The sequence below is a fragment of the Chenopodium quinoa genome, unplaced genomic scaffold, assembly GCF_001683475.1.
Source record: "Chenopodium quinoa cultivar QQ74 unplaced genomic scaffold, ASM168347v1, whole genome shotgun sequence".
NCBI classification, from domain to species: Eukaryota; Viridiplantae; Streptophyta; class Magnoliopsida; order Caryophyllales; family Amaranthaceae; genus Chenopodium; species Chenopodium quinoa.
In genome coordinates this window covers 7,858,827-7,915,199 of record NW_018742914.1, presented here as the reverse complement: position 1 = coordinate 7,915,199, position 56,373 = coordinate 7,858,827, and the positions used below count along the sequence as shown (strand labels likewise).

Below are 56,373 nucleotides of genomic sequence, written 5' to 3'. Positions count from 1 at the left end.
TCTGATACAATAAAGTGGCTAGCTTATGATATAAATGGGTACACATTTTGGACTGAAAGTCGGGATCAGAAATCCTCATCGACTCAAAATAGTGGTGTCACTCTTGTGGCTTCATCAAGAGAGTTTGCCAGTGCGAAGGATACATCACCAGTTGACGCACTATTATCATACTATGGACGAATTCAGGAAATATGGGAACTAGATTACCGTGACTTCAAGGTTGGTCTATTCAAGTGTAAATGGGTCGATAATAATAGGCGCAACGTGAGAAATGATGACTTCACTCTTGTAGATCTTGGCCACTTGCGGGATAGTCTCGAACCATTCATCCTTGCATCTCAAGCTAAGCAAGTGTTCTATGTAACTGACCCGTCCGATCCAAGATGGTCCATTGTCATGTCTGGCAAAAGGAGAATTTTAGGGGTTGGAGAGGTTGAGGACGAGGAAGAATATGATGCATTTGATGATTCTCCCCCTTTCACTGTTGATGTAGCAACTGATGTAGATGATGATGCTACTTATATTCGATCTGACCACAATAAGGGAATACACGAATGAGGTACTTTTATTAATGCATGTTTTATTTACTAAAAATCTTATGCTCCAACAAGTTTGTTTTTATTTCGGGAAGTGTTTTATTTTTTTGTATTTTCAACGTATAAGCATGTAATATTCACTAAATACATGAATTGTTTAGAGGATTATATGTGAATTTGTTATGAAACCAAAGAAGTTGGGTAAGTGTTTGTATTTCATCGTGCCTCAGAATTGATTGCCATTACTGATGACTAACAACATGCTTTGCTTGTTTACTGTAGGTGTGCACATATCATGGATCCTGATGAGAACCTTCATTCTGATGAGGATATAGATGATGATTCTGGGGACGAGTTGTATGATGTTAATAAGGAGACGGATATGGGGGAACCGGAAGACCAAGCTTATGACCAGTTCCAACATAAGCTTGATGAATTTGAGCGTATAGCTGAAACTGCCCCACCTATTAATGATAATGTGGTTACCGAAGTTGTAGGTGATTCACATTGTGAAACTCAAATGCAAAGGCAAGTGAAAAAAACCGGTGGTGGAGGAGGGGTAAAGCCACCGGTGAACAGAAAGAGTAGGGGTGCAACTAAAGCTTTCAAGAAACACGGCGTTCCTATGGTGCTTGAGTTTGATGAGTTAAGTCAACCTACTGGCCAATGGCGCGACAAATTTTCTAGTCAAGTTGGCATTCTAACTCGTAAAATACCAATCACACTTGAGTTTGCCGAGATACCTCACGGGTTGCTTCAAACATTTTGGGATGATACTATGGTAAGTATTTATTGCAATCAAACTTTTATTTTAAATTCATATATATATAAAAACAAAAAAATTGCAAAAACAACCCCTAGGAAAAAAAAAAATTACAAAAACAACCCGAGGGCTGCAGCCAGCAGCTGCCCGGGGCTGCTGCCTGGGTGCTGCAGCTGCCTGGGCAGCAGCCTGGCCTGCTGCAGCTGCCTGGGCATGCTGCCTGGACAGCAGCCTGGGCTAGCTGCTGCAGCTGCCTGGGCTAGCTGCTGCAGCTGCCTGGGCTAGCTGCTGCAGCTGCCTCGGGTGCTGCCTCGGCTGGTGCCTTGCCCGATTCTCGGGGTTTTTTTTTCATTTTTTTTCTCTTGCCTAACGTGGATGTTTGCGCCAATTACAGAGTATGTTCCATATTCCTGATGAGCCGGCCAAGAGAAAAGTCTTTGACTCTTTTGTACAAGAGAGATTCAAAAACTTCAAGAGTTACTTGAGGACGAGATGGATCCATAAGAGAAGAAAGAGAAGACCAAAGAAAAATGTGCCTGCAGATGGAGAAGAAGAGAAACCTGATAAGAAACCGTGGGATTTATATCCACAAATAACGGTGGATGATTGGGAGAAGTTTGTGGAAAAATCTTCCACTAGGACCGCACTTGTATGTTTTTATTTATCAATATAGAGTCGGCTACTCATATTTAGTTTCTTACAATGACTGATGCTAACATATATTTCTTAATGTGTAGGAAAAAACCGAACAAGCTAGAATCAATGCCGAAAAGAAATTGTATAACCATCATATGGGTTGTAAGACCTTTGCGGAGTCAAGACCAAAGTGGGTCAAAGCGGGTCTATACCCCAAATCCATAATGTCATCAAGTGATAAACCACTTTCTTCCACGGTGACAACTTTGGTAAATCGTGCAATTGATTGGTGGTGTGCTATGCATGGGTTGGACAAGGAAACCGGCAAGTATGTCATGCAACCGGATAAGAAAGTAGTAGCAGATGCACTTGTAAGCAAATTTTTCTACTTATTAATTGTATTTCCTTGTCAAGTACATTGTACTTAGATCTGATAAATTTTTATGTGTTGTTAAAGCTCGAGCATACTTCGGAAGTGATTGAAGGCAAGCTGACTCCAAGCATCGCACATGATCCTTTCACCTTAGCTTTAGGAAAACCATACCACCCTGGGCGAGTAATTGGTTTTGGCGGGAAACAACTAGGGTGGGAGAAGGTGATGGGTTCAGAATACACCAAATCAGCAAAAAGCAGATCAAGTGTTAATTCGCCACATCGGATTGATGAGAAGGAAAAGGAATCAATTAAGGCGGAGATACGCGCGGAGCTGCAAGAACAGATGCAAAGTCAATTCAATGCTATTCTGAAGCACATGAACTTGCCGCCTTTGCCATTTCCCTCGAGTACCCCAGTAGACTCATGTAGTCACCCAGGAGGCCCCGAGGACGATCCAGTAGTTGAGAGAGAGGTAATTTTAGTACTAAGACGAATTACGTCATATGAAGTTCGTCTAATGAGGTCGTTTGCATGTTTAATTATTTTACTTTTGCAGGATCCAAGTCCTACGGATGCAGAGTCACTGAAGAGAGAAAATCCGATGCCTGAACCTTTCCCAGATGTTAAGGTGAACTTCACTACCTAATCAGCTTTTCTTATGTTAGGCTTTCGTTTATTATTTCTTAACTTATGTCCTAAATCCTAACCAAATATGTAGGAAGAGACGCCTTGTGAGCTTCTTCACCCCGGGGAAACAACCGGTGGACAGTTGCAGTTGGTGGGGTATGGTAGTGCACAACCTTTTGACAAGGTGCATTTTAAGTCTAATACTAGCACCCATTACATCTCGGTCGGGATCGATTCTATAGTTTCTGGGTTTGAGGACTTACCACTACCGGTGCCTAGAGAGGAATATGATTTTTTTAAACTACGTGACGCGACCGGGAGCTTTGTGCAATGGCCACGTGATCGGTTGAGGTTGGTAGGAGGGGTAAGTAAACAATACTTGTATGTAACTAGATTAACATGTGCTTTGTGCAATGACCATGCTTTTTTTATGCTACTAGATTACTATGGAAATTCAGTCCTCTAAAAGAAAGAAGGTGGAGAAGAAAAAATCCAAGGAAGAAGGTCCTCCGAAGATGGAACAAGGACAAGTGTCGAAGAAGAGTTCGAGAGCTTCATGTACTCCACTAGTAGAAGCCAAAGTCCTTAGGTCGCTTTCGAAAGCATGTACTTTTCTTCACAACCGTGTTAGTGAGTTGCCTACGGGTACACATATTCAAGTGAACTTTCCTAAGGCATTGTTCCACTATGATGAGGATGCGATCGCATACATTTCAAGAGAGGATGTGACGGAATTTCTAACCGGTTCCATACTTAACATTTCCATCATTCAAACATTCATGAGGTAAATTAACGAGACTATTTCTAAACATATTGTATTTTTTATATTTTCATACCAAAACAATGCAACTAGTAATTACTTGCACACATTACTTTCTTGAAGGTCACTACAGGAGCTCCTTGCTAGTAAACCCGATGGTCAAGCAGCAGTTGGGTGGTTATGCCCCGAGCAGACCTCCGTAACCAAATGCTTGCATAACCCTCGTGATGTGATAGATTACCTTGAGCGGGCTATTAGAGAATCAATGCGTGCGGGAAACAAGTTCTTATTAGCCCCTTGTTTTGAGGAGTAAGTTTAAAAATATCACTCTTAGTTTGTTTGTTAAGTATAGATGTTGACGCATAACAATTGATTGATATGATATTTGCTTTAATATAAATGTAGTCTACATTGGAGCCTTATGGTGATTTGTGTTTCCAATAACACAATCTACTACTTTGACTCGGCTCCTATATGGCCACCAAGGAAGTTGCTAGTGAATAACCTATTGAATAGGTACATACCGCTTCCTATTTATTGTTTTGTATCATCACTTAAGTGATTGAGTATGGCTATGTTCCTAAATCGTTTGTTTTTTATTTTTTTGAAGTGTTATGAAGGAGTTGAACTGTCGTTCGGTTGCGGGTCCCACGTGGAAATATGCGAAGGTAAAACCTTGATATATTGATTTATTTAATAAAATTGTCTTGAGTTTTGGATATGCATGACTATTTTAACTTTGTGTCATTTTAGTGTGCGCAACAAGACAACGGCGTTGACTGTGCCCTCTACGTGATGAGGTTTATGAATGACATAGTCAATAGGTGCACTGAAGCCCAACACATTGAGGAGGTACTTGCATTGTTTTTACTTTTTTCCGGTTCGATTTCGGGTAAAAGCCGTCCTAAAACTAAGTATAATGCTAATTTTATATGATTTCAAACATTAGACACCTAAGACTAGTTGTAATTGACATGTTATGATAGATAAATAGCTCATTAGATAAGAAATGTAGAAAACAGACAAAGTAGTAGTGAAATAGGTGATTTTTGGTAAAAGCCGTCCTAAAACTTAGAAGAATGATAATTTGCTATGATTTCAAACATTAGACACCTAAGACTAGTTGTAATTGACATGTTTTGATAAAGAAATAGCTCATTAGATAAGAAATGTAGAAAACGGACAAAGTAGTAGTGAAATAGGCGATTTTTGGTAAAAGCCGTCCTAAAACTTAGAAGAATGCTAATTTGCTATGATTTCAAACATTAGACACCTAAGAATAGTTGTAATTGATATGTTATGATAGATAAATAGCTCATTAGATAAGAAATGTAGAAACCGGGCAAAGTAGTAGTGAAATAGGCGATTTTTGGTAAAAGCCGTCCTAAAACTTAGAAGAATGCTAATTTGCTATGATTTCAAACATTAGAAACCTAAGACTAGTTGTAATTGACATGTTATGATAGATAAATAGCTCATTAGATAAGAAATGTAGAAAACGGGCAAAGTAGTAGTGAAATAGGCGAGTTCGGGTCAAAGCCGTCCTAAAACTTAGTAGAATGCTAACTTGCTATGATTTCAAACATTAGACACCTAAGACTAGTTATAATTGACATGTTATGATAAAGAAATAGCTCATTAGATAAGAAATGTAGAAAACGGGCAAAGTAGTAGTGAAATAGGCGAGTTCGGGTCAAAGCCGTCCTAAAACTTAGTAGAATGCTAACTTGCTATGATTTCAAACATTATACACCTAAGACTAGTTATAATTGACATGTTATGATAAAGAAATAGCTCATTAGATAAGAAATGTAGAAAACGGGCAAAGTAGTAGTGAAATAGGCGAGTTCGGGTCAAAGCCGTCCTAAAACTTAGTAGAATGCTAACTTGCTATGATTTCAAACATTAGACACCTAAGACTAGTTATAATTGACATGTTATGATAAAGAAATAGCTCATTAGATAAGAAATGTAGAAAACGGGCAAAGTAGTAGTGAAATAGGCGATTTTTGGTAAAAGTCGTCCTAAAACTTAGAAGAATGCTAATTTGCTATGATTTCAAACATTCGACACCTAAAACTAGTTGTAATTGATATGTTATGATAGATAAATAGCTCATTCCGGGCAAAGTAGTAGTGAAATAGGTGATTTTTGGTAAAAGTCGTCCTAAAACTTAGAAGAATGCTAATTTGCTATGATTTCAAACATTAGACACCTAAGACTAGTTGTAATTGACATGTTTTGATAAAGAAATAGCTCATTAGATAAGAAATGTAGAAAACGGACAAAGTAGTAGTGAAATAGGCGATTTTTGGTAAAAGCCGTCCTAAAACTTAGAAGAATGCTAATTTGCTATGATTTCAAACATTAGACACCTAAGAATAGTTGTAATTGATATGTTATGATAGATAAATAGCTCATTAGATAAGAAATGTAGAAACCGGGCAAAGTAGTAGTGAAATAGGCGATTTTTGGTAAAAGCCGTCCTAAAACTTAGAAGAATGCTAATTTGCTATGATTTCAAACATTAGAAACCTAAGACTAGTTGTAATTGACATGTTATGATAGATAAATAGCTCATTAGATAAGAAATGTAGAAAACGGGCAAAGTAGTAGTGAAATAGGCGAGTTCGGGTCAAAGCCGTCCTAAAACTTAGTAGAATGCTAACTTGCTATGATTTCAAACATTAGACACCTAAGACTAGTTATAATTGACATGTTATGATAAAGAAATAGCTCATTAGATAAGAAATGTAGAAAACGGGCAAAGTAGTAGTGAAATAGGCGAGTTCGGGTCAAAGCCGTCCTAAAACTTAGTAGAATGCTAACTTGCTATGATTTCAAACATTAGACACCTAAGACTAGTTATAATTGACATGTTATGATAAAGAAATAGCTCATTAGATAAGAAATGTAGAAAACGGGCAAAGTAGTAGTGAAATAGGCGAGTTCGGGTCAAAGCCGTCCTAAAACTTAGTAGAATGCTAACTTGCTATGATTTCAAACATTAGACACCTAAGACTAGTTATAATTGACATGTTATGATAAAGAAATAGCTCATTAGATAAGAAATGTAGAAAACGGGCAAAGTAGTAGTGAAATAGGCGATTTTTGGTAAAAGCCGTCCTAAAACTTAGAAGAATGCTAATTTGCTATGATTTCAAACATTCGACACCTAAGACTAGTTGTAATTGATATGTTATGATAGATAAATAGCTCATTCCGGGCAAAGTAGTAGTGAAATAGGTGATTTTTGGTAAAAGTCGTCCTAAAACTTAGAAGAATGCTAATTTGCTATGATTTCAAACATTAGACACCTAAGACTAGTTGTAATTGACATGTTTTGATAAAGAAATAGCTCATTAGATAAGAAATGTAGAAAACAGACAAAGTAGTAGTGAAATAGGCGATTTTTGGTAAAAGCCGTCCTAAAACTTAGAAGAATGCTAATTTGCTATGATTTCAAACATTAGACACCTAAGAATAGTTGTAATTGATATGTTATGATAGATAAATAGCTCATTAGATAAGAAATGTAGAAACCGGGCAAAGTAGTAGTGAAATAGGTGATTTTTGGTAAAAGCCGTCCTAAAACTTAGAAGAATGCTAATTTGCTATGATTTCAAACATTAGAAACCTAAGACTAGTTGTAATTGACATGTTATGATAGATAAATAGCTCATTAGATAAGAAATGTAGAAAACGGGCAAAGTAGTAGTGAAATAGGCGATTTTTGGTAAAAGCCGTCCTAAAACTTAGAAGAATGCTAATTTGCTATGATTTCAAACATTAGAAACCTAAGACTAGTTGTAATTGACATGTTATGATAGATAAATAGCTCATTAGATAAGAAATGTAGAAAACGGGCAAAGTAGTAGTGAAATTGGCGAGTTCGGGTCAAAGCCGTCCTAAAACTTAGTAGAATGCTAACTTGCTATGATTTCAAACATTAGACACCTAAGACTAGTTATAATTGACATGTTATGATAAAGAAATAGCTCATTAGATAAGAAATGTAGAAACCGGGCAAAGTAGTAGTGAAATAGGCGATTTTGGGTAAAAGCCGTCCTAAAACTTAGTTGAATGCTAAATCGGGCAAGTTAGAATGATGTTTGAAATATTTAACATATATACATTATTATTTTTTAATTATTAATTTGAATTTTACGTAATATATGAATGATGTTTAATGTTTGGTATTTTTTTGTTTTCAAAGGTTTGTAAAAGGGAAGGCCCTTTGACAAAGGAAGAAGTTGATGAAATTCGCGACATGTGGGCTTTTTTTGTGACATTTGATGGCATCTAGGTAGAATATATAATATATACTTCCTCCGTTTTCTTTTACTTGCAACACGCCTTTTAGGCACGCAGTTTTAGGAGATGATTAGTGAGGGTAAACGAGCGATTTTATCAATATATTATTTACACGAAGATTAGAATAGGGTTAAGTATCGTTTGTAAAAATTATAATGAATAATTTATCCGTTTATATTACATAAACCCGACCTCAAAACACGTGCCACAAGGCTGTGTTGCAAGTAAAAAGAAACGGAGGAAGTATGTGTTAGTTAGATAATGACTTGGATTGAGTTTTTTTTTTTTTTTTTATGAACAATTATTAATATTTAGTTACCGTATCTTTTTTATTTATTTTATAGTACGTAAATCCATATGTAGTACATTACATTACTTATTTGTAATTAGTACTATACATTATTTATGAGTTTTATATATGTTATTATTATTATGCATTTTATTGTTATTGAATTATTATTATTCCAAAATTTGTAATATTTTTAATTAATTATTATTAATATTAATTAATATAATAATATTAATTAATAATAATTTTAATAATAATAATAATTTTTAAAAAACTGGATTAATGTGCTTATCAAAACAGGTCACTAATAATATTATTATTATTAATTATTATATATATTCAAATAAAAAAACAAAAAAAAAAAATTACAAATGGGAAGCGGTTTGGCGCCAAAACCGCTTGCCATTTGCACCGCACATAATGTTATGTGAAGTGCAAATGGAAAGCGGTTTTGGCGCCAAACCGCTTGCCATTCCCCTCAAATGGGAAGCGGTTCTGAACCGCTTGCCATTTGCTTGGCAATTGGCAAGCCCCCTAAACCCATGCGGTTCAGAACCGCTTCCCATTTGGGGGTTTGAACCGCTTCCCATAATGTTTTTTCTACTTGTGTAAACTTATCCATGATCCATCGGTGTTGAGCTTGTGATAGCCACGTTGTGGAGGAGACCAAACTCTCGGAGAGATTGTTCTGCTAAAGCTTGCAGCTTATCCCAAGTCAACCTGTGAAAAGCTTGATAGTGATGGCATAATCCAAGAAGAACTTATTAAAGGAGGTAGAAATAGAATCCATTGCTTGTTCAAAAACCATTTTGTTCCTAATGGACCAGAGATGCCACAGGGCAACACAAAATAAAACCTTTTAGTCTTTGTCATGATTAAAATTTATAGATATCCAATTTTCAAAATCAGTATTATAAAAATCAAAATAATTGAAATTAGAAGGAGGGAAGTGAGAGAAAATCATATACCAAAAGGCAAGGCTATTAGTACAATCCCTAAAAAGGTGGATGTTATCTTCACAATGCCAAGTACATCTAGTGCATTTAGGATCAAAGTTGGGTATTTTAGTAGCAAGGGCAGTCCATTCAGGGAGAATACCACGAATGATGTTCCAAAAAAGCATTTTATACTTAAAAGGAACTTGGGTTTTCCACATTCTTTTCCAAGGGAAACTGTGAAGAAAGGGACTGGGCAGAATTATAGGATTTATAGAAGAGAAGTAAGCTGATTTGATGGTGAACGAACCATTGACATGAAGGGACCAAGTGAGAGTATCCTTGGGAGAGTGATAAATGGGAAGGGTGGTAGCTTTAATATTAAGGATAGTGGAAGGAGGAAGAATATGTTTTAAGGGGTTGGTGAACCATTTTTTTATTTCGAATAATGTTCGAGACTCTCCAATGACCAATTCTATCTGGAATGGTGACATTATCAAGGAGATAGATGGGATTGTCCCCAATCCATTTATGTTACCAAAGGGAGGTGTCTTCACCATCCCCGATCCTAATAGTAAGGCCTTTTTTAAGAATATCTCTTCCATGGAGAATATCTTTCCAAATTTGGGAGTCTGTGGGTTTAACATTGTAGTCAAGGAAATTAGAGTACTTAAGATATCTTTTAGTGAGAATTTGGGCCCAAAGTTTATTAGGTTGGGTGAGGAGTTTCCAACCTAACTTTGCCATGAAGCAAAGATTCCAAACTTTGAGGTTCCGAATCCCCAAACCTCCACAGTTGATAGGGTTACAAACAATACCCCAATGAGGTCCTAGGGATATATCTAGCCTTATCCACCCTATTCCATAAAAAAAATTTAATATTTTTTTTTGAAGTTCATCAATAAGAGAGACGGGAAGGATATTAGTCTGCATGGCATACATGGGGTAGGAATTGAGAACTGATTTAATAAGAGTACAACGCCCAACCATGTTCAAAAGTTTGCTTTGCCACCCCCTAATTCTAGACTTGGTTTTATTAATTAGGTCATAGTAGTCCTTGATTTTTAGTTTATTAGGGCTAATGGTGATCCCTAGATATTTCCCAAAATTAGAGGAGTTTTTATATTATAAAAATCAAAGATAGACTTCCTAATATTATAGTCCATTTTACTAGGAACGATAATAGTAGACTTGTTAATGTTAATGGCAAGGCGTGAAATTTTCTTGATGTTCATCATAATCTCAATGTTAGCCAAGTTAGCTTTCCCAAAGAGGAAAACATCGTTAGCATAAAAGAGATAAGCAAGGTTGATGTCTTTGGCTATTTTCATAGGTTTCCAGTTATTCGAGTTAACTTTGTCTTGTATCATGCAAGATAGACGATCAAGGCATAAAACAAAGATGTAAGGAGAAAGAGGGCAGCCTTGTCTAATACCCCTAGTTGGATTGAAATCATTAGTAGTCTGGCCATTCCATAGGACAGAAATGGAGGGAGAGCAAACACAGCTAAGAATGAGGCTAATGAAATTGTGGGGCAGGTTAATAGATTTAATAGATTTTTGGACTCTTTGTGTTTACAAAAAAGTGAAAAACCAACTAATGGAGATTTTTCTAAAAAAAAAGGGGAAAAGTACGTTAAGCAAGTCTTCTTTCAAGACTAACATGATGAAGTATTATAAATTTATAAGTGTACAAAGTTTTATTCTAAATAATAAGGAAAATTTGTTGCTGACAATCCCTTGTATATGTGTGTTATTTTGTCAAATCTTAATGTTGATAAAAATTAATAGGTTTGAACAATAATATGAGTACATACCAGTATTGTTCTTGCTTCTTCAAATGGTGCTTAAATTTTGTACCAAAATATCATTTTTTGGGGATTTTTGCTTTGTAAATTACAATGAATTTTGAGAGACTAAGGATGTTGGACAATTAATATACATTATCCGTCTTTATATTTATTTGACACTTAACTTACAATGATATATAATCTAAGTTCTTGTATACTAAGGCGATTAGGCCTTGTTTGGTTGTAATGGGAATTAAGTTCTCATAGTAACTTACAATTTATGAGAAAACAAATCTATATATATATATATATATATATATATATATATATATATATATATATATATATATATATATATATATATATATTAAAACTCAATGGGATGACAAGAGCCCGCCACGTGTCAATGTGTCATCATGACTAGGCAGATGATGTGGTGCCATGTCATTTTAGTTTTAGTTTTAGTTATATTTTAAGTGTAGGAGATGAAAAGACAATTTTGATTATAATTCATATGTTGTATGTAATATATACTAATTATGGTGGAAATGAAACACTTCATTTTCTTTCTTGAATTTCCAAGTTATAGAATGCATAAAGACTTGAACAAAAAAATTAAGGGAGGTGACATGTGGCATATAGGGTAATGAGTGACTTGTGATGACATGTGTCATGTAAAAAATATGTGGTTTGTGTTTTTAAATACTAATTATAGATATAGATATAGATTCTTATAACCCTCAATTCAAGAGTATGTTTAAGGTGATTAATCACCACCATTATTCTCTTGACAAGTAACTCTCATAAACTCCCATTTAAGAATTGTTTAGGGTGATTATTCATCTCCCTTGACGCTTGAGATTCTTCTTCTATGTTCTTTCATGTTTCTCTACATATAGAAGAAAACTTTTTTCTGAATTTTACACTTGAAAAATAAATTAAGCACAATAGTCTAAACACATCCTCTATTAGGCATAAGTTACTTGACTCAAACCTTCCACCCAAAAGTATCTTTGTGTGAAAGTAGTGTGTTGACCTTAGAGTTCGTGCCCGCGATTACAATTGAGCATCTTAGTTGTGTCGAAAATTTGTTTTTCAAGTCAGTGATTTGCATCATGACGCACCAAAATTGTTCCATTATTGTTTGTGAGATTATTTTTTTATCTTACTTAAATATTTTTATACTGTTTGTACTAGACTAATTCTTAAATTATAACAAATATAACTAATTTATTTTAATCTACATGTTTATTTTATCACATAATTTTCATTATAAAACCTCATTTATAATATACATATAATGACCCGGGGCATTGCCCGAGCCAAAAAAACTAGTTTCTTATCAACTTCCTACGCAATTGCTTTAATTTTATTTTTGGGTTTTTAACATTGAGGAAATTACAATTTCTAAGAAGTTTTAATTACCTAGGGAAGGTGGGTAAATAAATTCCCACATTATGTAGATTTTTTTTTTTAGCCAAAAACAGACATTAGGTAGGAATTTTGAGTGGCTCCATGAAAGAGTTGCAATCAAACAAAGCCTGAATTATAATCTTACGATCTCATTTGTTGGTTCTTCCTTTGGATAATTGTTTTATACTTTGTATAACGCTTCACCATTTAATTTATTAATGTTAACCTAATTCTAAATATAAGTTTACATGATAAATATAAAATAATCTGAAATTGATATCACCGTTTAATATTTCGGTTTTTTAATTCCAAATAAGATCAATCCAATCAAAATCCAATCGGATCCCAATTTTAAAATTCAAAATACGAATAATGGACACACCTCCATACACTCATGCCCAACATGAATAAAACTCAACTCTAGACATCTAGTACAGTACATCAAAATTGAAAATTATTGCCATTAAAAAAATATGAAATAAATAAATTTATATTGTATGAGTTATTGACTGGTTTCAACACTGACTAGCCTGTGATTTAAATTTTAGTATGCACAAAAAAAAATTTGCAGGCTTGTATCTCAAATATATTAGCAGCAAATAAAATAAGATAAGGCCTAAAGCCCATAAATATATATGACTTATAAAGTGGGCCGAAGGATTGTGAACCTCTTATAGCAGCAATCTTATAATCTACTAGCATGGTTTTTTTTTTTTTTTTTTAAACGAAAGCCAAATTAAAACAGCATGATACTTACGATTATTGAGCGTTTTCTGATGTCAAAACATACGTTATCTACCTTTTTCATTACTTTTGTTTTCCTTACAATATTTAATTTAGCTGACACATTTTCACATGCTTTTTTAAATTACAGACTTGTCATCCAATTTACTATTTTCGTTTATCAATAATCCCAAATAGATACGAGTATGATTTACCCATAAATATAATTATAATAATAAAAAAATAATAGAAAAAATACTGATAATTCAAAGAAAAAATTCATTAATACCTAATAATTAAAAATTACATTCTTTCAAAAATAAAAATAATAAATACATTATATAAATGTGGCTTTACAAGAGCGAATAAAATTTAACCAAACACATTTTTTTAATGATAAAAATTCAATTACAATTAATTTCTATAAGTAATTCTAACAATTTGAATTATAAATATTAATAAAATGATATATAAAAATCCTTCAACCGCCTTATTTTTTAGTAATCTTTTTGAACTATCCAAGTCCATCTTCAAGCTATTCATCAACATCTTCATTATCAACATTAAATATTGGATATTGTTGTCCCGTGATAAATTCGTTATCAGGATTTTAATGGGTCCAAAACTATTATGTAATAACATTATTCATATTTAAACAAAGCAACCATTTCTAAACAAAAAAAATCTAACGTATTACATACTACAACCCCAAAAATCCACCAATTCCTCGTTTTCCACCAATACCTCCCTTTCCCTAGGGATTCATCCAAATTCAAAATAGTAGGGAGAAATGCAGTAATCATGGTTGAAAAGGTAATAATACCATAAATTGGTTCTGTTTTTACACTTATAATTTCGAGAATCTAAAAACACTAGCACTTAAATTTTTAAAAAGGATTAAAAAAAATTTAAAATAAAGTAAAAAAAAAAATAATAATCCATTATATTCAACAAATTATATTAAAATTTATCGATAAACGAAATAAATAGCAACACTAAAATAACCCATGAAATATTGTTACCACAATTGTCCTTAATAAATAAAAAAAGAAATCGACTGATAAAGTTTATCAACCTCTACTCATACAAGATGATGACTAATGTATAAAGTTATTATATTTAACAAATTATATTAAAATTATTTACAAATTAACTAATTATATATATATATATATATATATATATATATATATATATATATATATATATATATAGCCTTTCAAGTTGCTCAGTGTTGCCCATGGGGCTTATGGCCCAAGGATGTAGCTTTTATTTTTAAAAGCCTGAGGGCCTAAGGTTTTTCATTACCTAGGATGGGATCCATAACATAGGGTACCTGAAATGACATATCTTTACTTATATACTTGTTGAACCTCATTTAAATTGTTTCATCTTATGCTTGGATATTTATCATGGTATATTATGGTGCTTCATTATGCTTTGATATTTGCTTTGTTTTAACAGAGTTTCCTATGGAGCCTACATTTAAAGCTGTTAGCCGCTTGAGTTGCCTCCATAAAGTTATAGGGGGTTTAAAAGAAAATTCAATGGATTTATTGAATCAATGTGTAGAATCAGGGGGACTGTATAGTGTGTTGACGTTGCCAGAATCTAATCTTCTTAGTCCTTTTTTGAAAGAGGTGATGGAATACAACGTAGTTGGTACCAACACCTTTCAGATTAATGGGCATACGTTAGGAATAACCTTAGAGGATGTGTTATTCCTTACCAGATTGAAGATCGATGGCGATCCGGTGCTAATTAAAAATTACAGCGATGTGCATTCCATCTCAATATTAAGAGATGTGATCAGCGACATTTCAGAACTGCGTACAATTGCCCTAGCCACGGATAGGGATGACAATTGTCGCTTGCTTCGTGATGCCATCCGGTAATGGGATAACCATGTATCCCACTTTTCTTGAGCTGCTTAGTGATCCGGATAGTACTTCCGACAGTTATGCATGGGGGGCAGCCATTCTGGCTCATCTCCAGTATCACTTGGAGAGGTTTCATCAAACTGGGAAATTATACGGATGTTCATGGCTCTTGGTGGTAAGCTTGCTTTTTTTTTTTTTTTTTTTTTTGGGAGAATAGGAGACAAAATTATATTAAACAATGATGGAAGCTTCATTTTTAATAATAAGTATGCATGCATGTTGTGATGCTTAACTTAATGACGTTTTTAATTTGCATGACCGACAGTGTTTCTTCTTGATACGGATCCCAAAGTTGTGGGATTCTTTGCGCATTGAGGATGCTAGGCAGGAGTTGGAGGCCGGGGCATTGGATCAGCACCCATTTCCAATGGCATGGATAATGACAAAGTTGCATTCAAATAACGCCATTTTCAATGACCACAGGGGAGGTTATCGAAGGAGGATGCACTTCGCTTTTCAGGATCTCAAAGATGAGGTATATTTTCAAAACTTCCTTGTACATATGTATAGTTTTTTTTTATTTTTTTTGGGGGGTAAATATTCTGTTTCTTGTTGCTGTTGCTGCTTCTGCTACAGCACTTTTTCTCATTGAGTTCCTAGAGGAACAAATATTCTCATATTTGAAACTAAGAGAAATATATAGAAACGTCAAATGTGGAAAACATAATATATGATTCTTTAATGCTTCTCTGCAATTTTAATGTGTCACAGTAGCTTAAGTAGAATGCATAGCAAACATAATTAAGGCATGATCTTCCATGAAATATATAGAAACGTCAAATGTGGAAAACATAATATATGATTCTTTAATGCTTCTCTGCAATTTTAATGTGTCATAGTAGCTTAAGTAGAATGCATAGCAAACATAATTGAAGAATTGAAGTCAGCCAAAGAGATTGAGTAATGAACACTGATGAGAAGGTCACGGGAGACTTACTTTAGTACTTTACAATTAAAGTCATTTCAGGACTACCAAGTCCAATATACAACTATTAAGCTACTTTTAAATTCTAATAACTTCGAATAAGGGGCAGTAAGTGTCTAAGCTTCTAGTTTAAGAATTTAAGAAGAAAAATGAATTTCTATGCCCCTCTCCAATAGTCTAATGATAGAAGGATAGTATTTTGTATAACTATTTTTGAAAAGATGTTAGACATTAGCCATTAGCCCTCTTGTCAGTGCATGTACGACTGATATGTGGTAACTTGTAACTTGTGGCTGCAAACATTCTTCTGGCTAAGTAACTTGTTTGTCCATATATATATATATATATATATATATATATATTATGTATGATTTGGCAGCTACATATAGCATTACTCTTAAACTAATATTTGGCGGCTACAACATTCATTAGTTTATTTTAAGGCAAATAGAAAGACATATTGGATCACAAATATTTCGTCTAGTTATTGAAATCATGAACATTATCCATTGTGATAACTCTAGTCTTGTTTCCATTTTCTATTCCGAGGCATTAAGAATTTCCCTCGTGAGGAAGATTTCCTAAATAATTTTTTACTTTGCCCAAACTTGCTTATAATTATTTTCGTACAAATATTGTTCTAAATATTGATTTAGATCATGTTGTGTTGTGTTGTGTCATGTCATGCTTAATGATAGAGTAAACACAAAAGGAAGGAACTGTTGTTTGGGAAAAGTTGGAGTGAAGGGACTGGAAGTTACAAAAGTTGGGGAGGGAGGGTATTGAAACCTTGTCTGCAGGTAATACTTCTGGTGGGAACTTGCTAATACCGGTTTCCCCTATTATTCCCTTTAAAAAAATTAAAAAGAAAAAGCTGAGTTGTACATTGGAAAACGAAAAACATCATTACCTGTGACGTTGTACAATATTCAACCTATTTTCATCAAGTTATCCAAAAAATCACAATATTTCATCAATTTATTCAATTAGCACATTTCCCATATTCATAAATTCAAATTGAAAAATCACCTTTATCTAAAAAAATCAAATCAATTAAAAACATAAAACAACATATCTTCAACATTATTCTCATAATCAATCAACAAAATCAAAAATCATTTAGGTCTAAAATGGCAAAAATCAAATCAATCGAACACAAACGACGAGATCTAAACCTATGCCGCCACGACCCCTCCCGCTATTACTCATTAGCCACTGCTACGACACTACCCAACCTTGGTCGACGCTTCCTTTCGCCACAAAGCTTTGGTCGTCGGATTTTAAACTCAAGAACACCAAGTATAAATCGTTAACCCAAATCCAAAAACACCACCTCTACCAGTGAAAACACTACCAATAATGCAGCCCAATTTCCATTTTGCTCACCTTAATCAATAATGGCATTTTCATCAAAATTTAGGGATTTCACTTTCCCCACCCAATTTGTCTTTGGAATTGACGATGAAGGGGTGTTTGGAATTGGTGGTGGTTTGGTGTTTGTTTTTAGTGAAGAACAAGATGCTAACGTACAGAGATTGAGAGTATAGTGGAATTGGTTAAGATGTGAAGGGAGGATAGAGAAGGTGAATTAGAGCACTCACATCGGTGAAAATGGGTAAAATGTTACTACATTAAGGAGCAAGGTGGAAAATGCTCATGAGCTACTTAGAAAATGCTCATAGGATGAGAAAAATTAACAATGAACAGTAAAAGTGTGGGCCCCACTCATAATCAAAACTGACGCCATTAACTGTAATTATTAGTAGCACGAAAACTTCATTAACCAAAACATAATTAATAATAATATGGTGATGTGTAAGAGAGAGAAATGTTAGTGGGGTATGTGAAAAAGTAAGAGAGAGAGAATGATGAACATTTTTTTTATCACTAGTGAGATAAAATATGCTCACCAAATAGAGTGCAACTAGACGCATAGCTGCTATTGATTTGGAATGCATATAGGAGGGTTAATTAGTAAATTCACATTTTTTTTTTGAGTTTTTATCATTTCAGTGATACTTTTAATGTACCATTATACTTATAGTGGTATTTTTAATATACTATTATACATGTAATTTATACTATTAGAGTATAGGTTATTTTATTAGTACTATTTATAGACATTATAGGTAACAGTGGTAAAATATTTGTACCACTAGAAAGGAAAAAAAATTCATCACTCTTTTGTCTTGTAGCTGCTATTTACATGTTATGTAAATAGTAGCTATGCACAAATACTTGACCCACCAAAAATGCTCATGAGCAAATTAAGGTGGGGAGAGAGAGAATGAGCATTTTTTTTTTTGCTCACTAATGTGAATGCTCTTAAAAAAGTTGTGAGGTTATAATTGTCACCAAACATTATTACCCTCTGTCATTATGTCAGCATTTTTTTTTTTTTTTTTGCAAATGGTAACCTGTTTTACTCCCTCCGTGTTTTTTTAAGTGTTACACTTTCCATTTCCGGCCGTGTTTTTTTAAGTGTTACACTTTCTTTTTTGTCAAAAAGCTACATTAAAATATTATATATCTCTCCTTTCATGGTCCCCACCCAAACCCACTACTACTTTTTTTATATCTTTCCTCTTACATTCATTACTTTTCAATAAATTTTTAACCCACTATCTTTCTTTTATAATTTTTAATACTCCAACTATCCCACTTACCTCTTATTTTATTTAAGTTAATTAAATTACCTAAAACTATGTATCGGTCAAAGTGTAACACTTAAAAAAAACACGGAGGGAGTAGTGAATTTTGGGTTAAGTACTCTAACTCTAACTTCTGAAACTTGAGTACCTTAACTCCAACTTTTCCCAAAATTCAGTACCTTCCTTTTGTGTTTACTCCTTAATGATATGTCAAGTTTGCATGCCATGATGTTGGAGTTAATGATTTTGATGATGACACAACCTAACTTATTTACAAACTAATAAGAGCTTGATTGTTTGAGTGTGTGATCAGTTGCAATGACTAAGAGAATTGAGTGTCTTGCGAAGATTCCATGAGGAATAAGAAACCCAAGAACAAAGCAATCAAAAAGAGAAGGGTTCCCTCACAGGATCTAGTGCTTCAGAAATGAAGACATGAGAAGAGAAGTTTCCCCTCATGAAACAAAATCTTCAGAGTGGGAGCTTCGCCAGAGAAAAGAAGTTCCTTCTAAGGAACAAAAGCCTCGGAGTAGAAGATTCAACAGAGAATCATGAAGACTAAGATATTTTTATATTTTAGGGTTTATGTAAGTGTAAGGATAATATTACACTCGAAAATATCTGTGTGGAATTGGTCTAAAAAGATAATATTGTGTAAGCTAGTTTTTAGGGAAACAGTTGAGTTTAACACTACAAGAAAATAGGCAAATAGCGACGGACACTTTATTCCGTCGGAAAAGTCAAAATTTCCAACGTATTTTTATTCCGTCGGATATTTCCGACGAAGTCAATAATTCCGTCGGAAATTTCCGACTGAATATAAATCCGTCGAAATATTTGTGCTTTCCCACGAATTTTTCCGTCGGAACTAACATTTTCAGACGAAATATAATTTATTTTTTTAAAAAAAAAAGACTCTTAAGAAAACCCTAAATCCTACTCGCTCTTCCGCCCCTTCTCCCTTTGTCTTTCCTCTTTCTCCTTCTCTCTCCTCTTTCCTCTCCTTCTCTATTCGTTCTCTGCTCTCTCCTCTTTCCTCTTTCAACTTCTGCTATCTCCTCTTCTTTCTTCTTCTCTTTCCTCTTCGTTCTCCATCCCCATTCTCCTTTTCCTCTTCGTTCTCCTTCCCCCTTCTTTATCCTCTTCTTTCCCCTTTTTATCTCCCACCACCACTGCTAACTCTAACCAACGTCGCACCACCAGCACCAACATCAACAACAACACCAACATCGACTACGAATCAACAACAATTTCCTCCAATTTCGCCCCTTTCTCTCCCCTCATGAAGAAAACAAAGGTTTTCAGGGCAAATTCGACCATGAAAACTCTAGATCTAGAGTTTTTGTGGTCGAATTTGGCCTTCTAAACCTAATTTCAAGGTTTTATTACGTCGAATTATGGTATGTGTAATTTTTGTTTGATTTTTTTGTTGTTTTATCAGTTTTTTTTTTTTAATTTTGGTGTTCGAATTTTGGGGGTTGGGTCAGGATTCTATTTTTTTTTTTAATTTTTGGGTTGTGGTTGGCTTGTTTTGGTGGCGGTAGTGGTGGTTTTAGGTGGGTGGTTGATTGTAGTTCGCCGGAAGTGGTGGTTTTAGGTGGGTTTCGGCGGCAGTGGTGGTTTAAGGTGGACGGTGGTTAGGGTTGTAGATCCGGGTTTATTTTGGTGGTAAATTTGTATTTGGGTGGGTTAGGGTTAGGTGGGTAGGGGTTTTGGTGGTTGGGTAGTGGGTGGTGGTGCAGGCTGGTGGTGCGATTTAGGTGGGTGGTGGTGGAGGGTGGGAGGCGTTTTTTTTTTTTGTTTTTTTAAAAGCATTTTCCGACGGAATTTCCGTCGAAGATTTCTGGCGGAATACAGTCCGTCGGAAATTTCTAACGGATTTCCCAAACCTGGAATTCACTTCCGGTGGACAGAATTCCGTCGGAAAAGGCCCTTTTTTCGACAACATGTATTGCGACAACCAGTTCCGACGGAATTCCGTTGGAAACCAATTTTCCGACGGAAAACAAGGTGTTTCCGACGGAAATTTTCCGTCGTAATTTGCCTGTTTTCTAGTAGTGTAAATTCTATCTTTATGAAAAAGATTTTATTTTATTTATTTTCGAAAATTAGTTAAACAAATAAATTCTGTTTTGTTTTCCAAAACTTGCGGCATACTCTCCATGATCTTTCTAAAGTCATGGTCTTGCATATTGAGGAGTTCGTGTTCCTTGAATTTAGGACATGATCTTCTTAGTGGGTTGACTGTTGGAGTAGTGGTGTTATGGATTTGCCGCACAAAGAAGTTTTCCCTAAACGATTTTTGGTCTATAAATAGTTATTGATTTCGGTTGGAAAAACTTACCCTTGCTCAAATAGATTTCAATAATCTTTGTTTTCTTTAATCGAGTCAAGAGTCAATTCCACACTAGAAAATTAAAGTGTTCTAATGTTCTTATACTAGAGTTATTCTTTCGAGTTGTATTTTAGGGAATTGGGAAGTTTGAGTAAACTTTTGTTTGTGAGAAAGAGAAGTAAGAAAGAGAAAAGAAAGAAAAGAGAGTTAGAGAAAAAGAAGAGAAGAGTAACAAGTTGGGTGACTTGTTCCTCGGGGCTTTGAGTTCGTTAAGGAACTTGAAGTTAGAATTTTTAGTTTGAATAGGTCCATTTGTCCTATTTTAGTGAAAATTCTTTTCCCAAAATCCCAAATGATTGTGGTTTTGCTCCTTGTTTAGGGCCAAGGAGTTTTCCACGTAAAATCTCTCTTGCACTTTCAGACCCTTTAGCTTACTTAGTTTTATTTCCGTAAAAAGATTGACTAAACTGTTATACTACAATTCAAACCCCCCTTCTTGTAGTATTCATCGAAACAACGAAAACATGAGAATAGCTAGACCTAGGGCCCTGTTCTTTTGAGCTTCTAGGCAGAGCAGAGCAGGGGTCAGCAGAGCAGGCAGATTAAATTTCAGCAGAGTAGAGCAGATTTCAGAATAGCAGAGCAGAGAAGATTTCAACATTATTATTATTATTATTATTATTATTATTATTATTATTATTATCACCCAAAACCCCCTTTCACTTTATATATTACTATAGATTATTATTGATAATTATTATTATTAATTATTATTATGATTTATAAATATTAATTATTATTATGATTAATAAATATTAATTGTTATTATGATTAATAAATATTAATTATTATTAATATTAATAATTATTATAATTATTCAAAATAATAAATTATTATCATCAATACAATATTAATTATTATTGTTGTTATTATTAATTATTATTTGAAAATAGAGCAGAGCTAAGCCGAGCAGAGCAGAGCGTATTTCTTTTGAGCAGAGCAGAGCGTATTTCTTTTGAGCAGAGCAGAACAAATTTGATTTGAGCAGAGCAGCTCTAATGAACGGGGCCCCCGCCAACTAATCCCTCCGTCTCTAAATTACATTCCTGGATCCTATTATGGGTATTCCAAAATTACATTCTTCCTTTCCATTTTTAGTAATTTGTTTTCCCAAATATCCCAAATCAACTCTCTTTTTCAGTTGTATATTTACTGTTTCCCCACTTTTTACTATCCTAATCTCATTCTTATTTTCTCTCCCCATCGTTTTTCTCAAATTTGTACTTTCCATGACTAACCTAATGAATATGATTGGTTCTTAATTTTCAATTAGAAGCATGTTGTCCTTTTTTTTTTTTTTTTTTGCAAAGGATTGATGACATGACATCATTAGTTAATCAATCTTTGTTTTACTCAAAGACATCATTTAATATAATGTTTTGTATTTTCCATTGAAATATTTCGTTATTGTTATTTGTCTTATTCTTTATTTCCTCCTTAATTCCCGTGTAATTTTACAAACACGAATGTAATTTAGGGACGGAGGGAGTACGGAGTATGTTCATTTTGTGACATTATGGGCATGATCTCATTGACTGAAATGAGTTGAACTGAACTGAACTTTTTAGAACTGAACTGAACTGGTTAATTAGTGATTTTTAACTATGGATTAACGATCTTTAATTATTTATTATTATAGATATGTGTATATACAAATATACATATTAAAATATTTAAGATAAATATACTATGTGATTAAAATATTTATGAAAAATATATTAAAAACATGGAACCCCAAAACATTTTAAAAACATATACGAAGTATTATATAATTTGAAAAAAAAAAATATTAAAATGACAAAAAAAAACACAAAGCACTTTTTAAAAAATTCTCAAAATGGAAAAAAAAAAAGAGTTGGGCCGGTCTTATTTAAAAACTAACTTGATCCTATTTTTACTCCTAGCTTGTCAATAATGAAATATGGTATTATAGTCATTAAGTGAAATATGGTATAACTATATAATAGTTATTATTATTATTATTATTATTATTATTATTATTAATAGTTATTATTATTATTATTATTATTATTATTATTATTATTATTATTATTATTATTATTATTATTATTATTATTATTATTATTATTATTATATCTCAAAAACAAAAGTCATACAACCTACAATAAATTAGTGGGAAGCCGAGATACAATCTGGGCCCCCACTCCTCTAGCTATAGCAAATCCTACCCTAGTGAAGATATGAGCTGCAGCACGAGCCCCAATGTCTTGCGTCGTCGAGAACCTCTGAATCCGCTTCAATAACGCAACAGCCTCCTTCTCTAATTCCCCAAGCGAAGAAAAGGAGAAGGGAATAAAACCATATCCAATCGCCTGACATCGAGCTTCATACTTATCCCGCTTCCGATGAGCAGCATCAGCCACAACCCGCCCAGGAATAAAGTCAGATAGCCCTGACTGTGTCAAAGGAGAAGACCCTGTCAAATCAACACAGACATCGCGACCACGATCTCATGAATAAAGTAACACATCTGAGGTCTGAGGGCCTCGTCGTTCCCTCCAGCCAACCCAATGTCAACCTCCTTTCTCGCTGAAATCCCAAAACGATAGCAAACATCAACAAGGATCGAATCCAATCAATTTACAAAAAATTGGTAGGGAGTCGAGATACAATCTGGGCCCCCACCCCTCTAGCTATAGCGAACCCGATCCTATTGAAGATGTGAGCAGCTAAACGAGCACCAATATCCTGTGTCTTAGCGAACGCTTGTACCCGCTTCAGCAACGCAATAGCATCCTTATCTAATTCCCCTAACGAAGAAAAGGAGAAAGGAAGAAAACCATAGCCAATAGCCCTGCAATGTGCCCCATATTTGTCCCGCTTTCGCTGAGCCACTGACGACACAACACGACGAGGAACGAAATCAGAAAACCCCGATTTCGTCAAAGGTGAAGACCCCGTCAAATCAACACATACATCAAGGCCTCTATCCCAGGAATAAAGCAGCACATCTGCTGGTCGTAGAGCTCCGTCGTCCCCTCCAGACAATCCCATACCGAAAACAAATATCAACAGGGTGTCACGAACAACGTTGTTGTGCTGATGTTTAATACCCACCATCCCAGCACAAGACACTGCATGATCCCCATAAATATCCCCATCAAAAACCCTTGAGCAAGCAGAACACGATGTTGAAACGGAGAACAAAGGAACACCCAGTCGGTAACAAAGAACACTACGGTAAGTCTTACCATTCATAGTCTGACCCAAACCCGATATCGGGACCGTTAGCAACCAGGCCGAACAGTGATCCCCCTGATTGTTATTATTGTCATTGTTGTAATATGCTTAAAAATATGAATTTTGGCTTTATATTATTAGCAGTATTATTAGACATAAACTGAACGGAACTTATTAGAGCTAAGTTGAACTAAACTGAAAATAATTTGATGAGAACATACCCTATATTTAGTAAATTAACCTAGACAAGGTCCAAGTCCATATTTATTATGCCGTGCTTAAATATAACCCATCATTTAAAATTGACCACTACAAATCTACAATATCATAATTTTTGCAATAGTTATGCCCACTCCCTACCGTAGTATCGTTGCGGAGTTATCATGTCATATCGTGTCATGCTTCGAACAGGCTAGCCGAATTTGCAATCGCAAGGACTTTCTCATTTCTCAAGTGACTCTATCCATCGAACTCCCTAAAATTTTCAAAACATAAAAATCCAATGGCAATACAGTCAGTTACAGGACCCACCTTCCCCTTCCCGCCGGCATCCAACCACCACCGTCCAACACCTTCAACAACAGCAACACCCCTTCGCTCCAAACCCACCACTTCAACAGACCCAGATTTCTCTGACCACCTTCCTTCTTCTTCAACCTCCATTAAAACTCACAAAACCCAGAAAAAATGGTGGTTTCCTGATACCAAAGAGAAGGAGAGAGAAGCAAAAGAGAGAAAAGAAGAAATCAACAGAAAAATTGCATCCCAAAAAGCCATTTCTGTGATTCTTAGAAGGGAAGCTACTAAAGCTGTTATTGAGAAGAAGAAAGGGATTAGTTCTAAAAGGCTGTTACCTAGGACTGTTCTTGAAGCTCTTCATGAACGTATTAAAGCTCTTCGTTGGGAGTCTGCCCTCAAGGTTTAATTTTCAGTTTTGATGATTTTTTGAATTATATGGTTTGCTTTAATTGTTGTATTTGTTGATAAATTTTGATTTTTGGGTGTTATTGTGAATTGATTTTTGGGGTTTATTTGTTTCTTTAATTGAATTTTGGAGTTGGGTTTTTTGTTATAATTTTTGTGATTGAAGGTTTGAATTAGCAGGTTTACTGTTTGTGAAGGAATGTGGGGTTTGTTCAAGTGCTTTTTTTTTTTTGAGACAAAGTGCTTGTTTTGTATTGTGTATTAATGTGATATATAAGCTAGATGAGTGTGTGTTTGAACAGCATTGATCCGTCCCGAAATTGGAGCAATTAAGAGCAGGAGCTAAATGGAAATGTTGTCTGATTCTTAGTCCATCAGAGTGAAATCGAATGGAATGGACTGATTTCAATCCTTTAGTTTCATTAGATGTTGGTTCCTTGTAAGGTAGAAGTCGATCAGTTGTTATCGAAAATTATGTAGGAAAAGGTTTTGTTGGGAGAGATTTTATAAGTGGTGATTTGGGAATGTTCAGAATAAGAATATGTTTCAGGCCAACTAGCATTTTGAGCAAGTTAGTATGCTAATTTAGGCGTAGATTGAGAGACATAATCAATTAGAACATTTGTTTGGCATCGTTTTTTGTTTTCAATTTTTTGCAAACAAAAAACCAAAATCATGAAACAGGTAACAAGAAAAAGATGTTTCCAGTTTTCAGTTGTTTTTTAATTATCGTAATTTTAATATTTGTGGAATGGGGGAAGTATTTATTATCAAGACTGATACTAAAGTTTTGTGAGTCTATTTTGACCGAAGCCCCAAACTCATAGTTATTCCTTTTATGGTGCACTCTTTAGATGGATTGCGTTAGAGTTTTCATATATTAATAGCTTTATGGATACCCATTTGTGGTTTGAGAGACATATGCAGTAGCATATGATATGAGGGAAGGTGGAGAGATTCCAGTTGGTAACTATATTGAGGCTGTAGCTCATAAACTCTTGCTTAGACCTTTTGAACTGCAAATCTGCTACAGGGCTACTTGTTAATCACTGTAGTTTGTGCTGGTCATGTGTGCTATATATTGGACTTTATTGTGCATGTTATTCAAGGATGAACTGAGGCTAACCTCCGTCATAATGAGGCAACGGTCTTTAATTCTAGAAGCTGCTGTGATATATTCTCATCATCAAACGGCTAGTTTATTATAGCATGTCCTTTATACTTGGAACATGAAGCAATTCTTACTATGAGCATAAGATATTTTAAGTGCACAGATTTCATTGACCCAGATTTTTTTTCATTCAAATCTGCTTAATCATGAGGCTGCAGTACATTTTTTAAATCGTGGGTGCACACAATATTTTTTGTCCTCATCAGTACAACTTGATAATCATTTTCTGCTATTCTACTGGTCTGTGCCTTGGAGTCAGATTTAATTCAGGGGTCTTTTAACAGACTAGATTTGTAAGCCCTGTAATGTAAATACTGTAATTACCAAACATAAAGATGCTGAAAAAAAAAACCTTGAAATTTTATTTCTTGTTTTATAGAAATTGATATTTCTACGAAAGGATAGGCTTTCTCTAAAATATCTCCAGGTGATATAATGCAGGTGTTTGAACTAATGCGAGAGCAGTTGTGGTATAGACCCAACTCTGGTATATACATCAAGCTTATTGTCATGCTTGGAAAATGTAAGCAGCCTCAAAAAGCTTATGAATTGTTTCAAACTATGGTTGATGAAGGCTGCATTATAGATCATGAAGCATGCACTGCTCTCATGTCAGCCTACAGCAGGAGCTGTCAGTTTGATGAAGCCTTCTCGCTGCTTGAGCATATGAAGAACAGTACTAATTGTAGACCTGATGTTTATACGTACTCAATCCTCATAAAGTCGTGCCTCCAAGTCTTTGCCTTTGATAAAGTTCATATGCTGCTTTCTGATATGGTATCGCAGGGAATCCCGCCCAACACAGTCACATATAATACCCTGATTGATGCTTATGGAAAATCAGGAAAGTATGTGGATTCTATCTCTTCTCTTTACTTTCTATTTGAATAAGTCAATAAGTTGAGAGCTTTTTGTGTTTGGGCTATCTATTAATTCATGTATATGATCATTACCTGTTGCAGTAGTTGCATGCTTGTATCTGTTTTCCAGATCAATTTATGTCTGCATAAATGCATCTATGGTGTTTACCCCAACTGATTTTGGTACTAAGGCTTTGTTGTTGTTGTAAATGCATCTATGGTATTTTCCCCTTGTACCAGGTTTTGGCTGTCTTGGTCCTTGCTCCTTGCCTTGTCCTAAATTTGTTGTAATCAATGAAAACATATGATTTTTTTTCCCCGACACACACACACACACAAAATAAAAAAGTAAGCTTTTGTTTGACTGTGTAGAAAATGGGAAACTTTTTTATCCATCCAAAATTAAGTGTTTGCGAACTGAATTCTGAGCTAGTCTTAGAGTACTTCATTTGCTCTGGTCTTGCTATGTGTGATAACTTCTTATGAAAATATGCATGGTTTCCTCTTGATTTAAAATTGGAAATTATACATTGTTTTATTAATGCAATTCTTTGTGAATTTACACAAAATTGACCCCACCTTCAAGCAACCTTTTGTAATTCTTTGTTTTTCTTTTTTTTTTTCCCCTTTTTGGAACCAGATGGGTGTGACATTTGTGATGATGGACAGAGAATTCATTTACTTTCTCCTATTTCATAAAAGGTTTGCAGAAATGGAATCAGTACTAGCAGAAATGCTTACTAATCGGAATTGTGAACCTGATGTATGGACCATGAATTCTACACTCAGAGCTTTTGGCAACAGCGGACAAATTGAGATGATGGAGAAATGTTATGAGAAGTTCCAGGGTGCTGGAATTGAACCCAATATCAGAACTTTCAACATACTCTTAGATTCATATGGCAAAGTTGGACATTATACAAAGATGAGTGCTGTTATGGAATATATGCAGAAATATCACTACTCCTGGACAATTGTGACCTACAATGTAGTAATAGATGCATTTGGAAAGGCTGGGAAATTAAAGCAGATGGAATTTTTGTTTAGGCTGATGCAATCAGAAAGGGTTAAGCCAAATTGTGTCACATTTTGCTCACTTGTGAGGGCTTACGGTGAAGCTGGAAGTGCTGACAAAATTGGTACTGTGTTGCGGATTATTGAGAACACGGATGTAACTTTGGATACCGTGTTCTTTAACTGTCTGGTTGATGCATATGGGAGGATGGAACGATTTGCTGAGATGAAGGAGGTTCTTGAGATGATGAAGAAGAAGGGATGTAAACCTGATAGTGTTACTTATAGAACCATGATTAAAGCTTATAACATTGCTGGCATGACAAGTCAAGCAAAGGAGTTGAGAGATTTTGTTAGATCTTCAGAGAAATCTTTGAGATTGAAGGACCAACATTAATGTACGAATTTTTTTTGTATTTTTTTTGGTTGGAAAAATAAAATTAGGTTGAAAGTTATAGTGTAGAAAACTAGACCTTGTAATTATTTCGGTAATTCGGTATACCCCCTCTATCCCTATTTACATGATGAACTTTGACTTTTAGCACAACTTTGACCTTTTTTTTTCGGTTTTTATATAAAACACATATTGGAATACTGATTTTTTATTTTTAGGATAAAATGTAAAATCATTTTTTGTCCAATTATTTTTTATAATATCCTCACTCGTAATCCATAGAGACTGTCACTATTAAGTTATAAGTAAATGCTTGTACCAAGTTTCCCAAAATATATATATATATATATATATATATATATATATATATATATATATATATATATATATATATTGGTGCATGTACAAACTAGGGGATGGTCTCCCCAAAACTATTGATTTTGGATTAGATACATACACCACGAATTTGGATATAAACTAGTCCATATATATATTGCCAATATGTCTTGTGTATGGCTTGTCACACCATGTAAAACAACAAAGTAACTCCAATAATACTAACGAAGTAACCCCTGCCACAACGTGTGGCCAGTCACATATGAGAATGTGTGATATATTGGTTAACAATTGTTTAAAATACTTATACAATGTAGTTTATTTAAGTTTATGGAGTACATTAGAATGTTGTCATAAATGTTTTTGGGAAAAACAAACTACATTTGTTATTTGCATAATTAAATGACAAAGGAAAAAAAATAAAAGTTTATGAAGGGAAATTCCCCTAAAAAAACTTCATTGTAACATAGTATGAACCACATCCTATTGATCTACTAAAATGATTATCTGGGGATATTTTAGTAGTGTTCTCAAATTGTAAGTCAGGGATATGTATGCGTAATTTGCAATAAACTTCATCCTCACACCCACGTTCATCTTCTTCTTCCTCCCACTTGTCTTCAAGCTACTTCAATTTGGACATCACCAACATCTTCTTCTTCCTCCCACTCATCTCCAAGCTACTTCAATTTCGACATCCCCAACACCAACGGCGGCTACACCGCCAAAATTAAACGAAAACCCTTAAAACAATTGAGAAATAAAGGGTATGGTTAACCCTAAAAGATAGGTGATGAGCTTTCCCTCCCCCGCTCACCATTGAAGTTGAGCCTCTCTTTATTATCCATTGAAGCCGAGATTCATCAATGGCTGCCCATACTTGATTTGTGACAATTACTTTGTGAAATTAAAAAGAAATTACCTCATTCTTTTGTGCAATTGATAAACTAAATTTTACATTGATAATTTTGTTGCTTTGTTGGTTTTATTAATCGATAGAATCATATAAGGTGGGAAAAAATTTATTGAGAAGACAGAGAAAATGAAAATTGAAGCCCACTTTTACCGTTACATGTAGCCAAACGGTAGAAACATGTTGCTTTCGATCAACTTGAAAATAATTAAACAATAGCAAGCAAAAGTAATAATAAAATTATGAACAGCGTCGTTCATATATACCAGTTTTCCACCATATCAACGAAATTCATTAATCTGGTAGATCAACTTAGATTTACCGATATAGTATTATATAGATGAGTAAAATGACTATTTATAAACCACCTTTAGAAGTTTGTTTTAAACAAATCACATAGTTTTATGATAAACATGGATAATATGGAGTAAATGTTTGTTCTAATAGACTGAAATCAGCTGAACTGAACTGAACTAAATTGAATTGAAATTAATATTCTATAAGAGAAGGAAATTAAGAGTTGAACTGAACTGAAAATAAACGTATGAGAACACCCTAATTAGATTTTACATTCTTATATATGAAATTATGATTGAATTCTTTTAACAAATCATGCATTTTTTTGTTATGATAATAATAATTTTGTAAAGAGTACATGTGATAAGTGATAATATAGCTCATTGTATAAATTTTTAGTTATGAACCTTAGGTTGTGGTTTCGAGCGAGGCAATCATCAGTGGATGACATGAAATGACTTAGGGCCTGTTCACATAGACTGAACATAGCTGAACTGAAATGAAATGAATATTTTATAAGAAAAGGAAATTAGGAGCTGAACTGAACTGAACTGAAACTAAACGTATGAGAACAGGCCCTTAGAGCCTCATGTGTCACATAAACATTGATAAGAACATTTCGTATTACTTTAGCTCGCTAATATCTACTACCTCCGTTTCTTTTTAATTGACACGTATTACTTTTAGGAAGTTTTTTAGTTGACACGTTTCCTTTTGGGGTAACTTTTTTACCCTGTATTTACAACCTACCCCACTTGCCTTTTCATTCTCTCTCACTCTCTCTCCTCTCCTTAGTATATGTGCCTAAATCAAACGCGTCAACTAAATAGAAACGGAGGAAGTATTAACTATAACTAAAACAGAAGTTGCTGACATCATCATTGCCCACGTGTCGCTTTCTCAATAAAAAGTTTTCTGCCTAAATGCAATGATGATGTCATCTTTTTTATTTTCCTTTTTTTTGTTTTGAAAAGCAACCATGTTTAACATTTTTGAAATTTAAATATTGGAATCTTCTACATTACAACTAAAATCTATCAATTTATGTAGGAAATTGGAACAATTTTAAATAGCACACTAATAAATGACCTCCTACATTGAAGTATGAATTAGACAACGTTGAACCGATACTATATCATAATTTTGATTAAAATAAAAAAAAATTAAAATTAAAAAATATACTTAATTCTTATTGTATTCATGTATAATAGCGATTTATTTTTAAAATGTACAAATTAAAAATAGGATTTATATAAACCGTGCATCACACGGGTTCTAATAACCTAGTTATAACTAATTCATAACATGTTTATATGTATATATGAATCTACTAAGAGAATGGGAGAGATGTACTACTTGAGCATGTGATGTCTAGAACCATCTATTTGTGGAGGTTATGTGATGTGTCTATTTTATATAGTATTTTATCTCCGTCCCTTGGTCGTAATTAGTAGTGTTTTTGGCTCTTTAGAGCCACTTTTATTACTAATTGATGTTTTTCCAGTGTTTTCGTAGATTTGGTTGACTTTTGCAGGGATTTATACTTTTTGAGTATTTTTCCGAGATATTTTGGAGAAATCACGAACATTGGAGAAGCACGACCAGATTTTATAGCCCAGGGCCGGTTAGAGCCATCAAACCGGTGATTAAGGGCTTGGTACGTGTGATACCGGGGCATTTGGATCGAGTATTCAAGACCCAAAGAGGAAACCCAGATTGGCCCGAAGAATTGGAGCCCAATCGTAGTCCAAATAGTGGCCCAAGAGAGCCGCCCGGCCAAAAAGGCTGGCGCCCGGAGGCGCGCCCAGACGGGCGGGAGAAGCAAAGGTTGGCGCCCGGTGACGCGCCCGGCCGAGCGCGAGATTAGTAGTAATGAGCAAAAAAGGCGCGCCCGATCGGGCGGTGCCTCGCCCGATCGGGCGCGTGTTTTATTAGTTGATGTTTAACATCGTTTTAATTTGTTTTAGTTTAGGATTTTTGTACGGAGTATAAATACTCCTCCGTAATACGATTTTAGGATCTCTTCTCTCCTTTTTACTCTTTCTTTACTCTCTTAATTATTCTCTTAGAATCTTTTCTCTCAACTTTTGTTCTTAATTCTTCCATTAATTCCAGATTACTTTTTGGTAACAATTTCTTCCCCTTTAACTTCAGTTATTTTATTTGCTTCCTTGATTATGCTTTTAATTATTTATTTGATTAGTTTAGTTATGATGATTTGTGAGTAGTTTAATTTCTAGGGTTCATGGGGATCTAATAAATAATATGAAGGGGTAAATCGTTGTTGTTAATTATCAATGCTAGATTAATTTCCTATTGATTGAGTTAATGCTCTGTGACTAGATTAGGCCTATCTTTTATGCATGAGTCTGATAATATTAATTCAAGATTCGAGAGATGAGAATTGATGTTTAGGTCTAGTTTCAATAGGCAGGTTAATTTATAAATGGTTAAGTCGAGATTCGAGAGATGAGATTTAATACCGGTAGATTAATTCTGTGATTGTAATATGTAGAGGAAGCCCTTTACAATCTGGTTAATTGATGCATTGATGATTGACTATTATTGACTTTTGATATTGCATGATAATTTCTTATTGAATTGTTTTAATGTTTTACAATTGCGGCTTGTAAAAGTATAGCAATATTGAATTGATGAATCGAGCAGATGTTAATTTGATATTAAAGGTTATTTTCAATAAGAACTTAGATCTAGTAAATTGCGAGAGCCTGTTAGATCTATGTTGATTAATAAATTGCGAGAGCTTGTTAATCGTGTTATTTATGTAATGTCAATGATTGATTACTATGTTTTACCCTGGAGTATTATTTATTGGTGAACCTATGCCCTAGATCCTTTTATTTATTGTTTTCTCCCTATTCTTAATCTTTGTAGTTTAGTTTCATACTCAAATATAAATATTGGTTACTTAGATAATTTAGATTATAATAATTAATTAGGAGTAAAAAGACTTGTTTCCCTGTGGAGATCGACCATACTTCCCTATCTACTTTAGTTAGAGGATTTAGGTATTTACTTTTGATTAAGGGATACAACTTTACCCTGTCATTATGGAAGTTTCTAGAGAGGCGTTCTAAGTAGGATAGAGCGCTATAAATAGGCTCCAAGGCTCATTTGTACATTCTAAGTTGAAAGTTCAATACGAGAAACATTCTCAAAGCATTTGTGTACTATTGCAACTCGATCTCTAAATGTACAAGGAAACTAAGGCATGAGGGTACAAAATGAGTATTTAGGCATATTAGCAAGGAGGGGGAGTAAGAATTTCAATTACTTTGTTTGAATAGAGGAGAAAGGGGAGGGATGAGGTTTTGCATAGGTTGTACACAACAGAAACTCATTTTAGCATTTACTTAACATACATATTGATAAATATTTCATACATCAAACATCAATAATACACTACAAACAAACCATTAACATCTAGTGAGTCTAACCAAAATTATTCAACCTAAAAATCAGAAATATTTTCCAGTTCATGAATTAGTTTCATCCATTAATACTAGTTCTATTTCACGAATTAGTTTCATCCATTAAAACTAGTTCCATTTCACAATTTCTAGAGTAGAAGAGAAGAGAGAATATAACATGTATTATTTGACCTTTAATTTGAATATTTCAAAATCCAAAATCGAACATTTTTTTCAAGAGGTGGCAAAACCTTATAAATTGGTGGAAATCTTGAAAGTAGGGGAAGAGAGAAAATAAGATTGATTATAATATATAATATTATAAAAATAAAAGAGTACAATTGTCTTTTCACAATTAAAATTTGGAAACATTTTAGGATTTTTTTGTAAATAACCACCCCTAAATGTACCCTATGTTGAATTAACCACCCATTTTTTTTTGAAATTATAAAATACCACCCGTAATTTACAAAACCAGTAGGTTTTACCACCCTTACTACTATTCCGACCAATTTTCTTACCAATTCTTGAATTAGGGTTTTAAAATAAAAAAATTAAACTAAAAAAATAAAAATTAAACCCATCTATGCCATCTCCGGTTGCACGACAACCTTGCCACCTCTGGCACCCTCCCTTTCCCGTCTCCGTTCCGGCACCCCTTCTTTTCCCATCCTTGTTTAAGGCCCCTTTTCCCCCTCAATAATTTCGACCCCCTCCTTGATTTAGGATATAGTTTCAGGGTTAGGGTTTCAAGTGAGGGTTGGAGCTGAGTTTCGGGCTAATAGGGGATTTCAAGGTTGTAGAGGGTGGCTTAGGGGTTCGGTTTCAGGCGAAGGGCAGGGATACGAGTTTCAGGCGAGGGATTAGGGATGTGTTACGGGTTTCAGGCGAGTGTGTGGGGATAAAGATTGATTCTTCTTCTGGGGCACCCTGCCTGATACGAGTTTCAGTCGGTGGTCAGAGTAGAGGGTCCGAGGTTGGAGGATTTTAGGGGATCTAGTTTGCCGGTAGTTGGGGGAAGATTGAGCGTCGGCGAAGAGGTTGTGTTGGACTCTTGCAGTGAAGGGGAGGGGGAGAGTGCGGAGCTGGTTGACGTGGGTGGTCCGGCGGAGCTGGGTGTCCCGATGGTATGAGAAGGGAATGGGATGACTGCTTTTTTGTATAAAGAAAATTTGATTTTTTTTTAAAATTTTAAACCAATAGGGTGGTGACACGTGGGCCTTCAATGGGAAAACTGACCAGAACATAAGAGGGGTGGTGAAACCTAGTGGTTTTGTAAATTAGGGGTGGTATTTTATAATTTCAAAAAAAAAAGGGTGGTTAATTCAACATAGGGTACATTTAGGGGTGGTTATTTACAAAAAAATCCAAGATTTTATTATTAAATAATTACACAAATCTTTTCATCCATCCCCTCCCCTTCATTTCCCTTACCCCTAAATTGTTATCCAACCATGGATTTAATCCTCTCCTTTTCCCTCCATTATTACTTATCCAAACACACGTTTAGACTTAATCAAATTCGTAAATAGACCTGGTTCACACTAATTTATTGTGGACCATTAACATTAGAGACCAAATGATTGTTTTATTAATAAAAAAAAATCACTATATTAAAATAAAGGTTATTATGTTGAAATAAAAGTTATTCTGACATTATAAAAGCTATAAAAGTTTAATTTTTTTTAATGATTTTTTTTAATATAATGGTCAATATGAATAATAAAAATCACTATGTTAAAATTAGGTCACTATTCAATTTAATGTCGTACTCTAACTTCGTAATAACATTAAAGGTCACTCAAATTTTTAAAAAGGTTACTGTGTTAAAAATAAGGTTATTATGTTAAAAATAAGGGTCACTATATTGAATATAATGCCAGTTACGTGTGAATAAACTTTAGGTCCACAATAATATTATTGTGAACCAGGTTCACGCAAGATTTTCTGCGTATTTCTATAAAAATGTTTTCATTAACCTTTAGATGATTTAAATTCGTTTGATATTGTTTCTATTAATACAATTTTTAAAGAAACAAATAATGTCGATTTGGTTGACAATTTGGAGAGATCGATTGTATACACACCTGGGTAGACCGAGTGTATATAACAATTTATAAACAATTTGACAAGCTTAATAGTTAAGCGATAATCCATTTACAATAAACTTATATAAAAACTCGAGTTCATTAATAGAATACAATAAATTTCAATGGAAATTGTAATCCAATTATTTGAAACTATTTAGTGATTATGCCATTGAGCTTATTTTATATGGACATTTAATTAACTCAACTTATTTTATGTGAATCTATCCAAACTTATTTTATAAACTTTATGAGACTTATTCTGTATAAATCATTTATTTATACTTATTTTATCTAAAATTATTTGGTTGGAATTAAAATATTTGTGTATGTAATTGTCTTTATTTTTGTATGTCTAATTAATTTTCATATCCCATATGTACTTTTGTTTGAAATATAGATGTAAGTCATGTAGCAACATGGTTGCTCACTCACAAACATAAAGATTGAAGGCACTTATTTTCCATCATCACATTTATGATAGAATAAGTAATGTAATAATTAATTTATTATTTCCATGGGCCATTCTTTTCTATTCAAAAGATGGATTATCTACACGAATTTCCGAAGATACACAAATTATAAGAAAATCGATCATAAATAAATTGTATTGTTTACTCAAAAATTGCATCCAATTAGATTATCTAAAAACTTGATTTGGTTATAAATATTAAGATGCAGAGTACATTATTTTCTATAATCTTTTCAAATTAGGTTGTACCAAAAGTGAGCACATTCGGTGGTTCGGATCATAAATTTGCAAAAATGTCATATTGTGAGAATAAATTTACAAAAATCCATTAATGTGTGTCTAGCTACATGCTAACCCCTTGCTCCCTCTCTCTTTCCCGATTCATATATTACATTTATAATGTATTGGCTTCGCCATTAACAACATTGGTGTCTAAACAACTATTAAGTTTTTATTTGTAATTTTTGCACTTGAGTTTGATATATCATTGGTGAGTCTTTCTCTACGTGAATATTTCCTTTGATGACCAAACACAAGTAACATATTACTGCTTTTAAAATATTTTTGAGCCTGATACATAAAATTCATCCTTATTTACAGACTGAATGCTGACAACCTCCAGTTTACCGAATCATCAAGAATGATAAAGTCACAGATTCAGGTTCGTGTCTATCATTTTAATCGCAAATTTGTTCTATGTATCAATATTTCTGCACTTGTATTTTACGAATCTAATTTTTTCTATTTAAACACTGAGATACTTTATACTATGTATTAAATATAATTATTTTTCCGATTGACAACATTACTATTCTATCCCAAAAATCCTACATTATTCCCTCATTTTTACAATTTTATAAAAACATAGTTCCCCACGTCCAAGCCCACTTTGCTTCCTCTTACTATTTAGATCCCCTTACCACTATTACACATCTTTTTAGAGAGAGAAAAACAAGATACTCAATTTTTTGTGAGAAAAAAACAAAACCAAATTTTATTTATTACACCAAAAGAGAGGGAAAAAAAAAGAAAAACAAAAAAAAACCAAAATTTTGTTTTTTTATTTATTTATTGTCTTGGGAAAAAGAAAAAAAAAATCCACGAGGGAAAAAAATTATTTTTATTTTTAATTTTTTTTTTTGAAACGAAGAACCAACAACGTCGAGGTCGAAAAGCTTGTATTTTTTTTTCTGGGAAAAAGGGGGAAAACAAAAACAGCAAAAAAAAAAAAAGAAAAATTGAGTACACTTCGATTTGAGGACGTGTTTGCATGCTTCGAAATTTTTACAGAGAAATTGGAGAGAGAAATTGGTTGATAATTTCATGAAATTTTGCTGGGAATTGGTTGTTTGAAAAGGGGGAAAAACAAAAACAAATTTTATTTTATTTCATTTTCGTTTTACAAGCCCTAAAAAAACCCTAGTTTGGAAAATTAGGGCAACGGATTTCATACTTTGCTTGATTCTCGTGCCCTAGAGTTTGTATCTAAGGGTTTCGCGTTGCGCGGGTGTTGTATTTTGCTCAGGTGATCTTCTCGACCTTCAATTTTGACCTAATTTTTTGTTTTTTGGGTTCGCAAACCCTAGAATGTCATCAAGTTTGGGAAATTAGGGTTAGGGGATGTTAAATTATGTTCAGTTTGTCTTGATTTTAGACTTGTTTGGTCAATTGATGAACTGGGGATTATCGAAATGTGATTATCCTTGCATTATGCTGCTCAATTTTTGTTGGGATGGTGATGGGGTGCTTTTTTTTGTTAGTTCTTTAAATCTCGAAGCTTTTTATCTGTGGCATTGAATGCTAAACTGTAATTTGAGTTCGCTCTAGATGTTAAGTGAAGCTCGTCGTCTGGAGGTCATTATTTGATCATTTCTAGTCAAGGTTTTGTGTTGCTGGCATCTGTGGAATGTTGTTCTAAGGTGAAATGAGGAACCATTGTTTCATTTATTTGTTCGCTTGTTAATGTTGTTATTAATTAGCTTTGATTTCGTTGTTTGCTGATACTGCACGGTACAATTTCGGTACACCTTCTGCTAGTCTGTACAGTTTTCAAACTTTGCTGTGGCTGTGTTCTGCTACTAATTCAGTTTGTCTCAGATAATTAGTCTTGGTTATATCAGCATTAGAATAGATACATATCTGCCCGCCTATTTGATTTTAGAGTGTTGAGAACACTGCTCTTACCCCCCCCCCCTCTCCTCTTTTACTATTTTGTTGGTCAATTTGTATTAAATGTCAATATCCATTTACATGTTAACAGTAGTTTTTGTTCACAATGTAACTGTTGTACAAAGATAATAGTTATTCAGCTAATGAGAAAAGTCATCGTGGTATTAATATATATGATCCAAACAATATTGTGAGTTTCAGGTTTGTTTCGTCAAATTCTTTGTTCTTACCTTCTTTTACGAACAAATTATTGATAGTTGTCCATGATATTCCTCAATAGTAAATGGAGTATGGCACGAGAGCAAGTCAAAACTCCCTCATCGTTTTATTGGAGGGTTGCTGTGAGTATGTATAGTATATGACATACGGAATTACATTCTAGATTGGCAGTGTCAATGGGTATTTGTGTATCATAATTTTCCCTACATAAGTTATTTGAATGCCTGAGCAATAAACGTTTTTAATATTTGTAATCTAGTAATAAAGTCTATTGCAGCTAGGATAAGCAACGAAAAGGAAAATCTGACAATATTAATGGAAAAGCTACAATTAGTGAATAAAATAAGTTTACGTAACATACATATACACACATTTGTGTGTGCATGAATGCGCATTAACACACAATCACATGCATACATATACTAGTTATGAATTTATGTAAAGAAGTATGGCATGTGTGTGTCTATATAGAAGGTGGGGTTATTCGAAATGGATTTTGAAAATTATGATTTATAACGTTAAATATTCAATAAATCTGAGATTCAATGACACACAACTGTTGGTAGTAGGAACCTGAGCCATTTAGTTTCTTTTATTGCACTGTGTTTGACGTACTGCTCTGAGCTCTCCTAATTTTACCCTGTATCTCCTTTCTCTTCAATTCTCTTTACTTGAAATTAACTATTGGCTGGCCATCAAAGGATTCAAGCAACTGTCTAGACTTTCTTTGATGGTTTAAATATCTTTTCTTTTTCTTTTGTTTTTACTTGGAACGTTTAAAACACCCATTGTCCACCCATTCTTTCTAAACAATATCCACTGTCCACTCATTGTTTCTAAACAGCTTCTTCACCTGTTTTTCAATTTTTATTCATATGTGGCTTCCTACTCCAATTGGTAGTTTGGAGCTTCAATATATATATTCTCTTTCTCTCTTAGATTTTTTTTTACTGTATAGATGTTTATCGAGTTAGTTGGGGCTTAATTTGGTAAATTTTGCTAGTATCCAAAATTATTGATCAGAAAGCAAGCTTATTATTATTTTTTTCTTGTTCAAATTTCCTGTAATTGATCTTGCTCTCATTATTGAATTCAAGTGTTGAGGTTCAACAGGCCCGAATTGTGTGCCTTTATTGTGAATTTATTTGTAACTTTTTTTTAAAAAAAAAATCCTAAAATTGTAATTGAAACAGTAAGCCACTTAACTCCGATAAGGGACTTTTGCCAAGAATTTTCATTTTTTCCCTGTTTAGTTAGATGTTTCTGATTTTGGTAATATATATCTTGAATGCATGATATCGTAGTGCTTGATTGTTTGCTAGGAAGTCATGGATTTGTCTTTCACTTTCAGATTAGTTATTGGGCTGCTTGCTTTTTGACGACAAGGCCGTTAGTTGAAAGAAGGGGGGGAGGGTGCAGGGAGCAAAGATAAGAGGGGTTTTAAGGATTATGGCAAAGGTTTTTTGGTACTCATTTAGTTTCAAACCTGTTTTCTATAGTCTATAGTTATCCTATTTAACTGCTATTCAAGTTTTGTGCTAAGCAGTTATAATTTCTCTCTCTCTCTCTCTCTTTTTTTTTTCTTTTTCTTTTTCATATTTTTCTATTCCAGTTTCTTTATTATGACTTTTTTATTTCCTTCTTTTTATTTCATCTTTTTTACTGTCAAAGTTTATTTATAATTTGAGGTAACTAATTTTTTTTTTGTAATCTTCTTTTCTTTAGAGACCTGACCAAGTTTTAGAGCAATGGAAGGGGACCAGCTATAGCTTTCTTGATAGGAATGCATGGATTTAGTTCTGGATCTACTTTCCTCGTAAATGCTGAGGTTGATTCCATGGGAGGAGTTGTTGACGGTGGAGTTGGTATTGGCAACAAACCCTCTCCACGCCGAGCAGCAATTGCTAAAGCGCATGCTGATCTACGGTAAGATGGATTTATCTCTTATAGATTGTTGTTTTTTTTGGTTGTTTTACCTACAATACTTACACTCATGACAGACTGGAATATGATGTTCGAGAGGAGAGGAGGAGAGAGCTTGAGTTTCTTGAGAAAGTAAGAATCTTTATCATCCTTTTTCAGTGCATCAATGCCATCCTCTATTGCTGTGTGGTTCATGTGTCAAATACTTTGTTGCTAATGCCCTTCTCTTTGCAGGGTGGAAATCCTCTTGACTTTAAATTTGGTCATGCTTCGTCAGTGAGTGTCCAGTCTACTTCACATACATATCAAAACCCAGATCAGATTTTGACCAGGTAGCTCCTTAACTTGATTTCGTATGCAGAAGTGTGGAGAATATGTATTGATCAGTAGTTATAATTTTGTTTAATTATTATTGTGATACAGCGAAGCAAAAGGCAGTTTTGCTCTGACTGCCTCACCTCATGGAGATTCTGTTGATAGTAGTGGGAGACTGGGTATTACGACAGCCTGTGAACCAAATAGTGCTGATAATTTTGATGGTGATAACGAGACTCTTGAAAGCGAAAGGAAGGCTAAACATCCTACTAGGGCTAGCATCACTCCTTCAGAGCATTCTTCTCAACTTGATGGGAGCCAAAATGTCAAAGATTCCGAGGACTCCCCTATTTTTCAGCCCAAAAAGGGTCAAGCATATAAGAGAAGGAATCGGTCTCGGACAAATCGTGATGGCCCTCGATCAAGTTCAAGTGACATGGCTACTCGTGGTGGACATAATTCCGCTTTGCCTGGTCGACATGGATTACTTTCAAAACCAGTTGTTCCTGAGAATAAGTTTGTAATAGAGTCAGATGGCACACATGGCTTGCATTTGTCAACAACCTCTAGACCTATTGAAATTTCTGAAGGTAAGTTAAATATGTCAACTTTAAAGGATAAACAGGAGGAATTGGGTACTTCAAGGGTAAAAGCTGATGATGTTCCTGCTGCTACTACCTCTGTCAAAACTGATCTAGCTGCAGTAAATGAAGATGTAGTTACTGTAGACGCTGAAGGTCCTCCTGGTTCTGGTACAGAGAAAAAGGAAGTTATCGCTAGTTCTTCCCAACCAGACGAGTGTGGTAAACTCAATGGTGATGGCAAATCGACACCAAATGATGCCCTTATTTACAATGCTGCAGTTGCTACTAAAGGAATAGATTCTGAGTCTTCGTGCACCCATACTAGCATTAGTGTAGATGGAAATGGAAACATTGAGAGTGATTTGTATACTAACTTAAAGAATGTAGATAGTAATGGGGCCCCTAAGGAGCACAAGCTACCACTTGGGGATAAGTCCATCAGTGTAGATGATGAAATGCTGTATGAGAAGCATGTTACCAATACAGTAGAAACTTCTTGTGTTAAGGATGTTCAGAATTCTATCAGTCACCAAGGCAATGGCTTTGCTGATAAGGATCAAGAAGTTGAGGTAGATAAATCTTCTTCTAGAGACAAGCCTGAGTGTCCTAATAATAGAGAGGAGTTAGGGGCAAATGATCATGCTGAGACAAAACCCGATAAAGAGCATGGTCTCCTTGGTGATTCTGTTCCCAAAGCAGAGAGCTCTTGTCCTGTGGGACCACTTTCCTCTGTCGAACCTTCTTCCCGTGAGGTGAATAACAATGAATTTTCTGCTCCACCTCCTGCGCCGAAGCCTCAAACTTCAAATGATAACCAGCGGAAGCAGTTTGACAAGGCACATGAGGACAGGGTATTAGAAGAGGCACGGATTATAGAGGTATTTTTTTTTCCTTTTTTCTTCATTTATGATATCTTAGCTCTTAGATTGTGTACCTGTTGCTTTTTGATCAAGGGATTATGGTTTTTCAAACAGGCCAAACGTAAAAGAATAGCAGAGTTATCTGTTGGTTTGATGCCAAGGGAGCACAAACGTAAATCTCATTGGGACTTTGTTCTTGAAGAGATGGCTTGGTTAGCAAATGATTTTTCACAGGTCTGTTAAGCCGAGCCTGTCTTTTATTTGTCTTTGCCACACTTTTAATTCGTTACTTCCTCTAGTCCTGGAGTTTGTGATTTCTGTTGCCAGACATTTCAGGAAGTTCCATCAGTTTCATGTATCTTTCTTATCTCATTTATTGTACTCTTGAATTTTTTCTAGGAGCGTGTTTGGAAGATAACAGCTGCTGCTCAACTTGGCCATCGGGTAGCCCTTGCTTCTCGGTCAAGATTGGAGGAACAACACAAGTTTATGAAGCAGAAAAGTGTGGCCCATACTTTGGCAAACGCCGTGATGGAGTTTTGGCATTCAGCAAGTCTTCGTGCTGAGAATGGTACCAGTTCTCTTTCAGAAAAATGTATGAATGATGCTACATTAATGGCAGATGCAAGTGGACAGGCGAAGGATGAGGCTGGAGCTCCTGAAAAGGTATTGCGTGTCCGCTTATAATCTAATTTTTACCTTTGGAATGTGTGGTTTTCATTTTGTATTGTCATTTACTCCCTGTGTTTTATTTTGCTTGTCCCACTCTCTATTTTGGGCGTTTTAAATAGACAGTACCACTTTCTATTTCAATCCCTCACATATCCTCTTTATTTTCGCATATTACCCTCATTTTAATGGTCCCTATGCAAAATCATAACGGTCCCAATGTTTATTAGCCCCAATGTATTTTATTCCAAAAAAGGGATAGTTCCAACGTATTTTTTATGGTCCTAATGTACATGAATCATCCTTTTTCTTAATTTACGTTAAAGATTTTAAATGGGAATAACATTATGAAACGGAGGGAGTAATAGTTTGTCCAAATAGTCTGGATCAAATATGTTTTTTGTAGCAAGCTTACTCTATGTGCCTCTCTGACATAGTTGTATCATTGTTGCTGTCCTGTTGTTTATTGATTAAAATGAACAGTATTGATGCTGGATATGAATTTTATTATGATGTTATATTTCAATGTAGTGATGTCTTTTCAGTTCATTAGCCTGCTGTGTCACAGAGTTGGTATGCTCTAGTTTTTCTTGGGTAATTGTTTTCATTCTGTCCCATGTGAATCACAATAAAGTAACAAGTCTTAATGCAATTTTTCGTTGTGAATGGATATGCCTTCTGCTGCTTGATATCATATATGTTTTTTAGGTTATATTATGTAGTGCTAATGGTGTGTTACATTTCCTGATGTTATCTGTTATTAGATAGGAGATATTGCTTTTGAGTGCCTGTAACTTTATTATGTTTTTATTGGTCAGGATGAAGCTTCTGAAGAGAAGCTGCAATCAACTGGAAGTAAACAGGACCTTTCTCTCTATGGATATGCAGTTAGGTTTTTGCAATACAATTGCTCTCTAACACCTCTTGTCAAAGTTGAGGATTCAGGGACTCCGGATATTGAATATGATATGGACATGGCAGGAGTTTCCTGGCAGGACCAGCTAACTGAGGTATGTTTAGATTTTCATTGCTGTGCTGATTCGTACAACATTTGGTGCTATTGGGAATCACATAGAGCCATCTGTTTCTGTCCATGGGTTTCTTTGCTTAAAAGATGACATGTCAACATGTGTGTATGGTTGCATTCCACTTGTTTGCCTTTTGTTGGAATCACTATCCTTTGTACATTGCTCAGCCTGTTTATGTTGTGTATGATCTTTTATAGTTTAGACACCCAAGCCCCGTAATTGTTGTAGCTTAGTGAAATTGGGGGATTTAAGGAAGGGAAATCACTCAGCTTATCAAGATTTTATGAAAAGGGGAGTATTGTTTGATTCATTGCTATTATAAAAAAAACTAAGATATGTGAATTATAAGCTATTGTTTATGCATTTACCCAAGACAACATTTACATCCATATATTGGATGTTGAAATCTATATAAAATAAATACCATTATTTTGAGATAGAATGTAATGAAGGCTGGTTGGGGTTCTTCCTTTTGGACTGTGTGTAACTACATTAATTGGTTGAATACTTGAACCTAAAATCAATTATCCCCATGACAAATAGTTTTATGTGATTCCAAGGTTCTCAATTCCTCCTGTGGGCCTGTGGCTGATTTTATATTACAGTTTTTCTCACATGAGTGATGTGTGTTTTTATCTGAATGTCTTCAGAGATTGATTTGTATCATTGTATGTTAAATTTTACATGTCTCTCTGCTGTCTGAGAGGCCTTATTTTATACTCCTTTTTTTACCTTTTTTCAGGAAAATCTCTTTTATTTGGTTCCTCCGGGTGCAATAGAGACCTACAGAAAATCAATTGAATCATGTTTGACAGAGCTTGAGGTACACACATCTAGTCTTTGTAAATGTCGTGCTTTATATTCTAATTCTTTATGTTGAGCACTTCTTACATTGTTCTTTTATCACTAAGCTATTTTAGATCCCAGATAGTCATTGAAGGTTATGCAACCAATTATTGAGCTCTGCATTTTATATGTTTTTTTTTTTAATATTTATTTATTTATTATTATTATTATTATTATTTATTTATTATTATTATTTTTTAACCCCTTTATAAATGTGATTCTTTATAGCACATTTAACCTTCTCTCTTTATGCACCTTTCCATGGACGTCATGATAATTTAGAGGGCGAGCAACAATGTACAGGAGGAAGTTGATACATCCTTTTATGATGCTACAGCAGGTATTGCTTGGTGTGCTGACTTTTTTATATTAATTTTTGCTGAATTAGTGGTTATTATGTTTAACAATTGCTCTTTATTGTTTTAGAATTTGGATATCAAGAGAATGACTATGAAGAAGATGAAGGAGATAATGTTTACTACCTGCCCGGAGCATTTGACACTGGGAGACCATCAAAAAAGAAACGAAAAAATATGAAATCATATCCTTCTGCTAGATCATATGAATTGGGAGGTGATCTTGCCTATGGACGCTGTGTGGATAGCAGAAATGGAACCCCTCAGTCTGCCTTAATGGGAAAAAGGCCTGCTGACAAAAATTTTCATGTTGGTTCTATTCCCACGAAAAGGGTACGAACTGCTTCTAGGCCGAGGGTTGTGGGTCCTTTTGGTGCAGGGTCCACTGGTGTTGCTCCAGCACCAAGTAGGGCAGATGCTTCTAGTGGAGATACTAATTCTTACCAGGATGACATGAGCACTCTGCATGGTGGGTCCATTGTCCCAAGGGGCTCAGAGGTTGATTCTGCTATGGACTTTGAGAATCAATCTACATTTGATTCTGCAGAAATTTCGGCAAAGCCCAAGAAGAAGAAGAAAATTAAGCATCCGGTAAGTAATTTGTTAAACTGAATACTGGGTTAAATGATATTACTCTACTTAATTGTTTGCCTTATTCTCAATGGTTGCAGGGTGTGGCATATGACTCTAGGTGGCAGGTTGATTCTTCTTTCCAAAATGAGCAGGTGATCCTTGCTTTCTCGTAGCTTACTTCCATGTCTGGGAAGTTTGATAAGGATGAACGGGCTTTCAGTTAGTTGATATATTTTGGTATGAAGAGGCTATCTATTATTTAAAAACTGATTTAAACCAACGTTACCATACTTAATCTTGCCTCGAGGCAGGGGATATCGTTTGGTATTTATGGCCCAAATCTCTACAGTTAAAAGACATTTAAAATATTTGATTATGGGGTATTGCAATTATGAAAAAAAAAGCAGGATAACATAATCACTAAGATTTATAAAAGGAAAGGGCAAAGAAGCATCAACCTATGTATTAACTATGTTGATGCTCCTTTAATATTTATACTCATCATAAGCCTTTCTTCAAAAAACATAAGGTTTTCTGGCCATTTAATTCCAACCAAACTCTTTGGTTGTTAGTCTTCACTAATTCCTAGCCATCCTTTTGCTTCCTCCTACTGTAAACCTTTTTATTTTATTTTATTTTTGTATGAGGCATCCTTTATCCTTTCTTAAGACAAATTGTTCCATTTATATAGCTGTACTGAAGCAGCACAGCCAAGAGTTTCATATTAAACCCATCTGTTATTGTACATACATATTTTCAGATGACTAAATGGTGCCTCATTTGGTTTCCATTGTAACATTCTAGCACCTTTTCCTTAACATTTTGGCCCTTCATCAGTTCACACATATAATGTTTTGATAGGGGTTCCTAAAACTAATTGGTAGTGGTATTATAACTGGTGAGTTTGCAAGTAGGCATTAAGTGCTTGTGTATTTCTTGTCTTTTTAGTTGTGTAAAATACAATAATTTGATTGGGGTTCCTAGTGGTATTACTGCTGGTGAATTTGGAAGTGGGCATTAAGTGCTTGTGCATATCTTGTCTTTCTAGTTGTGTATGGTACTCCCTCGTCACTATTTTATAGTTACGTATTCTATTTTGGCTGTATCCTTTCTATTGTTACATTTTATAACTTTCCTGATATAGAATATTATTTTAATACATTTACCCCCGTATTTCACACTCCCAATACACACTTACCCTCATATTACCTACTTCTAATGCAACTTTTCCTATTTACCAAAATTTACCTATTCCTAAAGCAACTATTTCCATTTACCAAAATATTTGCCTACTCTCAAAACAAAATTTCTCATTTTACGTACTCCCAAAGTCTTTCGCTTAATTCCTGCGTTAAAAAAAATCAAATGTAACTTTAGATAATTGATGGAGGGGGTGACAGTTTGTGGTGAAGTGAAGTTTTTTAGATGAGTCTGGCATTTTTTATTGATATTTTGCTCAAACATAGATGCTTAGTTGTTATTCTTTATACTACCTCCGTTTCATAAAATCTGCAACAAACTTGGTTGCACATTTACCAAGGCAAAATTTCTTAAGCAAAGATTAGTAAAAAAGGGGCATGTGATTAGTTGGATGAGAGAGAAAGTAATCACCACCAACACCCACCTTGTAACCCACCCTCTCACCACCACTAAGATTTGAAACCTCACCACCACCACCCAAAACCCACCTAACCAACTCACACCACCACCAACCAGACCCAACCACCACCCAAAACCCACCCAACCAACTCACACCACCACCCAAAACACACCCAGCCAACTTGACCAGCCACCAATTATCAACTCGCACCAGCCGACAACGAACCCACCTGACCAGCCGACATCGAACCCACCAAACCAACCAACCCGACCAGCGACCACCCAACGAACCCACCTAATCAACTCGCACCACCACCCAACGAACCCACCCAATCAACCCGACTAGTCAACCACCAACAAACCCACCCAATGAATCGAAACAACCACCTTACCACCTCCAACAAACCGAAACCCCAACAAACCACCAATAATGTAGATCTAAAACCCCAACAAACCACCATTTAGATCTAAAACCACAACTTACCACCATCCAATTTCAAATTTGAAAAGGGGCGAACTTTGAAAAGCGGAAAAGAGGCGCCGGCGACGACTTTTGAAAAGGGGAAAAGAGGGGCGGCGGCGAACTTAAGAGGGGAAATGAATCAGCTACTTGATCTGAGTGGTGGTGGCAGTGCGGTGGTTGTGAGAAAGGGGAGAATAGGGCTGGTGGTGATGGGGGGGTGGTGGTGGTCGTGGTTGATTGAGAGGGAGGAGAGAAAAATTTGGTGATGTTGGTGGTGGATGTGGTTGTGAGGAGGAGAGAGAATGTGGGTAGATGTTTAATTATGGATAAATTAATTTGGGTTATTGAAGTTAAGTAAAATTTAGTAAGGGTATAAGTGTAAATTTACACCAAAAAATTTACCATATTAGGAAAGTTTTTTTTTTTGTTGCACATAATGTGTAGCTTCCGTTTTAGGTAATTGTTGCAGATTTTATGAAACGGAGGTAGTATGTGGTTAGCTTATGTGGTGGTTTGGATTATATGTGGACTTTGTCTGGGTGATACTCATGTCCTGCATCTTCTTTATTGCAAATACAGAAAGATCACTCAAGGAAGAGGTTGGACTGCCACCAGCCTGAATCCAATGGGAATAGTGGTGAGATTTTTTTTTTTTTTTTTTTAATCTCACTTTATAGTTACCTTTGTATAACCATATTAACTGATTGTTTATTCCACTCCCGTATCTTCCATATGTAGGCCTGTTTGGTCACCATGCTAAGAAGCCAAAGACATTGAAGCAGTCGTTGGATAATTCTTTTGATAACACAATGCCCATGAGTGGGTCAGTTGCTTCACCAGTTGCTTCTCAAATGAGTAACATGTCAAGCCAGAGTAAAATCATTAAATTGATTGGAGGTCGAGATAGGAGTAGGAAAGCGAAAGGGCTTAAGGTAAATATATTAAGAGTGTGTTTTGTTTTGTTTTTGTCTTTATAGTTATTGTAAAAGTATATGAATACAATACGAGGAACGACATTTAGACTAATTTTAATAAGTGCAGTCCCTCAGTGTATGACCTGATATGCCTCAACCACCTTGGACCCTTCTGTTGGTATAAAACAAAACTGTTGGTTGTTTTATGTGATCACAGCATGAACTGATGAACATTACTTGTAGGTGCCTGCTGTGCAGCCTGGCTCTGGAAGCCCATGGTCTTCTTTTGAAGATCAGGTTTGCTATCTCTTCCATTTCTTCTACCAGCTGTATGTTTTTATAGTTTGAGTTTGCCTGATATTCTTTGCTCTCTTTTGCTCTAGGCACTTATTGTGCTTGTTCATGATATGGGTCCAAATTGGGAGCTTGTAAGTGATGCTATTAACAGTACATTGCGATTCAAGGTATTCTGAGGAACTGTTATGATCAGTGATTTTTCACTTGTTCCACAAATAATTCGATTTTTTACTGTGAAACTTAATTATTGAAGTTTTTTCCTTTTGCCAAAGAGATAGTGCTTATTAATTCTTGCCGATTTTTCCAGTGCATTTTCCGCAAACCTGAAGAGTGTAAGGAGCAGCACAAAAATTTGATGGAAAGGACTCCTGGTGATGGTGCTGATAGTGCTGAAGATTCAGGATCTTCTGCACCATATCCTTCTACGTTACCTGGGATACCAAAGGTAAATTAATAGGCTATTCTAAGTTACTATTTTATTTATATGCTTTAGAATTTCCTCTCATGTACAAATGGAAAACTGATTTGCTTGTAATGACGCGTTCTCCTTGATGCATCCTAGTGTTGGGGAAGCTTGCTTTTTCTGAATGTATCATACTTGGTTTTTTCAGGGCAGTGCGAGACAATTGTTTCAGCAACTGCAAAGACCGATGGAGGAGGATACTATCAAGTCCCATTTTGAGAAGATTATTCATATTGGGCAGCAGTTGCATTACCGGAAAAAAACAGGTTTTATTTTTATTTTTATTTATTTATTTATTTATTTATTTTTATTCATTATTTTGTTTTTTAAAAATGCATAGGCATATGATTTGAAAGATTGCTTATGCTTTCAATAATATTATAAATTGGGAAATAACTACTGTGTGATTAAGGGTCATTCAGAATCATCTTTAATGTCATACAGTATCTAATCATTCTTCTCTATAGAGGCATTGTAATAAACTCAGTTGGACTAATATGTATTATATATTCACTGCTGCTATCCCATATTGCTCAAGATTAGTTCCCTTCATCCAATTCCTGGTTTGTGTTGGAATTTTTGATAGTCTCTATTGTGGTGCTACTTTGGCCCTTTGTTTGAAGGCATTGTTGAAGTATTGTTCGCTATAACTTAAGGTGTTAAGCAATGGCAGTTACAGATGAGTTTCTTATTAACAAACTATAATTGCTAAACTATTCTGCAGTTCTTATATGAGGTTTTGATAGTTTGCATTTAATTAATTGCTTGTGGTTTTATAGCAGTTAACGGTGAGTCACCTGCTTTGAAAGTGGTGCTTGCTTTGTTTAGCTTTTCTACATGTGAAATATATTGGAGATCAGAGATTAGTAATGTTTTGTCGAGATACGAAAGTTTTTTATTGCTATTCATTGTGAAGCAATTGATGCAATTTGGACAATAGATTGAATTATAGATTACAAATAACATCTACTGTTGCAAATTCATTTTTTTTTTAATCCAGCGGCATACTTGAGTTTAATGTTATCGACTTATCGTCCTTATGGTATACACTTGTGTTTTCCTTTTGCTTGTTTTTGTCTCATGGGAATGATGTGTGATTATTATTCAAGATTGAAAGTAATTCTATTCTGGCTAACCATTAAAAGATCTTTGGTGACTGTAAAATGGTTAACGTGCCTTTTAAAAATCCCAGAAAATCGACTCAAATTCAGATGAATTATGTTTTTTTTTTGGTTTGGAATTTCTCCTGTGAAGTTGTGGGATTATGCAACAAAAAGTTAGGAAAACTTACTTCATTCAATTGTGTAAGCAGTATTAGGGTTTCCTACCTTGATTTTGAAATCTCTTTTAATTTCTAACTTGATCTTTCCTGCTTGTGAAGAATGATAATTCAGACCTGAAGCAAATAACTCCTGTTCATGGTTCACATGTTGGTGCACTTTCCCAAGTCATGCCGAACAATTTGAATGGGGTGATTCTGACGTGAGTTTTATTCATTGTTTAGAACTTTTGAAGTGTTTCCTAGGATGTGATGATCTTTCATTTATTGTTGTTTGTCATCATTACTGTTATTATGTTCAATTCTAGATCCTCATTTTTGTTTTCACTTCTGCCAGGCCACTTGATCTGTGTGATATTGCTGCATCCAACCAAGATACAATTCCTCTTGGGTTTCAAGGTTCGCATGCTGGAGGGTTGACATTGCCAAATCAAGGTGCTAGTCCGTCAATGCACCCATCTAGCGGTCTCTATACCTCAATCTCAGGTCTTCCAGGTTCTCCTAGCATGGGCATTAATAACAATATGGCATCTCAAACTCAGTTTTCCAACTCTCGGTAATTCTTTATGATTCAAGATTTCAAGATCATGATTTGCTGTGGCATATCTGTGAATGAATCTGCTCGATCTTAACCTTTTGCTTTGCTAGGGATGCTAGATACCCAGTCCCTAGGTCTACAGCTATGCCTATTGAGGAGCAGCAAAGACTCCAGCAATACAATCATATGCTGCCTGGAAGAAATGTTCAGCCGTCAAACTTGTCGTCTGGGTCTCTTTCAGGATCAGATCGTGGTGTGCGTATACTTCCTGGTGGAAATGGTGTTGGTATGGGAGCTGGAATGAGCCGAAGTATGCCAATGTCAAGACCAGGAATTCAGGGGATTTCATCTTCATCAATGCATAATACTGGAAGTATGCTTAACTCCAACATGGGAGGGATGCCTAGCAACATGAATGTGCACTCTGGAACAACTTCTGGTCAAGGAAACTCAATGTTTAGACCTCGTGATTCATTGCACATGGTGCGGGTGAGTTTTTTTTTTCCCTTTCCTATGTAGTCTTCTCCTCTGTTATTCTTTGCTTCGTTTCAAGTTACTGCATTCCTCCATATGGTGCCTCACTACTCACATAGTCTAAAACTAATCGGAGGAGATTTAGATATTTTTTATAAATTCAATATGTCAATTTCGTTGTTAATATTTTTGTTCTATATAGTAACATTAATGTTTTCAATCTGCAACTGCATAAAGCAGCTGAGTAATGTTAACAAATATCATTTGATTAACAAAAAAAAAAAATGTTATAGAAAATTTTGGGGGCCTTGGAAAGAGAGGGGAGGGGAAGTGACATCAATAGTGATCTAACAATCTGATTAAACTGAGACCGTAACAAGCTGTTTCTGTACATATTTTTCTTTTTAGGGACCTATTTAAATTTCTTTTTTTATTTTTATTTTTGGGGGGTGGGGGGGGGGGGGTGGATGATGGCTAGTTCCATAATGCATAGGATGAATACTCAACATTATTTCATTCAGTGCAACTTTCTAATCTCGCTCTACATTCCTTCTGTGTACAGCCTGGGCAGAATGCAGAGCATCAGCGGCAGATGACATTGCCAGAATCTGGGAGCCCAGGTGTCCCTCCTTTTGGTGCTCTGAGTTCTGGGTTCAATAATCAGTCTGCTTCTCCACCTCTTCAAGCATATGCTGGCCACCATCATCAGCAGCATCTAATGACGCAGCAACATTCTCATGTGCTTGGTACTCCTCATCTTCCTGGATCAAATCACTCTGTCACGCCAGAGCAACAAGCCTTTCTCCGCCTTGCTAGAGACAAGCAAATCCAGCATAGATTGTTGCAACGGCAACATCAACAGCAACAGCAACAGCAACAGCTTCCTGCGTCCAGTGCATTGATGACCCATGCTCAAACTCCTTCCCAGCTACCTGTATCATCTTCTGTTCAGAACTCTTCCCAGCTTCAATCACCATCTTCTTCTCAGCCGGTGTCATTACCTCCTCTGACTTCGTCATCCCCAATTACTCAGGTGCCTTCCCAGTCATCGCTGCAACAAAAGCACCAGGTGGGAAAAGCAACACCTCAAGGGCTTGGGAGGAATGCGCAAAGTGGCCCAAGTGGATTAATGAATCAAGCGGGAAAACAACGTCAAAGACAAGCTCAACATATACAGCAGCAGTATCTGCAATCTGGCAGGCAACATCCGCAACAGCGTCAACAATCACAACCTCAGCCACCAGCTAAACTATTGAAAGGAATGGGAAGAAATAATGTACTGATGCATCAAAATCTTCCTATTGACCCGTCTAATCTGAACGGCCTTACAGCTAACTCAGGAAACCAAGTTGCTGAGAAAGGGGAGCAGGCTGTGCATTTGATGCAGCCTCAGGGCTTATATCCAGGATCTGGTCTAAATACGATGCAACAACAGAAACCTCTGGCTTCGCCCCATAGTTCAAATCAGTTGCAACATCAAAAACCATATGCAAATTCAGTTTCGGCAGTACCAAAACAAGGCCAAATACCTTCTCACTTAGATGGTAGCAATAAGAGCCAGGTTCCAGTTGTTTCTTCTAATCCAGCATCTGGAGGGTCAACCCAAGGACTTCCCTCAACGATAATGCCTTCTCCTAACCATCAACCGTTACAAGGACAGTCACAGCCTCCCCTTAAGGTGGTTAGTCAATCTCAGCCTGCTCTTCAGAGGGCAGTTCATCAAAATCGTCAAGTGAATTCTGATTCTTTGACCAAGTCGCAACCTGATCATGCCCCTTTGGAGCAGCAGTATGCGAATAATACTTCAACTGCAGGGGTTCAACCAGCATGTGCTGATTCTACTAGTGCTGTGCCTCCACCATCTTCTGCCGGCACTGCTGTGTGTAAACAAGCTCTGGAATCTCTAAGCACTCCAACTTTAACTAATCCACCCACAGCATCAGGTCCTTTAAGTAGTCCTGCTATTACAACTTCATCGGATAATGAAACTTTGCCGTCAGTTAACGATGGTCTGGGGCAGAGGCAACTATCAGGTAACTTGGCAGTTCATGGGCACGGGGTACAATTTCAGCACCAACAATCACAGGTACAACATCCATCACCACTTCAACCCATATTATCGCAAAAGCAGTCACAGCATCAGCTGCAGCAACTTGAAAAATCCCCCCAGAGAGCACCCCAATCGCAGGCTCAGTCACAGATTCAAGCTGGGCAAAGTGGTGTTTTTGCAAGGACCCCTAATTCGAGATTGGAATGATCCTCCCCATTTATTGAGTGCCAGTCTCGGCACGCTTGTACCTGCCAAGATCAAGTCGGCATGCTCTTGTAACAGCAATGTACAGGTGAGTTTCAATTGAGTCTTCCATTTTCCTCCAGATCAGGTGTTGCATCTAAACTTGTTTTGTGGGAGTGTGATGGGTAGTGTCTGTTTCTTTCTTCTTGGATGGGTTATGGATAGTGACAGTAGGATTAGACACTTGGCAGTTATTTGCTTGGCATGGTATAATATGAGTTGTACTTTTTGTTGAAAGGAAATTTAAAAAGGTAAACTGGAAAAGACAAGAAATCACTATAAAATGTGGTAAGCTGCTACCTAATTTACCCCTTCCCTCAATTAACTTTGGGCATATGTTTACTCCCACACCCAGCCAATTTTTTACTTGCAATACCTTGGGGATTTTGTGTTTGGATGGATTTTAGATTTTTCTGTGAAACATGGCTTCCTTATCCAATTACTCCCTACTAACTTCTTAAAAATCACCTTGGGTCCGTGTAATTACTCTTCCTGGCTTTCTTGTATACCTGTGAGGCTGTGCTTGTAGATTGATTTGTGTGTGTGTGTGTGGGGGGGGGGGGGGGGTGTTCATTCCAATCTCGAATTTTTTATTTTTTATCTTTCCTTGTTCTGAACTTTAGAGCTTGTTGAATCTGATTTGTCTGTAACATCAAGCCTAATTACAGGTTGTGGAAAATTTTGGAAGCATGCCCATCTCTAACCAAATTTTTATTCTTTATTCTCGCCTCTATTCCTTTGTTTTGTTAACTATAATGATTTTTCTCTTGGGTAGCATGCTCATGTTTTGTGGGTCCTCTAAGTTTCTTTATGCTACTTTTATCATTTAATTGGCTGGCTGGCTGTGGCTACTTCTTTTCCTCTGTTTGGGCAATTGAAAGGTCTCTAGATTGCATCTGTGTCTCTGGTTCTTAGTTGTGACCATTTTATTTCTGTTGGGCTAAATTAATTTTATGGGTGTCATTTACTTTGATGCTAACTACACTATGACACATTACTTACAGATGAAGCTGTAAATCTGCAAGGGCACTACAGGAAAAGGTATATGGGATGATGATCGTAACTTTCATGTTACTGACTTGACAAGTTTAGGCAGGCTTTTTTTGGGTTTATAATGTATATTACCACTGCTTAGAGCTTTGTAAGATAGAGATTATAGAGGTGTGTATGTACAGGATCTCATCTCTCTATCTTGTTAACCACCCTTTTTTTAAAATCCTTTTCCTTTTCCCCTCCCCAAACTTTGGGTTTTGCGCTCATCAATATGGGGTCTTATTCCTTTCCACCCCCAATAGTTAGTCCATGTATTATTTTGATTAGAGTTAAGGGGGGAAGCTTCATTGTTACAGGCAAATGCCTTTGAAAATTTTGTGAATATAGCTTCGTAGTGTATAATGATTTTTGTAATCATTCTCTTGATCACCTTTTGTTCTCTTGCTCTAATTGTAACTTTTTTCATAGTAATGTTAGTATGTATTCCTTGTTTGTAAGCTGATTTTACGAGAATTCTGCAAATGTTAGTTTAAACATTTGCTCTCCTTGGTTAAAAAAATTTGAATGATGTGCTGCGGTTCAATAGCTTTGAATCTATGTCCTTGATTTCCATTCCGCTATATGAAAGAAAGAGATAACGTGAACAGCTGAAAATGAAGCAGCGAGAGAAGAACAAGCCTGTTTATTTTTTCTTTGCAGGTATGTAGTCCTGGTTGGGAGAATGATGTGTAATGGAAATGTTACCTTGAGATGATTAGTTTGATTACTGAGTTATGGGATACGAGGAGCAATCGAAAGAGGTTATGTCCTGCACAAGTACGGCTCTAATTAGTGTGGTTGCCTCTTTCATATGTTCATTTGTTATGATTTCATATTTGATTGGTTCTTGAACTTGAACTGTTGTACGATAAATACATGTTAGCTCGTTTACATTTTGATCTTTGTTTTGTACATTTACAAAGAAGGAAGGCGTACGACAGTAAGCTGTATCAAGTTTCATGGAGATTATCTAGGAGCTTATAAGTTCGTATATAATCTAAATTCCTATCAGCCTTCCTACCCCATTTATTAATTATTATTTCCATGTTGCTATCATTTTTTTCCAATTCAAATGCGACTTGACAACCTAACAGCAGCGGCTCATATTATCAAACATCAAAATATGGTTCTATCTTCTAGTAGCAGTGCAGCACTAGTACATTTACGTACAGAGTTGATCACTTCCTGAAGCTATACTGCTATAGGCATTGCATATGTTTGTTCTAAATGATTACGAGTATATACGTGGTATTTACATTGGACCAATATTTTATTCACAGAGTTTCAAATGTGGTTGGCGCACCATAC

At 35.3% G+C, this 56,373-nt stretch overlaps 2 protein-coding genes across 2 annotated transcripts; both read left to right on the top strand.

The window, feature by feature from the left end:
- The first annotated feature begins 24,614 nt into the window (after positions 1 to 24,614).
- Positions 24,615 to 28,835, top strand: LOC110728132 (pentatricopeptide repeat-containing protein At5g48730, chloroplastic-like). Its single transcript, XM_021907778.1, has 3 exons — positions 24,615 to 25,191; positions 26,809 to 27,215; positions 27,930 to 28,835. The coding sequence occupies exons 1-3, from the start codon at positions 24,775 to 24,777 to the stop codon at positions 28,636 to 28,638; spliced, it is 1,533 nt and encodes a 510-aa protein (XP_021763470.1). The 5' UTR covers positions 24,615 to 24,774; the 3' UTR covers positions 28,639 to 28,835.
- An 8,396-nt stretch (positions 28,836 to 37,231) lies between these two features.
- Positions 37,232 to 55,619, top strand: LOC110728131 (chromatin modification-related protein EAF1 B-like). Its single transcript, XM_021907777.1, has 23 exons — positions 37,232 to 37,696; positions 40,285 to 40,485; positions 40,560 to 40,614; positions 40,717 to 40,814; positions 40,906 to 42,259; positions 42,356 to 42,475; positions 42,641 to 42,907; positions 43,729 to 43,920; positions 44,681 to 44,761; positions 45,067 to 45,124; positions 45,211 to 45,731; positions 45,812 to 45,865; positions 48,355 to 48,412; positions 48,514 to 48,707; positions 48,933 to 48,986; positions 49,073 to 49,153; positions 49,294 to 49,431; positions 49,598 to 49,710; positions 50,827 to 50,931; positions 51,066 to 51,284; positions 51,377 to 51,755; positions 52,303 to 54,082; positions 55,038 to 55,619. Exons 2-22 carry the CDS (start codon positions 40,343 to 40,345, stop codon positions 53,995 to 53,997), a joined length of 5,979 nt encoding a protein of 1,992 aa, XP_021763469.1. The 5' UTR covers positions 37,232 to 37,696; positions 40,285 to 40,342; the 3' UTR covers positions 53,998 to 54,082; positions 55,038 to 55,619.
- The last annotated feature ends 754 nt before the right edge of the window (positions 55,620 to 56,373 follow it).

Excerpts from the sequence above, each read along its gene's own strand:
- LOC110728132 (XM_021907778.1), top strand. The coding sequence starts at position 24,775 with ATGGCAATACAGTCAGTTACAGGACCCACCTTCCCCTTCCCGCCGGCA. Across the intron at positions 25,192-26,808 it reads GTTGGGAGTCTGCCCTCAAG|GTGTTTGAACTAATGCGAGA; the intron begins GTTTAATTTTCA and ends GATATAATGCAG. Across the intron at positions 27,216-27,929 it reads GCTTATGGAAAATCAGGAAA|GTTTGCAGAAATGGAATCAG; the intron begins GTATGTGGATTC and ends ATTTCATAAAAG.
- LOC110728131 (XM_021907777.1), top strand. The coding sequence starts at position 40,343 with ATGCATGGATTTAGTTCTGGATCTACTTTCCTCGTAAATGCTGAGGTT. Across the intron at positions 48,413-48,513 it reads TGAATCCAATGGGAATAGTG|GCCTGTTTGGTCACCATGCT; the intron begins GTGAGATTTTTT and ends TTCCATATGTAG. Across the intron at positions 49,154-49,293 it reads ACAGTACATTGCGATTCAAG|TGCATTTTCCGCAAACCTGA; the intron begins GTATTCTGAGGA and ends CGATTTTTCCAG.